We start from the raw sequence: 72,089 nt of genomic DNA on the forward strand, positions 1-72,089 counted from the left end.
ATACATAGCTGAAAGTAAAAAACAAACAAAAATGTATTGTATCAAGCACGCAACATTGCTGCTGTTTGATTATTATGAAGTCGTAAGGCTAGGTTCATGTGATTGGTACCATTTTTGGGGAATGGACCACAGTGGACAAACGGACATATTGACAGATCCTATGTTAACTACGGGATCCATTCAGGCATGTTCTGACTCGTCCGTGTTGTCAGTTGTGTTCATTGCGTTGACACAACGCAAAGTTTTGTCCTGCACAAATTTTTGAGACACCAGGCGAAAATTGTACATTTCATAGCTTTGAACATGTCCACTGCAACTGACACCAATGGAGATGATATTCACTCTAGTAATGATAAAAACAACTTGTATGCAAGTTGTATTCAGGTGCACTAAATTCAGGATATTCGCTTCCAAAATGGTTTGCATTTTGAGTGTTGAGGTTTCTTCCGAGTTCGAAATGTTCCTTACACCTCATACACCGGTCAGCAAGCAAGCAAATGTTTAATGCTTATGAACCTGGGATTCCTGCTGAGGCCTATCTGGTCCTACCATTCTAGGGAACTTTGAGGAAACCTCAGTGCTGGTGAAAGAGTTTAGTACTGAATGCTTTTGCATGCAAACCATTTTGGAAGCAAATATCCTCCATTTACTGTATTTGCTGCCATATAAGACACACTTTTTCTCTCCAAAAAAGAGGAGAAAAAGTCCCTACGTATTATACGACAAATGCAGAAAATCCCCGACTTACGAACGCCCGCCGCTACAAACCACCACCACAGCGGGGATTCCCTGCATTGTCCCCCCTTCTGTCCCCTGTGTATCCGCTCTGTCCCCATTGCTGTGTCCACTCGCCGTGTCTCTGCTTCTCTCCCCCTGTGTCTCCTGCTCCCCCTGTATAAGTAGTGAAGTGTAGCGGCAGCTGTCTTACCTAATCCAGCAGCTCCGGGGATCACCAACCTCTTCTCTTCTGCGCGGCTCCCCCTAGTGATGGCTTCTGCTGATGACGCAATAGTAGAAGAAGAGAAGAGGATGGCGATCCACGCGGAAGCTGCTGGATTAGGCAAGACAGCTGCCTAATATTTGCCACACTACTGCCTGCTGCTGAGCAAATGTAAAATGACTTTAATTCATGCAATGGCATTTCTCTTTAGCAATCATTAATCTTTATTAATCAATACATACATGTTTCAGGACATTACTAAACAAATTTAAAATGAAAGTGGCAAATAATGGAGAGCTATAGCAGTAAATGGGCAAAGTTCTTCCTGTCTTGCAATTCCATAGAATAAGAGCACCTACTATTGTTTTGGTCCTTTTTGCATAACCTGACACCCAATATAGATAGAACAGATACCTGTATGCTGTAGCTATAGACTGATTCACCTGGAATAATCACAGAAGGTGATGTGTGGCTGGGAAGGATTACCTGCCAGTATTTTATTTATATTTCCTCAGATTGAAGTCTCTTGAGTTCTGCAGGCGGATGCAGCTTTGCCGCTGTATGTTTACATATAAGCAGCTGGAATTTCCATTCTCTTACCTGGAAGCCACAGGCAAAAAACAATCATGTTACTTATGAAAGAAAGTCTCAACACCCCCATAGGTAATATCTTCCTTTTCAACTGACATTATCGAGAAAAATTAATAGAGAGAGAGAGAGAGAGAGTAGCCAGCACCCAGCTTCACTGCTGTAACACACTTGTGTCTGAGTGCACAAGGGCAGCTGCATCTACTATGTATCTCCAACATTTCCTACAGCTTCTACTTTTCTCTCTTTCCGTTACTGAGAAGACTGGGGACAAAACTTGTTGTGAGACAGGTAAATGCTGTGAGCTAATAAGAGGAAGTGATAGTTGAGACTGTGGCAAAACGACTGAATTCATGCCTCCCTCTGCAAAACTTTGATGGAGCCCCCCAATGTTCACACCCCTCCCCTTGCCTCCCCTTGGTGCCCTTAGTGGCCTTGGGACTCATCTCACAAAGGTCATAAAACAAGGGTGGCCATCATGCTCTTCACACACCTAACAAGTGTAGCCACAAAAACACCTGATCTGAAGTATAGTCCCTTTATCAGAGGAAGGGAAGGTGAATAGTTAGGGCCCCAAAACAGCTCTGGGTCCCCCTGATTACAGGGGCCTCTAGTTACGCCTCAGAGCTGAGAGTATCTGCTGTGTGGTTGCAAGAAAGCCTTTTATCATGTCTACAAAATTATTACAAAATGTCTACACACCACTATAATATGACACTGACACACCTTGTTTTTCAATGATTCTCAGTAGCCACCTACTTAAGGAGAACACAGGATTTTTTTTAATTATTATTTTGGGGAGTACTGGCACCATTTACCTCTGGGTACAACTATACACAAGTGGCCAGGGAGAGAAATTGGTAGAAACAAAAGTGGATAAGGACTTGTGTGTCCAATGCCTCCTCTAGTATTTTACAACTTTCCAAGTCTCCTCTACGCTGTATTGTAGTATTCTGTGGCCCCCAAAGTGTGTTGTATTCCCAACCAAAGTAGGTTACTCGAGGCTGCATTCTGTAGCCACAGTTCTAATATACCACATCTTACTATATCCAAACACAAATCATAAATATTATTAAGTTATATATATTGACTATAAAATGTTCCTTCATTGACTCCTTCCTATAACAAGTAAAGCCAGTGTTCATATTGTGTCCCCAGTGACAGTGTCCTTCAGCTTTTCCTACTTGCAGTGCCTTCATTTTGTACCTCATTGATAGTGCCCCTCCTCCTGTTCCCACAATGGGAGTGCCAATCACATGGTTCCCGCAGTTATAGTGCCTCTTATTATTATTAATATTAATTTATAAAGCACCAACATATTCTGTTGCACTGCACAACGTAATAAAAAAGCATAAGGTCCATAATAGTACAGACAGTGGTGTACACCAAATATAGACAGTGATACAAAATACAGAACTTGTAATTCTACAGTCCCACCAGTTACAAAGTCCTCATAACGTACGCCACCAAAAATAGCGTCTCTCTTATTGTGCTCCTGTGATATCTTTCTTATTGTGTCCTCAGTTCAGTCCCCCTTACTGTCCTTTGACACTGTCTTCCTAGTGTCTACCCAAATCTTAGGGCCGTCATACAGTGTCTTCAAGTATAGTGCAGTGGTCAGGTCACCTTCTCTATGGCTACAGTCAAAGACTGTTCCATTACCTTACTCTGTCTGCTGTACCACAAACAGCCTCTGTGTGAGTGTGTACTCCCTAATCCCACCTCTTCACTGTTGTGTCTATAATGATTAGACAGTGGGTAGAAGGAAGCAGTAACAGGAGTTCATAATTGCATACAGCATGTAGATGTCCTGAGAAATAGAAATGAAGGAGTGGTGTGCAATGGAAACAGGTGAGACAGTTTGATCACCCATCCCTCTTAGTATCTTAGTTTATGGAACAACATAGCAATATGGGAGGCAAATGCCTCCCTGCCCAATCAGCCCCCTCTGAACTAACTTCAGCATGTTTATCAATCTAGTACAAGGGGGCCCACACTTTTTCGGCTCGCAAGCTTAGCAACATTTCAAATGCTAAGCTTACCCTCCCCCCCATATAGGTAGTTAGGTATAGGGGCCTTCATTATAGGTTAGCTAGGTATATGTGCCTTCAGTTTAGGTTAGCTAGGTATATGTGCCTTCAGTGTAGGTTAGCTAGGTATATGTGCCTTCAGTATAGGTTAGCTAGGTATATGTGCCTTCAGTATAGGTTAGCTAGGTATATGTGCCTTCAGTGTAGGTTAGCTAGGTATATGTGCCTTCAGTATAGGTTAGCTAGGTATATGTGCCTTCAGTATAGGTTAGCTAGGTATATGTGCCTTCAGTGTAGGTTAGCTAGGTATATGTGCCTTCAGTATAGGTTAGCTAGGTGTATGTGCCTTCAGTATAGGTTAGCTAGGTATAGGTGCCTTCAGTATAGGTTAGCTATGTATATGTGCCTCCAGTATAGGTTAGCTAGGTATATGTGCCTTCAGTATAGGTTAGTTACGTATATATGTGCCTTCAGTATAGGTTAGTTAGGTATATGTGCCTTCAGTATAGGTTCACTTACCTAGTTATCACTTACCTCCCTCCAGCTCCAGCGATAATGTCTGCGGCTTGTCCTGGTCTCCACCCCCTCAGCTGCAGCTGCCTTGAGGGCAGATATGCAATCCGGAGGCTGAGGGAGTGCTCTGCCGGGCAAAGGGGCGGCGGTGCAGCGTGCGTGGATGTGATATGCCTGGCGCTGCCCCCAGCCATGACATCGCGGCCGCACCGCCTCTCTCCTCCCCTGCTTCCATCTTGGCCAGCGGTTGGCAACAAAATTTGATGGGACGCGGCCAAGCGGCCACGTTCTACAACTGCCGGACGCAAAATTTAATGGAACGAGGCCATGAGGCTGCGATCTACCGAGCAGGTGGTCGCGATTCACCGGTAGATCGTGATCGACCTATTGGGCAGCCCTGTTCTAGTACATTTAACAATAAACAGCTATTTTTGTAAGATTTAGCAAAGTTTTAAAAAAGCAAAAATTATTGCCATATTTTTTCATTCCGCGTAAGAACTATTAGATATAACATCTGAAAGCAGTGTCCTCAATCATGCTACTTGCAACAATACAGTGAAATCTTCTAATCTTCTAATGTACTTCACTTCTCTTTGCAACAACAGCTTGTCCCCATCACCTCCCCTGTACAGAATAGCAGCAGCAGCAGCAGCAGCAGCAGCAGCAATAAAGAACCATCTAAGCTAAGTGGCTGCTTATCCCAAATGTGCAAAACGTCTGGATACACATCTCGTATTCTTGTTTGCCCAAAGCAAAATTACTGTAGTAATGCTCCTTTTACATTCCTGTATCCTGACACATACCATGTGCCTTGTTTAGTCAAGAATTGCTCTGGAATGGCTGCATCAAATATGAAAATTGTGTGAGTAATGGCAAAGCCCCCTATTCACCTTTACTAAGACTAAGGGAGAACCAGGGCTTTAAGCAGATTTACTGTGTGTATAGATATAGTGGCATAGTTTGTCCATAAAAGGTGACTGTTATTTCTTTAGTTTGACACTTGCTGTCTGTAAATAAACATGGGCAGACCAAAAAGAAGGGGCAGTGGAGACACATGAGGGGGTGACGGTTGATGGCCGTATTTGATTTATAGTTTTGCTCCAGTACAGTTAAGCTCTGAATAAACATGTAATAACATTAAGTGACAATATAACATTCAATAGATTCAAATATACACTCATATACATTTATATAATGGATGACAATACTGTATATGAAAACATTATTATTTAATAGATTAAATACAAATCTACATTTTTTTCTAGAAGCTATCTACATCACACTCAACACTGAGGCCTGTGTAACCTTTTCTTTTCAGGAAACCATCTATAAGAACCTTCTAATTCTGGACTAGGCTATGTTTCAGTCAGATCCCCGGCCTGGGATAGATACAGTGGCTTGCAAAAGTATTCAGCCAGCCCCCTTGAAGTTTTCCACATTTTGTCACATTACTGCCACAAACATGAATCAATTTTATTTGAATTACACGTGAAAGACCAATACAAAGTGGCGTACACGTGAGAAGTGGAACGAAAATCATACATGAATTCAAACATTGTTTACAAATAAATAACTGCAAAGTGGGGTGTGCGTAATTATTCAGCCCCCTGAGTCAATACTTTGTAGAACCACCTTTTGCTGCTATTACAGCTGCCAGTCTTTTAGGGTATGTCTCTACCAGCTTTGCAGATCTAGAGACTGAAATCTTTGCCCATTCTTCTTTGCAAAACAGCTCCAGCTCAGTCAGATTAGATGGACAGCGTTTGTAAACAGCAGTTTTCAGATCTTGCCACAGATTCTCGATTGGATTTAGATCTGGACTTTGGTTGGGCAATTCTAATACATGGATATGTTTTGTTTTAAACCATTCCATTGTTGCCCTGGCTTTATGTTTAGGGTCATTGTCCTGCTGGAAGGTGAACCTCCGCCCCAGTCTCAAGTCTTTTGCAGACTCCAAGAGGTTTTCTTTCTTCCGAGATTGCCCTGTATTTGGCTCCATCCATTTTCCCATTAACTCTGACCAGCTTCCCTGTCCCTGCTGAAGAGAAGCACCCCCAGAGCATGATGCTGCCACCACCACCATATTTGACAGTGGGGATGGTGTGTTCAGAGTGATGTGCAGTGTTCGTTTTCCGTAACACATCGCGTTTTGCATTTTGGCCAAAAAGTTCAATTTTGGTCTCATCTGACCAGAGAGCTTTCTTCCACATGTTTGCTGTGTCCCCTACATGGCTTGTGGCAAACTGCAAACAGGACTTCTTATGCTTTTCTGTTAACAATGGCTTTCTTCTTGCCACTCTTCCATAAAGGCCAACTTTGTGCAGTGCACGACTAATAGTTGTTCTATGGACAGATTCCCCCACCTGAGCTGTAGATCTCTGCAGCTCGTCCAGAGTCACCATGGGCCTCTTGACTGCATTTCTGATCAGCGCTCTCCTTGTTTGGCCTGTGAGTTTAGGTGGATGGCCTTGTCTTGGTAGGTTTACACTTGTGCCATACTCCTTCCATTTCTGAATGATCGCTTGAACAGTGCTCTGTGGGATGTTCAAGGCTTTGGAAATCTTTTTGTAGCCTAAGCCTGCTTTAAATTTCTCAATAACCTTATCCCTGACCTGTCTGGTGTGTTCTTTGGAGTTCATGGTGTTGTTGCCCCCAATATTCTCTTAGACAACCTCTGAGGCTGTCACAGAGCAGCTGTATTTGTACTGACATTAGATTACACACAGGTGCACTCTATTTAGTCATTAACACTCATCAGGCAATATCTATGGGCAACTGACTGCACTCAGACCAAAAGGGGCTGAATAATTACGCACACCCCACTTTGCAGTTATTTATTTGTAAAAAAATGTTTGGAATCGTGTATGATTTTCATTCCACTTCTCACATGTACACCACTTTGTATTGGTCTTTCATGTGAAATAAATTCCAATAAAATTGATTCATGTTTGTGGCAGTAATGTGACAAAATGTGGAAAACTTCAAGGGGGCCGAATACTTTTGCAAGCCACTGTAGATAGATAGATAGATAGATAGATAGATAGATACTGTAGATAGATATAGCAGTGGATGGGTAATGTATTGGTTACAGGCTCTGCCTCTGACACAGGACACTCCCTAACACTGCTACTGCCTTCGGAGCGGGTCTAGTGGCTGCAGCTCGAGCACTTTGAGTCCGCCATGAGAAAAGCACAATATAAATATTCTTTGTCTTGTTTTGTCTATATACAGTATATTTATATATTGGTTTAGACCAATGTTTAGACCTGCAACTTCCACCTCCATAACATCTGCAAGATCCGCCCTTTCCTGACCTCTGTCACCACCAAACTCCTCATCCATGCTCTCATATTTTCCCACCTTGACTGCTGCAATGCCCTTCTGTCTGGTCTCCCTATGACCCGAATTGGCCTGCTGCAGTCCATCATGTATGCGGCAGCCAAAATTATCCATTCCTCCCATCGCTCCACCACAGCGGTTCCCCTCTGTGAATCCCTCCACTGGCTTCCTATCCAGCCAAGAATCAGATGCAAGATACTGTGTCTGACTTACAAATCTGTCCACAAAAACTGTCCAACCTACACTTCCGATCTTACTCAGAGGTACACACCTAGCCGCTCACTCTTCACCTCCAACGAACTTCACCTGACCGCCCCCCCCCCCCCCCCCCACATCACCCAGTCTCATGCACGCCTCCAGGACTTCTCAAGAGCTGCTCCAACACTATGGAACTTCCTACCTCCACCCATTAGGGCAGCCCCCTCCTTCAACATCTCCAAGAAGGTCCTCAAAACTCACCTTTTCACTCTGACCTACCTCCCCTCACTAGTGCTCTAAACCCGCAGCGGAACTTTAGTCTAGAGAAAAGACGCCTTAGAGGGGATCTAATAACATGTATAAATACGTCAGAGGGCAATATAAAAGCTTGGCGGATGAGCTTTTTGTCCCTAGGCCTTCTCAAAGGACTAGAGGACATGATCTGCGCATGGAGGAAAAACATTTTAGACATTTATTTAGGAAAGGGTTCTTTACAGTAAGAGTGATTAAGATGTGGAATGCATTGCCACAGGAAGTAGTTATGGCAAATTTTATACCTGCATTTAAAGGGGGCTTAGATGCTTTCCTTGCGTTGAAAGACATCCATGGCTACAATTACTAGGAATGCCCAATGATGTTGATCCAGGGATTTTATCTGATTGCCATCTGGAGTCGGGAAGGAATTTTTTTCTCTTTTGGGGCTAATTGGACCATGCCTTGTAAGGGTTTTTCACCTTCCTCTTGATCAACAGGTATATATGAGGTAGCAGGCTGGTGTTGTACTTTGTTCTCTGTTTGAACTCGATGGACGTATGTCTTTTTTCAACCCAAGTAACTATGTAACTATGTAACTCTGGTCCTCTACCTTTCGTGTCCCTACCTCTCCCTCTAGGTTGTAAGCCTTCGGGCAGGCTCCTCCTCCTTTTGTGTCCTACCTGATCGTGCACCTCCATTACTGTGCACCCATGCTATGCATTTAAGTGAGCTCAAATTGCCTAATCTCCATGCTCCCATCCAGTGACTGACTAAGCATTACCTTGGACTCAAACTGTGCTGCGTGATCTGTTTTTTCTTGTATTCCTGTATTGTCGTATTGCTGTATGTAACCCCTAAATATTGTCTGTAACCTAAACTAATGTGCAACGCTGCATAATATGTTGGCGCTTTCTAAATACAATAAATAAATAATAAATAAATGTATGGCTAAGACACCTAAGGGTGGGCACAGACACATGAATCCAGAGGCATAACCACTAGGGGGCACAGAGCTGTGCGGGACTCCAACTAGGCACCCTCACTCTTTCTCTTACAGGCACCACTCCCCCTTATAGCAGGCGTTATTGTGGCCATGGTTGGAGAGAGTCATGGTGGCCCCATTTGTTACATGACCACCAGAATATGGGCTTTCACCTGCGGTATCCTTTTATACAAAATCCTCATCCCTCCTTAATCACATCATTATAGCCTATACTGTATATCTCTTACAGTTTGCAATCAGAAAGTTTCTTAAAATGACCTGTTGTGACTAAAGCCAAACGTAAAATGTTATTTGGTTCAGTACCCAACAATAAATAGGTTTTACACACTTTAATGGCCTTCCCATGTTTTCATTTTAATAAACTCTTTCCACAGCCCACAATTGTCAATATGTGTTTAGGTATTTATTTTAAAATTACAGCTAATCACTAATTCCATTCAAATCATACTACCCTCCATGCACCATCACCCATAGGTAATTTATATCTATTTTATATTTTTTATGATCCATTAATTGCTAACATAATCAGCAACTTTTGATTAACAGTATTATTATGCCAGCTATTTGTTATTTTAAAGTTACAATACACCATTTTCTCTTGGTCATTTTTGCCTCCATCATTACTTTCAGTCTATAGTCCCCATTTGCATGATCTTCTATTTACTGATCTCCTCTTTATTAATATGATAATAAGTGCTCAAAGCTACCAATGCACCAAATTTTTCCATTTCCCTTTCATATTTCTACACTTACAGGATTCACTCTTTTTATTGGACCTTGGTGGCTACCAAGTCAGCCAGTAATACATGTCATAGTTGCAATGTATGTGTTGTATGCATAGCCAGTTATGCTAATTGTGTAACCAGCATTATGCACCTTGCATAATGCCCATTAATCTTTATGTGTGCTGCCAGCATTCTGTAACGATAAGTGCGTCTGGCCTAATTTTCCTCAGTTATGGTGGGCTTCTCATACTATTTTGGTGCTACTAGCTGCTGTACTTTGCCCTACAGGGACCACAATAAACACCTGAATTTTTCTACCATTTACTTAAATAATATTCGGACGTGGTACACCTAAATCCTGAGTTACTGAACCAATTCTGCCTAACTGTTCTCAGATTCATGCAGCTCTAATTTGTAATAAGTTAAAGTTGGAACTCCAGGAGAATCTTGCTTTCCACTTCCAGGCATGGAAGCCTTTTAAAGAGGAGCTGTCAGCCATACTATCTCAGGATAAAAAAAAACAAATATATAAGTAGATAAATACTTGCTCTACTTACATAACATACTGTATGTATTGCACTGTCCATGTTATGATTCCTGTGAATTTTATAAAGGAAAAGTAGAGAATCCTATTCTAGACAGTTTCCATATTTACTGTGGCTATTTTGAAGCCTGTCGTGATGTAATATCCGCCCTTAGTCTCCTCTGCCTGATTTGCCCGCCCTTCACTATAGAAAGTGCATTGTTTCAGCCTGAGAAATTTTGGCCAATCAGAGAGGAACAGAGGTGTGGGAGGGGAAAACAGGAGGGAAAGAGGCTTCAGCCAATCAGGCTGCATTAGTTAAGTCTGAGGGGAAGTAGGGAAGCAAAAAATACAACCCAGCATGCCCTGCAACTTCTCTTTTGTGTACCAAATTTTCTGTGTATCAAATAAGAGTCTTGTAAACTTGGGAATGATAATTTATCAACAAGAAAAGTAATAGTGATTTTAACTTTTGGATTGCCTGATTAGCATCCTTATTACTTGTTTACCAGATAAAAATAAAGAATTGATTTTTGATTTTATGCCCGACAGTTACTTTTTAAAGAGGGTTCAAAATAATCTTCTATGTCATGCTGGATTTGATATGCCAATTTCATTTCAGTGTTTTGTTTTGTTTTCTAAATAAAATGGTCATATGTATCGCAAAATCACGTTGAGGCAAAATGTTATTATTAGCATAATTCTGAGATGTTTTTTTATTTGTGGACATGCCAGTATAATGTTGTTGTGTTATGTAAATTCAGTGTAATGTTGTCTTAAGTTCAATGTAATGTTTGTTTTATGGTCCTTTCTTCAGGGAACCAGCCAAGATGTACATTTTTTGTAGAAGTCAGATGAATTACTTAACCTGTTCACCCCCAAGGGTTTTTACTCTAACGGACCAGAGCAATTTTCACTTGTCAGTGCTCCTCCCTTTTATTCCCTAATAACTTTATTACTACTTATCACAAGAAAATTATCTATACCTCGCTTTTTTCGCCACCAATTAGGCTTTCTGTGGGTAGTACATTTTGCTAAGATTTTTTTTTATTCTAAATGCGTTTTAATGGGAAAAAAACAAAAAAAATGAAAAAAAAATAATTAATTCTCAATTTTCAGCCATTATAGTTTTAAAATTAAACATTCTCATGTGGTTAAAACAAACACATTTTATTTGCCCAGTTGTCCCGATTATTAAACCGTGTAAATTATGTCCCTATCACAATGTATGGCGACAATATATTATTTTGAAATATAGGTGTTATTTTTCTGTTTTGTTTTTTTTGTTCTGGCCATAATTACAAGCCCCTATATAATAAATTAAAATTAATTTTCCCCCATAAAATATAGATTAAAAAAAGCTGAGTCCCTAAGGCAACTATTTATTTATTTATTTTAAGCTGATTTTTATTTACAAGTGTTTTTTTTTTGGGGGGGGGGGGGGGGGAGGGTTGGAAGTGTAATTCTATTAATAGTGTGTATGTACTTGTATATGTATGTGTAATATACTTTTTGGCCACAAGGTGGCAGTAGTGAACACTCTCCCATATAGGAAGTGATCACTTTTTTTTTTTTTACACTTTATTAAACTGTAACAGCTTCCTGTTTTTATGAATGGACGCGGCCGCTGTTTGCGATCGCGTCCATTTACTCCAGGCAGTGCGATTGGGTAGAGGACCGCTCGGTCCTCTTCCCCAATCACTCAGCACAAGATCCCGACGGTAATGGCGGCAGTAGCGGCGCGCACACGTGCGGAGCGGCGGCGGGAACGCGCGACGTATTAAAACGTCATGTTGCCATTAACAGGCAAAAGCATGACGTTTTAATACGATACATTGCCGTTAAATGGTTAAATATATACATATTTTTGGTGACTGACTTTGTTCTTATGATTATGGTTTGGTACTGTGTATACCACTCAGTCAGCCACAGATTCCTGGTCTATGCACCCTTTAACTACCTTTGTAAAAGAAAAACTTGGACTGTAATTTTACACCCTACAATAATATTATTTGTCTGCAGTATTTCATTACTGGATGGAAAGCTCATAGAGGTATATGTGCAGTATGTTGGCAATGACCCCAGTTTCCAATTCTCTAAAGGTGGCCACTAATGGTCCAATTTCTAGCAAAAAATTGTTAGAGCGATCAGAAATTCTGATTGAATTGGTTGTAAATAATCTCCATTGATGGGCACAATCGACTACGAATGATTATAAAAATAGTCGTCCGATTAGATTTTGGTCAAACCAAAATTTGGATTTTCTTGTTGGTTGTGATAGATAGGAAGCAAAGATTGGTTCGTTGATGGTGTAGTGAACGATTTTTCTTCCAATCAGAATTATCTGATCGCTCATTTTTTTGCTAGAAATTGGATTGTTAGTGGCCACCTTTAGGTGGTTTGTTCTATGCTACACAATATCCAGGAACTTAAGCTTGGTACAGACTTTCAATTATAATTGGCCAATCCCTGATTAATTTTACCATCTCCGTGTAGTGTGAGGGTCAACAGATATTGAATACTAGCAGCAGATTGTGTAGGTAAATCCACATACTACATGGCGGTGGTAAAATTGATCAGTGATTGGTCCATCATAATTGAAAGTGTGTACCAGGCTTAAAGTGAACCTAAAGCCACACAAAAAAAATGAGATGAACTCACCTGGGGCTTCCCTCAGCCCTCTGCAGCCGATCGATGCCCTCGCAGCTCCGCTCCGATGCCTCTGCACCCGCCGGTGAACACTTCCGGTTTGGCCGTCACCGGCCGTCAGGCATGGGAACGCGAGTGATTGTTCGCATTCCCAGCCTGTATATCGCCCCCTATGCTGCTATTGCGGCCTCCTGGCAGTCTGGTCGCCCAGGCTCAATCTTGATCGGTGCTGCGGGCTGGAGAGCCCACGCAGCACCAAAATCAGGAAAATCCCCTGGTCCTTAAGTGGTTAAACTATGTGTGAGGCCATAAGGGTACCTTTGGCCACTTACTCCCTTGTCATTGGTAGGACATCACATATTTGCATGTGTCTGTTTTTTTTAAGTTATTACTTTACGAACACCAAAACACAGATAGAATATGTCAGCTACAATATTCCCTACATAATGTTTGTTATAATGTTCAGTAGTGCTAATGAGTCACCATGGATTCCAGGCCAATTAAATATTTCTCCATTCTATTGAAACTTGCCTGTTTTGTTTACAGATAGATTACATTTGTCTTTATCCTTCTTTGCCAAGATTAAGTTGCAGAAACGAGTGTGCTGTGTACCAGATCACAAAGATGGCAGCACTGTGAACTGGTCTGTTACAGATGATGTGCAGTAAAGAGCACTGAAATGAAAAAGTATGCACTGTTACCATCTAGCCATGTTCAAAGTTCCGATTTTTATAAGGGTTGTTTTTGTCCCCTATACTTTCCTAGTGGTTTTGGGTCACTCCGAGCTGCTTAGATACTTCGTTGTATTATTTGGCCATTGATAATTGGAACATCTGGGTTACACTTCAGTTCTTTGCACATATTCGCCATGGAGGTTGATGGGACATCAACATCATTGTGGCAACATCTGTATTGCATAACAAAACCAGTCTCAGGGCTGCTATACACCGACTCCCTGATAGTTACTTGTAGGGCATCGTTGTCTGACAATCAATAATTCCCAAAAATGCATTTTTCATCACTGCTCATATTCACCACAAGCTGAATCATTGCTGATGTTTGCAAGGTTGTCTGTAGACCGATGCCTTTCTCCTGCTGCACTATTTTCTTGCCAGCCTTCTCTATTATAGCTTCTCTGCTACTATGAAACATTCAAAACATCCAAGATTATTCAGTGAATAACCAGGCATGTGTATGTTTTTAATTTTACTAGTACCATGTCTTTTTGGTTTGAGATATGAGGAATTCAAAGTGAAATAACTGCTCCCCAAGTTCCTTTAACCCCTACACTTTGCATACCACTAAACTTACCCCTTAACTATGTCCAATGTACACTACCCAAACCTGAGCCTAGCCGACTGTCTCTTTACCAATTGCCTAACACTAACCCATACCTTACACCTAAGTCTAACTCTTACTGTAATATTATAACTATTTAAACAATGACTGACCCTAACTACTCACCCAAAATATTGGTATTAGCGACATTGCAAACTCTTAACCTAACCCTAACCATTAGTTCAAGCCTAACACTAACCAGACCCTACTTGTAAGCGAAAGCCCAATATGAACCTGCCATTACCTTAACCTTACCTGGTTTAGCATCAGCAAGCCTCACATACTTACCTATCAGGATAAGAAGACACAATATTTCATTCCCAGGTGTTCATGCCTTGTTAACTTGGTCTGAAATGCATTCTTCTGCTCTGTGTAAACCTAGAAAAGTCCATCACTTGACAATCATTTATCTGTCCCCAGCCAGAAACTTGTACTGTACTTGAAAAGGCATCATCAGGGTGTAGTGGTAAACTGACAATGCCATGCTATAAAATATATGGAAACTTGGTTATTCTGTAAACTAGCTAGACTGTATTATACATTATGTAATGTGTACCTACAGCAGAATAGAGTATGCCAGTAGAAGCGGAATAGGCAAGGGCCTGATGCTCAGAATTGTGGCTTCTGTGCAGTCTGCTTCATGCAAACTATAGAAGACACTATAGTGTCATATCCAGCCACAGAAGCAAAACCAATACTGAACTTACTTGCAAAATGTCTTTAGTCATTGCAATTAAGCTTTCATTAAATCAGGCCCCAGTATTACCGCAACTATGTCTAGGTAATTGGCAGACATGACATTACATTTTTTCAGTGTTAGAAAGTCAACAGCACCACTGTCCATGTTAGTTTTCATCCAATAAGGTGATGACTGCAAGTTAAATCAAGACAAGGATCAGTAGAAGCTCATGGAAAGCAAAGCCAAGAGTTATGAGACTGGTAAAGAAAGTACCGTACAAGGAAGAAACAAAATGCTGCATGTAGATAAACAGAGCAAAAGCTGTTCGGTGTATTTACTCTTTAGTTTGTATCAGCATTGTTGCACCAGCAGTCACTTCAGTGTCTGCCACAAAAATAGAAGAGGGCTCTGGTGTCACAGCTGGGTGGAGGCTCACACAAATGAAGTCAGATTTAATTGTAATTTACTTTTAAGGCTATTTACTAAAGTGCTTACAAGAAACAGTAATATATAATAGCAATAGGGGATCCAGAGGCTGCCACTGTATGTGGACACCTGTGCCTTAGGGGCCTATAAGGAGTCTACTTCCGCTGCTGTATAAGCGCTTAGTTCAGAATATGCTGCTGATGATCACTTAGCTTTTCAAAAGTGGTAATAATAATATTTATACATATTTTTTAGCATCTAAATAACACTAAAACTACCACAGCGCTTTATACATTATAGTCTTGTCTCTAACATCCCTTATATTCCTTATATTCATATTGCTTTCTAAGGCCAAATTTGAGTGAAGCAGATTAACATATCTGTATATTTTTGGGAAGGGGGGGAATCAGGAATGCCTGTAGGAAAGGAAACCCTTGCAAACATGGGGACAACATACAAGCTCCGTGATTTTCACAGCCAAGCCTTAGGTAAGGGTCAGGTACATTTTGCTATTACCCAGGTAAATGTAGGAAATAAGCTTGAAGTTTTCATTTATCAGCAAAAGGGCACTTTTCCTTTGTCCATAAGCATCTTCAAGGCTATTCCATGCTGAATTGCTTTCCTGCATGCTCTGTTCAGGCTTCAATTCAAGGTGTGAAAAGGGGCAACAATACACTTAAATTCAAATAAGATGGCAGTAGTAGCTCACCAAATGGAAATAAAGCCATTGCTGCAACTCTGGGACTGGTGTGGTAGACAGACCCAGAAGGAGGTATATGGAAATTTCCAACAATCACATTACCAGATGCAAAAGTCCACGTAAGCATTCATTTGTTGTTAGATGCTTAACTTACAAATGAAAATATGGAGCCATATTTTCATATTTAAGCTGAATCTCCTTCATTAAATCTGTCCATGTTGGGCAAAAGGTGTCATTTTACATCTTGTTCACCCTAAAGGAAGTAAACATAGTTATTTATTGGGAAGTGTAAAAGTTCCTTGCGCTCCCAAACCAGATCTCACAGATACTCCTCTTTGATTCTCTGCACTTGTGCCGTTCAATGTAGGGTTCAGTGAAGTGGATCTATATAAAAAAAGAGCGCTCCATAGTGCATTTATCAATGGGCAATTTTTATTGGACAAGTTAATATATACTCACAAACATCAATGACACAATCGCTTATCAGCGGTAAGCCAGCCGCTTAAACACCGGGTGGTGGAAGGCAACGCGCTGTGGCCAGCAGCGCGATCTCCGTTGACTGGCTGCCGTCTCACTTCCGGGTGGGCGTGGCTTGCTGTTAGTGTGCGTCTGACGTCATTACGCGTTTCGGCGCGCTGCGCCTTCATCAGATCTATTTATTGGGAAGCACTGTTGGGTCACTGATGAGCTCTTGTTTTGGGATGTGCCAATGTTCATAAACTTGGAAACTTACCTTGTTCTTAAAACATTAAAAAAAGCTTCCATTTGTGGTAACTGAGAGATCTAAGAGGTCCCCAGGCAGCATTCTACATTGCAAGCAATTATTAGGTTTATTTCAATGCAAGCAGTGGCCCTGCTTTCTCCAAAAGTGACTTTCCGAGTGTTAAAACTAGAGAGAAATGTTGATTACCAAATGAACTTTGCAGGACTGGCACACCCCTTCTACAATTGAGGCCAAAAATATTAGCCCCCCCCCCAGGAATTATGGAACATTTTCCTACTTCTTCTCAGTATTTTCAGCATTGATGAAACTTGATATAAGCAAACATTCACCAGTGCCATTTAGTAGCTTTTGGTACATTTTGTAATATAAAATACATTTTAGGCTTGCTTTATATCAAATGCAGAAAAAATGGGGTGGAAAAAATATTAGCCCCATGTGAGTGTTTGCTTTCAAAACGCCACACCTACAGTATTTAACCAATCATCTTTGAAACCACACCTGTGCAGTGGCGTATCTAGAGGGGTGCAGGCATGGCTTGTGCCATGGGTACTACAGCACCAACCTGCCCCTTTGCTGCCATGCTTGCCTCTGTGCCTCCCCATCACTAGAGCCTCAGAAAGGTGAATTCTGAATTTTATTTTAGGAACATGGCTACTTAACTTATGTATGTAGGGCACACTTGGCTTAGTGTTAGAAAATAGGGCAGAGAGGGAATAAGAAGAGATATTTTCAAAAAAGTAACATCGGTATTATACTGAGCCAAAAAACACAGGCAGCTATAACACATGTATGCAAGAAAGGATGCAGTTTTTAGATGGGAAGGGGGCTCTGACTGCGGGAAGGGGCACAATTTCAGTGTTTGCCATAGGCTCTATATTACCCAGATCCTCCCTGCACCTGTGCAGTCAATTGGCTTCCTAAAAACATTCAATCAGCATAAAAAAGTATCAAAGAAACGGTACCTGAACACATGAGAGGGACTACTGTTACTCACCATGCCAAAGACAAAGGAAAACGGTTTGGAGCTCAGAAATAAGATAGTAGAGGCTCGTGATAAGGAGGAAGGCTACACTGCCATTTCCAAGCATTTCACAGTACATCATTGCCAAGTACAAGGAGATTCTGTAAGAGGCAAGCCTGGCCATGGCCATTAACACAAGTTTTCTAGAACTCTGGAGAGGAAAATAGAGATGTCAGCAAGGAGCCCCAGACATCTGTTAAGATGATTGGTGCTGACCTGGCCTCTTCTGGAGTTGATGTTTCAAGGAACATAGTTGTGTAAGCTCTTCATCATTGTGGGCTTTAGGGCCATAATACCAGAAGAACCCCTTTACTCACAGAGCAGTACATCAGAGCCTGAATGAGGTTTGCCCGTGAACATCTGAAAGGTAAATATGAGTTTAGAAAATCTGTGCTTTGGTCTGATGAGACTAAACTGGAACTGTTTGGGCACATGGATGTTGCTTATGTTTGGTTAAGAAAGGGAGAGGCCTTCAATCATAGAAACCCAGTTCCCACAGTTAAACATACTGGTGGGAGCATCATGATGTGGGGCAGTTTTTCAGCCTCAGGCACAGGAAGCCTTGTTCGGGTTCATGGCATCATGAAAAAATAAAATGATGCTTTCATTTTGAAGAAGAATATGTACACATTTGCTTGTAGTCTAGGCTTAGTTCGTTACTGGGTCTTCCAACAAAACAATGACCCAAAGCATACATCGAAAATTGTCCAACAGTTCTTCAAGGATACCAAAACCAAGATCCAGGAGTGATTCGCACAGATCCTAAACCTCAATCCTATTGAGAATCTGTGGTGGCTGCTCAAAGTAAATGTCCATTCTCAGAAGCCATGCAATTTGGACTAGCTAGAACATTTTGCAATAGAAAAATGGGCCAAAATCCCTCAGGAGATCTGTGCCCACCTAGTAAAGAAATACTCTAAGAGATTGTTGTCACTTGTGGCTCAGAAATGGTACACTATTTGACTATCAAAAGGTCTCACAGAGTTAGCTCATCAACCCCAAGGAAGCTTACAGAAAGTCGTAGTATTAGGACATTATAGTGCATTCATCCCCAACATGGGCAGCACCACATTCGGTTCTGTCCCAAGTGCAAATATTGACAAATCATTAACAGTCACCACCGGCCAATTATACTAAAAAAAGAAAACTAGCTTCTTAAAGGAGTTATCAGGGCATTTTGCTAAAAATAAATGCTACTTACCCGGGGCTTCATCCAGCCCCAAGCTCCCAGCATGTCCCTCACCGCAGCTCTGCAGTCAGCCGTTCGCCGCCGCTGCCTCTCGGTCCCCGGCGATGATGTCAGACTGACCCCCAGGTCGGCCTGTACTGTGCCTGCGCGAGCGGCTCTGTCAATCACCGCCATGTAGACCGGAGCGTACTGCGCAGGCGCATAACTACTGTGCTTGCGCAGTACGCTCCAGTCCACGTGGCGGTGAGTGCCGCTCGCAGCAGCGGCTCTCGGCTCAGAAATAGGCGGAAATGGCTGATATCAGTCGGGTCCGCTCTATTGCGCAGTAGAGCAGACCCAACTGGGATCGGCTATTTCTGCCTATTTCTGAGCCGAGAGCCGCTACTGCGCCTGCACTGGAGCCAGAAAGGTAAATATTTACATGCCCGCTGTTCGGAGGGGCACCGCGAGACCACCGTGGGACACAGAAGGACGGGGGAAGCCTCGATAGGATCCAGAGGCTTCCCCCTCCTGAGGTGAGTACCCCCAGGGGAAATTTTCAATGTTACAGATACTCTTTAAGGCAGGGGTCTCAAACTCACGGCCCGTGGGCCATTTGCGGCCCTCGATACAATATTTTGTGGCCCTCGACGGCAAAAGCTTCCTTATAGTTCGCTTCAGTGCTCCCAAGTAATCTGCCGCATCCCCGCCGCTAAACGAGGGCTGCAGAGTCCCCAAATCGCCCGGGGGCTATCCACCGGCATTTCCTGGAAGGGGCAGAGCTTTCAGCTTCAGCTCTGCCCCTCCTGACGTCAATCGCCGCACAGATCACCGCCTCTCCCCGCCCCTCTCAGTGAAGGAAGAGTGAGAGGGGCGGGCAGAGGCGGCGATGCGCTGCAATTGTGAAATTCCTTACGCGGCCCAGCCTCATCCTGACTTTGCCTCCTGCGGCCCCCAGGTAAATTGAGTTTGAGACCCCTGCTTTAAGGGCTCTTTTCCACTAGCAATCACAAAAGCAAATTACAAACGCAAGCAATTGCAAATTTTAATCAACTGTGTTATGCAATTGAGATTTTTCATTTGCAGTGCATTTGCATTGCAAAATCGCTCCAGACAGCGATTGGGGTTTGCGATTTACAAATCAAATCGCTTTAGTGGAAAATACTTTTACATGATTCCTATGTTAAAGTAGCAACACTAGCAATTTAAAAATTGCTAGCGGTTTTCAATTGCGATTTGCAAATCGTTCTCAATGGAAAAGGACCCTTAGTGTTCCATCCTTCCAGAAGAGGTGGGAACTAATTTAACCAGCAAGTGGCTGTAACACCTACCGGTAAGTAGATACTTACTTCTGTAGAGGAAATTGAATAATGTTAGTCTAATCTGCTGTTTATTGCAGTTTTCGAAAACATTAATTCTAGAATAAAGGTGTACTTTAAGGTTCCATGTGAAAGTCCTTAAACATAGTTTTTGTTTTTCCCAATAGACTTTAAAACATTTAGAAATGTTTTTCAATTTTTACAAAACCAACTGTAAAACAAAATTGTGTAATTTCTGTCATGTCTATTTACAGTACAACTCGGCTAATAGCTATTTTTTCTGAGCGCTAAACAATGTGTTAAAATGTGTTTAATACTGGAAGATAAATAGTTTGTATCCACAAGTTTAATTTTCTGTTGAAGCGAACAAGGAGAAGTATGATAGCCTGCGTGTGGTTTTCATTGAGTATCAAGTAGCCAAGCCAGAAGTCACAGCTTAAAATGCCTGGCACTTTCTAAAGATCCAACGCTGATAGCAGAAGCCAGGAGAAGAAAAGACGGCAGAACAGCAGAGGAGACTCACAGAGAAAAGAGGAGGATAAGTGGCCACACTTCACACATGTAGAAATGCCACGGGGTATACTGGATAGGACAACAAAGCCCCTTTTAGGAAATTATTAATGATATTAGGGCAAACATTCAAAAGCGCTGCAAACTAATTTGGGCGCAGAGTTTACCAGAAAAAAAAAATTGGGTTAAAGGGCACAGGAAATAACGGTAGTAGAATATCGGGAATTTACTAATATTCTACTATTTAATTCATATAGTGAAATATCGGTAATATTTGCTGATATTTCACTATGGACTAACCTCTTCCTACTCTCACGCAGAACCCCCCTGGTGGTGCCTAACTTTACCTTCCCTGGTGGTGACTAACACCCCCAGTCGGCACCTAACCTTAACCCCCAGGTGGACAACTAACCTTAACCCTTTGGTCACCTAACCTTAACCTCCCCCCCAACCCCCTGCATAACCTTGACCCCCAAGACAAATTTGGGCGCTCCCTATCACGCAGCTATCAGTAGACACAGTACGCATAGCCGGTGCCCAAATTTGTCCACGCTTCTTTTAGCTGTTTCAATATAGCAAGTCACCTTGTCCTTATTTATGTGTATGATTAAAGAACACCTTAGGCTGTGTTCACGGTAAAAGCTTCCGGAACGAAAAGAGGTGCACCGCATGTAATGCAACTTTGAGGTACATAACAGTGAAGAATACAGTGAAGCATACAGTCACCTAGCTACACAGTTTGGTTGAAAATGAAATGAAATATCAATTAAAAGAATGCTTCACTGCCTCTGTTGACACATGCGTTATGCGGCAATTTACTGCATGCAGTGCGTTGGGATACTATAGAGTGATCCCAATGCACTGCCTGCACCCTGAACATCACATAGACTTACAATTGAGGTTTGACTTTCTGTTCTAAGATTCCTCCATAAAGTTGCAACGCACCACTGTGAACGTAGCTGTAGCAAAATTCCTATTAGGTAGTATAAAATATCATTCATCGTAATTCAGTGATTTAGCATACTTAATTGAATTCTGTGTTTGTATTAATAATATTGACCTTTATGTGATTGCAAAAAAAAAACAAATACAAATTTATTTTGCGGGCTTGATTATGCTTACTACAGCTAAATAGTAAAAAAAATATGTCGGAACAATACAGTTTAAAAATGTTCAAGCATTCCAAATATATCGGCAGAAATGCCTAACATCTGTAGATGCTGCAAAATGTACAGCACAGGCGAAATGTAGTGTCCACAAATGACACCCCCTTGTATAGATCTCCAGCGATGGAGGAGTAGTAATCGCGGTATTTAGAGAGGAAACATTGATGAATGATGTCATTGGTAGGAAAAAAGCTGTAAGTGCCATTTCCACAAAGCAAAGTCTAGACTTCAGGGACCAGTAGCATGGTAGCTTTTCTTCTGCTGGATATGCCTTATTAATCACAGGTGTTTTAGCAATTTGGCCACTGTGCCTGATCATGGACTCCCTCATTAACCAGGCTAAGGAATACCAGTGCAAAGTGCAACCTTTTCACAACAACCCCAGTAATTATTGTAAAGGCAATTTCATTCATTATAAAGAAGAACTGTAAAATATTCTTATTGTACATCACCTGGTGAGGATGCTGCCTTCTACATAAGGGAGTGTTTTTAAAGGGAAAAAACACTTTTGTTGAGAAAACCCCAATCCATTTGTGTAAATTTACAAGGATTAATTGCAAGCACTATTCTGTTATTTTATTGATTTTATATAAAACACAGTAATTCCACAGTGCTTTTAATTCAAACTGGAAGACAGGGGTGTCAAAGTATGCACTAAACGCTGGTAAGCAGAATTATGTGTGTAATGTCTTATGCTCGATGGGTCAATTGTAATGCATTGCATGTTATGTATTGCATTCTGCTCTACTCATCGTGCAGTAAGACTTTATTATGCATGTTAGTTACTGCATACACCCAAAGTTTGCTGTTCTTATTACTTTTGATCTACCAGATTTTTGTTGCTATAGTGCTCAAACTTGCAGTTTGAGCTACTATTATACGTGAAATATGTCTGTTGATTACAATAGCTTTGGAAGTCCCAATAAAAAATGGAGATTACTAGCTTTTTAACCAGTTCGGCCTATCTGGACGAGCTTCCTCGTCCAGATAGGCACTGGTGCTGCCGCCGGCTCGTGCGCGCGATCGGGCGCCCCCCCGCGCGCGCGCCCGCTGCCCGCCGCTAGCCCCCCGATCAGTGAATGGGAATATAATTCCCATTCACCGATCTAACTTCCCCGCAGAAATACCGACGCTTTCTCTCCAGAGAGCGCGGTATTTCTGCCCCCAGGAAACAACTCCTCAGCATTTTAGTTCCTAGATGCGAGCTGGTTCGCATCTAGGACTTTTTTCACTGTGGCCATCTTGTGGCCAAATAGTAAACTGCACCCACATAAATTTTTGATTAAAAAAAAAACATTATTTTACATTTAAAATTAGCAGTTTCCCTCCCACACCAAAAATTACCCACATACACTTTTTTTATTAAAAAAAAAAAAAAAAAACAATTAAAAAACAAAACAAAAACAACATAAATAGTTACCCAAGGGTCTGAACTTTTTAAATATGCATGTCTAGAGAATATGTTATTATATTATTTAAAATTATAAGCTTATAAATAGTGATGGACGCAAATTGAAAAAATGCACCTTTATTTCTAAATGAAATATCGGCACCATAAATTGTGATAGGGACATCGTTTAAATGGTGTAATAACCGGGACAGATGGGCAAATAAAATACATGCGTTTTAATTACGGTAGCGTATATTAATTTCAAACTATAATGGCCAAAAACTGAGAAATAATGAATTTCTTCAGTTTTTTTCTTATTCTTCCTGTTAAAATGCATTTACAGTAAAGTGGCTCTTAGCAAAATGTATCACCCACAGAAAGCCTAATTGGTGGCGGAAAAAACAAGCTATAGATCAATTCATTGTGATAAGTAGCAATAAAGCTATAGGCGAATGAATGGGAGGTGAACGTTGCTCGGATGCATGAGATTTTCGGCACTGCGGCGCTGAACCGGTTAATAGTGCTAAGAAAAAAAATTTCAATGCAACTGTGAAAATAGATTTTATTTTTATATTGAAACTAGAATTTCCACTTAGGCCCCTTTTACACTTGCCTTGCAGGTGTGCGTTGTGTTACCGTTTTACTGCAGGGTAACGCAACGACAATGCAAGGCAATGGGGCATAGCACACTTACGGCGTTGAGCCATAAGTTCCAGATCAGCCGCCAAGCCAGCGCATTACTGTCACACTTCTGCATGAGCAGCTGTGGCAGAGTAATGAAAGTTAATGGGCGATGAAGAAATTTTAAATCTGGTGGACGGTGTGGTGCGCATGCGCGGAATGACATGGATACAACCGGGAAACCTGAGAATCCCAATGACATACTTTCTCCAGCAGGGAATATGTCCCTGGGCGAGGGGCGGCAATTTGCAGCGAAGGGCGTGCGGGGGCAGCGCTATGCATGTGACCCAGTTGGAGCACTCTGCTGCATGGCCATATGAATGTTTTGAGCGGTGCGGTGCAATGTGAGGGGGAAAACGCAATGTAAATCCAGCCTATAGGCAGTGCCTGTCAGCTGCTCCCGTGCACCGGTGGGGAGCTATCTGCAACAGGGAGAAATCCATTGCAATGTACTGCAGATGCTTAGATGCACCGTGATGCTTTTTTTGTGGCTCCAGGTAACAGCAAATGCTGACACATGTAGAGTTACAAAGATGACATGTGTATAGTTACAATAAATATCCTACTGTAGGAGGTTCTTTTAAAGTTCCTTCAGCAACGAGTGATCTGTACTGGAAGTGTCACTTCTCTTATTCTGCGCTGCTGATACTGTGCATGGGAGGGAGGTGTCACATCTAGCTACCTATACTACGGGGGGCTCTTCCACCTACATATACTATGGGTGGGGCGCTACTGCTGGCTGCCTATACTGAGGGGGCTACTTATACTGGGGTCATCTCTGGCGGGGGGGGGGGGGGGGTTGGGCACTACTCCAGTTTACCTATACTTTAGCTCTGGCTACCTATACTGTGAGCTATCTGGCTACTCACAATTGGTGTGTGTGGTGAGGAGGGATGGGAAAGGGGCATAAAGATGTCTTATAATATTTTTTCTTGGGGGGGGGGAACCAAAACATTGTTTTAGGTCCCGATTATTTCTAGCTATGCCCCTAGGTCCCAAAGTGTGCAGGCCCTGAATGTTTAAGCTTAGTTAATTGTGCTGGTATTGCTGGTATTTTATTCTGTTTAATGGAGTAGGAAGTTTTGTTGTAGAAACTGAAGCCAACAGCACATGCTGTAAGAGTTTCCTCTGTATCTTGCAGGGGTTAAGCATTCTTTTGCTCACAATGAGGTTGCAGAAGATAGTGAAGAGACAGGGGAGAGCCCGGCTGATTGGAGAAGCCAAGCTCCCTGTATTTATACAAGCTGTGTGTCAGAGGGGTAACCCTGTTGCTTTCACACACTGTCTGACTACAGCCTGTCAGCAGATCCCTGGGTTACAGACTGCACAGGCTCAAGGGACAGCAGCCAAGGAGAGAGGCTGTCTAGCCGCAGATCCAGATGTGGGGCCACTGAACGCCAGCACTCCCTGAAAAGCCTTTCAGACTAAACAATTGTGACTTGGCTGTGAGAAGCAGGACAGCTCCAGCTGCAGCCTCCCCCTCATGTTCCTTTAATTGGGCTGGCAGGCGCTGGGGCGCACTCAGAGAGGGGGATTCTCCCCACGGGGCTGCAGAGTTTTGGCTCAGCGCCCTCCCTGCTACCTTAAAAAAAGGAAAAGAAAGAGAAGGAGGAGGAGGAGAGAAAAAGGAAAATTGGGAACATGCTGTTGAGGTGTTTACTGCTAAATCCAGCTGGGTCTGCTCCTGTTTCCCAAATTCTGCTCTTTACTCCTTGCACCATACAAGCTGAAATCTCTAGAGAGAAATTTGTTGTGTTGAATGTGATCTCACAAGTGATTTGTGGTGATTAGAAGGAGTGGTTTGACACCATTGACATCTGTCTTAAAAAAAAATCCAGTACCATCCATAATACTGTACTTGCTATTGATGTGTAAATTGGGAGAGAACACTAATAAAATAAAGAGGACCCTGTGTCCGGTCATGCCTTCTGGAGGCTGAAAATGCCATAGTGCTCATATCGTTTAAGAGGAGTTTAACATATTATTCCATTTCCGTTAAGGCAAATGAAGAACAATGGTACTTAAGGAGTGCTTGGCAAGACTCTTGCTGGACAAACACTTACTATGTTCAAGTGGGCAATGTCTTAGGAGGAGTATCTTATGAGAAGAAAATGTACACAGATAATTAAATATATTATTAGCCACTTCACTACTAACAGTTTTTTCCCCTTATGGACTAGAGCAATTTTGAAATTTCAGCACTCCTTCCAATAATTCCCTAATAACTTTACCACTACTTTCCACAATTAAATAATCTATACCCTGTTTTTTGCCACCAATTAGGGTTTCTTTGGGTGGTACGTTTTGCTAAGAATTATTAATTATTTTATTCAAAATGCATTTTAAGATATGCATAATAAGAACAAAATGAAAACAATTAATTATTTCTCAGTTTTCGGCATTGTAGCTTTAAAATAAAACATGCTACGGTGGATAAAATCCCCACATTTTATTTGCCAATTCATCCTAGTTATTACAATGTTTAAAATATGTCCCTAGTACAATGTATGTGGACAATATTTTATTTTGAAATAAAAGCGTATTTTTCAGTTTTGCATCCATCACTAATTACAAGCCCTTATTTGCAAATATAACAGTAATATACCCTTATGACATACATATAAAAAAAAAGTTGAGTCCCTAAGGTAACTATTTATGTATCTTTTTAAATATATATATATATATATATATATATATATATATATATATATATATATAATGTTTTATTTTGGTAACTATGGGAGAGTGGGAGAGATAAGGGGTTAATTTTAATGAGGGATGTATTTAATTTAATGTAATAGGGTATATTTTTTACCATTTGGCCACTCAATGTCACCCACTACAGTACACAGGAAATAGTGTGTGTGTTCTCACTTTCATTTTCTCAATGACTGGCATCTCATTGATGCCATTCACTGATCATTTCCCATTCAATGATCAGTGCACTAATGGGCATTGGCGAGAACATGCACGGGAGCGCGTGGCAGGGGAGGTACATATATCTACGGCCCTGGAACCATTAATAACCACCAGCAGGGGGTATATATACTGCCTCCGCGCTGTATTTTTTGTTTCGTCTGGCACATATCTGAAAGTCTGTAGAATCTGCAGGAAGTTATTTTCTATGCTCAAGTCCATATTTTGGCAATGATTTGACCACTGTGATGCCCTTTGCTGGCAGCTAGGGGTAGGGTTAGCTTTTTACCTATACTTACCCCTACTTCCACCAGGTAGCCTTTTGTTGTAGTTGGGAGCAAGGGCACCATTCAGATAAAAAATTCACCTTATTGCTAACCCTTTTTTTCTGGCAAAAGTGCCAGATAATATGTTATGGTGTAAATTGGTGTAATATGGACATAGGCAGGCATGTGCAGAGGGGGAGCTCTGCCACCCCCCCTTTAAAATACCCATTAAAATGCTTCGTTTGCTCCAAAAAATATGCCCTGCCCATAGCCGTGATAAGCCACGCCCACCACATGCAGGAATCCCCACACACTACCCGCGGGAAGCTCCTCCCCCATCTGGGACGCTTTGGAGTAAAGAGGTCCCATACAGGATTCCTAGTGTAACCATCCCTGCAGCTGTGTGGGAGCAGGTAAGATGGTGTCTCCCTGACAGCAGTGGCCTCTCCCCTCCCCCAGCATTCTCAGTAACCTCTCCCTTAACCTTGCACTCATAGTGACCTCTCCCTTTACCTAGGACCCATACTGACCTCTCCCTCCCAAGCATTATCACTGCAGTGATCCTGCCACCCCCAGCACCCACAGTGACCTCTCCTTCCCCAAATGGCACCCTTCTTGTCCCCAGCAGTGCTTATAGTGACCTCCCTCAGAACCTAAACTGACTTCTCCTTTCCCCAGCACCCTCAGTGACCTCTCCCTCCCCCAGCACACCAATTACCTCCCCTTACTGCAGCACACACACTGTCGTCTTCTGATCTCTACTTCTCCCATCATTCACCCACAACCCTTTCCCCCATAGTTGGCAACCAGTACTCACATGACACCAAGTACCTGCACCCAGGCCTAACATTGCACCCAGTACTCACACCTGCATACAGCCTGCACATGGTACCCACTATCTGCACCAAGCCCCCACTTAACCAGTACCCACACACAAAGTACCTGAATTTAAAACCCGTGTGACAATGCCCACCCATATCTAGCACTAAATACAGGCATGGCACCAAGTATTCACACCTATGTCACACCCAGTACCTGAACCCAGCACCCACATGACATTCAGTACATGCACCCAGATCTCACATGGCACTAAGTATTTGTAATCAACAAACACATGACACTTGATACCCAGCCATATCCAGAACACGCATGACACCCTGTACCCACACTCAGAACCCACATGGCACCCAGCATCTGCATTCAGCACCGAGTACCCCCTAGCCAGAAACAAGGAGGGGGGGGGGGGAAACGTACAGCCACCAGTGACAGGCTTGACTGACTCCACACCATTGAATACAGCCAGTGCTTCTGTGACTGAATGTATGTGTCAAGCAGAAGGGCTCAGGGGGATGGTTTGGGACAGTTTGAGAGCCAGGGAGTTGAAGATCACATGTCACTGCATGGCAAGGGCAAGGGGGCTGGGAGGGAGTCCCCTTCCACTTGTAGGTACTACTATGCATTGGGGGGGGGGGGCGAGGTCACTTTTTAAAATTTGAGCAGCCCCCACTTAAGGACCCTCTGCACGGCCCTGGACATAGGCATAGCCTACAACTCCCTGTAATAGTAGTTATCAATAGTGTTAGTGCAAAAGGGGTCCAGAGAAAATGGGGGGCCCTTATTTCAGATGGTATTTCATAAGGCCTTCCCAGAACATACTACCACATATGGACAATATAAATGGGATAAATCATTTATCCTTGATATTGAGAAGGATATTTTGCAAGTGTGGGGCAAGATTTTCTATCCTCCTTTTGCAGAGTACCCCCCAATTTCAATAACTAGTATTGTTAAGGCAATAAAGTCCCACACTTGCAGGTTCAACTATTCTGCACAATACCAGCCCACGTAGGGGATAAAGGGTTCAAAAAATTTCGAAAAAATTATAAGATTGGGAAATGTAGTAAAATAATAATAAAAAATTTGTCATTTGGAGTTCAACAGTATGAAAGTGAACAATGGCACCTGACAATTAGGATGATTGCCCCTATGTACATAAGGTGAATGCAGATAATAATATTGATATTTAGTATAAACCAAAAGCAGTGACCTGTGTTCAGAAAAATAGTTGTTATATATTTTAAAATTGAGTTTACCGATGGGACTTAGTAGGTCGACATATCTTGTCTTACGCTCCCTTTTTTGAGAGTTTAATACTCATATAATTTGAACTTCTAATTATGTGGGTGCTTGTTAGTGTGGATCAACATCTGCATGTTTGCACATTATTGTCGATCATGACCAAGAACTTCATACAAAGGAAGTTGGTTGGGTACGATGTGTTTGGCTGTGGCTAATCAGTCCAATGCGGGCTCGAAAGCTCTGCTGCATGTAGAGCACACATGGTTTGTTGGGACGGTTGGCAGAGCATTGGCTCTGGATTTGTACAGCTCACACTTCTTTTGCGCTACTACAATACTGCTCTGCTCATAGGAGATAGCACCATTGCTGATAAAGCTTTACCAGGTGAGGAGATTCTATGATAGGTTCCCCCAGGAGTCCAGGTCAATGTCAAGGCTCTTCATAGCAACGTTAAGTGTGCCTTTGAAACGTTTTTTTCTATGTTTCTGCCCGCAGTTAAAGTTACGTATGTTGCTATGTAAGCAACGCTTGTAACTAAGGAAGGCGTGTTCCTTACATAGCAGCGAGCGCTGGTATGTAAGGCGTGCATAGCAGGCGCTCCCTCACATTAAAGGAATACTATCGATGTATGCATTTACTTTTAAATGCTGTATGTTGTAGCACACATTAGGACAAGTACAAGGAGCAATTTGATTCCTCACACAGCTCTGCCTCTCAGCTGTAAAATCCTCCGTCAGTTTTGGCGTCAGTGTTGGATACAAAATGTATCTAAATGCTGGGCTCCCAGAGGGCTAGACCATGTCTCTACACAGGGGAGTTGCTATCAACTCCTCAGTTTATAGTTTAATTATCACCTTGCTGAAAGAATCTTATTGATATGGTGGTAAGGGGTTAAATATTCTAGCAATGTGTGTTTATTATCTTTGCTTCTCTTGACTGATGAAGATACTAATAATGCTAATTGTAGACAGTGGTCTGCCCCTCTCAGCAGCTTGTAAAGTGGATGGAGCCTGGAGTGAATCACCACAAGCAGGCAGCCAGTCTGTAAACAACACAGACTAGTGTTATAGCTAGTTATATTCCAGCAATATTAAAGCTCATTTAGTTACCTGTTACCACCTCAGATCAGCCTATTTCTCCTCATGTCTGCTGCATGCTGTGAGTGACACAGTGAAATATATTTGTGAGCTGTGTGACAGAGTAACCAAGCAGCTCAGGGTGACCCAAACTACTATGAGCTGTGTGAGAAATGAATTTTTAAGCAGGGATAGCGAGAGAGAGACCTGGGTGAATAAATAAAGTGCCCCTAGCACTGGTGGTAATGTGTACACTAATATAGAGTATTAAAAAAAAAGTCATTTCAATCGATAGTATTCCTTTAAGCTGAATCAAGGCCACAATCATATTATTATTATTATTTTTATTTATATAGCGCCAACATCTTCCATAGCGCTGTACATTGTACAAAACAAATAATGGGGAAAAAATATATACAGGAAATACAAGACACTGTACAGTCATGACATTGAATAGTAGAAATACAAATACATACATAGTTGATGTGTAGTTGGTACATGGGCATATGCTAAAATTATAGCAGTATGAGAAACACTAGGAGGAGTCTAATCCCTTACCATAGTCACTAATTTTCGGGGGAATCTATTCACTTATCAGCATGTTTTTTTAAATGTAGGAGGAAAGTGGAGTCCGGACTCATTCCTCTTACCTTGCCCTTTGCAGGGGCAACGTGCACACAGCAGAACAATGTGTAAAAATATTTTTCTGCACCCATTCCATCGGGTTTCCTCTTCTCCTGAGTCCTGGCAGTCTTGCTCTGCTGCACACCCGGTTCCCAATGCATGTCATAAAGCCAGAGGGGGCAGAATAGAGCAAGTGGCTGCTGGTAGTAGGAGGAGCTACAACACAATCAGAGCAGGTAAATATTTTTACACAGTGCTTTGCTGCGCTACTCTTCTTTTGGGTGGAGACGAGAAGGAGGAGCGGACCCCTGCAGCCCCCATCCGCCCCTTCCCCGGAGTCATGGGGGCTATCGTTACGCACCTGTCTACCACCTTACTCCAGTAGATGTTAGAAAAGATTTTGAAGAGGAACTCCAGTGAAAATAATGTAATCAAAAAAGTGCTTCATTTTTACAATAATTATGTATAAATGATTTAGTCAGTGTTTGCCAATTGTAAAATCTTTTAAATCCCTGATTTAGTGAGCCTATACAGCTTGAGGAAGGAGCTTGTTTCAGAAACAGTGTCTGTCGCTGTCCCTGGGCGTTATCTTTATGCAATAAAGAGCTTGATTACGTCTATGTGATGCTGCTGATCTCTTCTACCTCTGATTTAAATTCTGACATTTATTACATGGTGACATTTTTACTGTTGGCAGGTGATGTAGCTGCTGCATGCTTTTTTGGCAGTTGGAAACAGCTGTAAACAGCTATTTCCCACAATGTAACAAGGTTCACAGACAGGAAACTGCCAGTCCTAAGAATTTGTTGTGGGAGGGGTTTCACCACAATATCAGTCATACAGCGTCCCCTGATGGTCTGTTTGTGAAAAGGAATAGATTTCTCATGTAAAAGGGGGTATCAGCTACTGATTGGGATAAAGTTCAATTCTTGGTCGGAGTTTCTCTGTAAGCAAGAATATATAACACTTTTAAGCACCGCATAAGTAAAAATGTAAGCGATTAGGAAACAACCGCTCAACTGCACTGTGGAAGACAGTGCTGGATCATGGGCAGCCAGGCCTGGATACTGTAGTAAAGAAGAAAGATGCGGTCCGCAACAAAAAACCTGTTTTGGAGAATGATGTCGACTTGCAGCCCTTTCTGCAGGGTGGGGTGAATTTCGCCAGTAGGCGAGCTCCTACACTTGGGAGTACTTTATCTCCAAGCTTATTTGGCACTGAGGACAGACCCCTTACTTGGCTTGCCACTAAGGGGTCTTATAGGTGTGGTGTTTCAACCTGCCAGTATTGCCATGTACATCATAAAACAAAATCAGTTGAATCTTTCACAAATGGATATAAGTGCATGTTGAAACATTTTATAAATTGCAATACCAGCAATGTTATCTACATGCAGGGGCGGCGCCAGGGGGGTGCTTGAATTGTCCGAGCCCCCCCAAAGCACCCCCTGGAGTGAACTGACTTCAGGCGTCTAAAAGACGCCAAGTCAGTTCACACAGCGGCAGCCCGGAGCAGCTTGCAGGGCTACGGTAAGATGGCCGCCCGAAGCCCTGTTCTGCAGACTTCGAGTCTGCAGTGCATGGCTTCGGGCGGCCATTTTCCCGTAGCCCTGCTCTCAGCATGCAGGCAGGAAGTCTTGTGACGTCGGGGAGGAAGAGGATCGTGGGCGCGCGGGCGCTGCGTGCCACAAGGAGGTCGGGACAAGAGGTCGGGAAAGAAGGTCTTCTGGCTGTAGGTGAGTAAATGGGTTTTTCTTTTCTTTTTCAGGTGGTGCTGATTGTGGTCAAAACTGCTGAGGAAGGATTGTGCATATTGGGGTCATATCTGCTACGGATTGTGCATATTGGGGTCATATCTGCTACGGATTGTGCATATTGGGGTCATTTCTGCTACCGATTGTGCATATTGGGGTCATATCTGCTACGGATTGTGCATATTGGGGTCATATCTGCTACGTATTGTGCATATTGGGGTCATATCTGCTACGGATTGTGCATATTGGGGTCATTTCTGCTACCGATTGTGCATATTGGGGTCATTTCTGCTACCGATTGTGCATATTGGGGTCATTTCTGCTACCGTTTGTGCATATTGGGGTCATATCTGCTACCGATTGTGCATATTGGGGTCATATCTGCTACCGATTGTGCATATTGGGGCCATATCTGCTACCGATTGTGCATATTGGGGCCATATCTGCTACCGATTGTGCATATTGGGGCCATATCTGCTACCGATTGTGCATATTGGGGCCATACCTGCTACCGATTGTGCATATTGGGGTCATATCTGCTACCGATTGTGCATATTGGGGCCATATCTGCTACCGATTGTGCATATTGGGGGCCATATCTGCTACCGATTGTGCATATTGGGGGCCATATCTGCTACCGATTGTGCATATTGGGGGCCATATCTGCTACCGATTGTGCATATTGGGGGCCATATCTGCTACCTATTGTGCATATTGGAGGCCATATCTGCTACCGATTGTGCATATTGGGGGCCATATCTGCTACCGATTGTGCATATTGGGGGCCATATCTGCTACCGATTGTGCATATTGGGGGCCATATCTGCTACCGATTGTGCATATTGGGGCCATATCTGCTAACGATTGTGCATATTGGGGTTATTGAACATGTTTTTTGTTCAAATCTGCTCACATTACGTGTATTTTCTTGAGAAAACCTGCACAATTATGTGAATTTTCTGGGGAAAGGGTCACCAAAACTTGGGCCCTCTGTCTTTGCGTTGCACTTTTAAAGGGAACCCGAGGTGAGAATAATATTGAGGCTGCCATATTTATCTCCTTTTAAGTAATACCAGCTACCTGGCTGCCGTGTTGGTCCTCTGCCTCTAATTCTTTCAACCATAGACCCTGAACAAGCATGCAGCAGGTCAGGGGTTTCTGACAATATTGTCAGAACTGACAAGATTAGCTGCATGCTTGTTTCTGGTGTAATTCAGTTCACTACTGCAGCCAAATAGATCAGCAGGGCTGCCAGGCAACTAGAATTGTTTAAAAGGAAATAAATATGGCAGCCACCATATCCTCTCACCCTGGGTTCACTTTAAATTACAGTTAGCCCCGCCCTCATCCGGTCATGACCACGCCCAATTTTTTTCGCCGCGGCGCGCCGCAGGTTGTAGCCACACCCATTTTTGCGTCATCAGCTCCCCCGGTAATTGGTCCAGCACCTGCATAGCACCCCCTAAAAAAAATTCCTGGAGCCGCCACTGTCTACATGGTCACATGCAATATATGCTCACTGCAGTATGTAGGTTGCACTACCAGACCGCTCAAAGCCAGGATTTCCGAGCATTATCTAGGGGCATCCTGGTCCACCAGAAACATCTCAAATGTTGCTAAACATTTTAGGAACATACATGGTGGTGATATGTCTGGTTTTTCCTTCCAGGGGGTTGAAAGGGTCTTTTTGCCCAGGAGAGGAGGGGATCTACTGGCTGCCATTCGCAAAACAGAGGCATTGCGGTTTTTTTGCCTGGGGACCAGGGCCCCAAAAGGACTTAATGCCAGATGGGATATAGCTCTGGTTACAGGTTAATTTAATTTAATCATGTGTCAAATAACATGACGTTCTGCAATATTTATGTATTGGAGGATGTGTCTATGAATAATGTGGGTGAACAAGTATTGTATTACATTTTGTGCTCCTTTTATGTACTTTGATCGTTCTTTAAGTGTTCTCCTTGGTTTTATATCACCTAAAGATTTATACCTTTTAATGGATGTCTTCTACTTTATGTATGGGGGTGGTGCCCACCCATTGAGTGACAGTTTGTAGTTGTTGTGCTGGACCCTCCCATGTGTGGGCTGGACTATGTCACATTTGGGTATGTCACTTATTTTCTCCCCTTTTTAACCGAGGAACATGAGCTGTGGCTATATGCTATGATTAAGGGTTGTTTGGCCCGAAACATGTCAGCTTTGTACTTTTTTATCTGCTGTGAAGATACGTCCTAAATAAACTACAGAGTTTGTGGAGAGACTTTGTTGCGGACCGCATTTTTCTTCTTTACATAAGTAAAAATGTAGTAAGAATAAAGCATAAATAATTCTGAAGTAATCAGATAAAGTTTCTGGATGTACAGTACATCGTAGTTCCAGATCAGTGCAACTCTATGGTTCCTGGACATACCTTGCATATCCAGAGCTGAATGCCCCTGTGCATGCTCCCACGTGTGCAAGTGCAAGCTCAAGCACGTCTACATTCTGTGCTGTTATTGCAAATAGCAATGGTATTACCCCATTACAATAATAAGAATCCTTCCTGAGTAGAATTTACATTGGTCAGTTCAATAGCATAATAGGAAAACTTGGCAGAAGATTCAAATATACTATTGTTGTTCTCTTCTGCAGCCACTGGGATCTCTTCCTTGATCATAGCAAGACAACTAAGGTTAGAATTAGGTAATGGGGAAGGTGGGTCGAGAGGTTAGTGTGCTTGAGGGGTCCTCCCCACATGGGCAGGGTCTGTCCTGGTGACAGGGACTCCTCATTCACCCTAATATCTCCCCATCCCCTGTTCAGCTATGCTTCCATAAAACAGACAAAAACACATGGTTTAATAGCCACCTGAATTCAGAAACCCAAAACTTTTGTTCAAATTACTTATTTTTTGGTCATTCTTGAGGGTGACCTGAATTCAAACACCAACACTAGTTGTTAAGCTCAGTCCTCTCACCTCAAAATAGCTGTTAGCCAGCCCCAAAAGTGCAGTCAAGGGACCTCAGCTGCTCTTCTTCTCCCACCTCATACCAACAGACAAGGTACAGTACCCTGTCCATCTTGATCATACCCTTTCCCATAATTCACTGCAATAATGTGTATTGTTAGTCACAGGTGTAATGTTTTCCTGCCTGCTCCCCATTCCTCTTCCAGTTTAAAAGGTGAAAGCACTTTACTTTAATCATCCCCATAGATAATTGAATCTGATTCTTACTTGCAGGTAATGTTTCAGCTACTGAGATTTTCCTACTGGTTGTATTCTTGCTCACTGGAGTGAATATGGCCTGAACTGCCACTTAATCTGCCTTCGTCAAGACTGAATGCAGAGGGGAGTCGCACTCACAGAATCATGTGACTGTCAGCAGCAGACCAAAAATGTAAGTGTTTTGGACACTGTTTAAAATGAAATGAGCGGAATGCAGACTTTAACCACTTCACCACTGAGGGGTTTTACCCCCTGACCACCAGAGCAATTTTCACCTTTCAGCGCTCCTTCCATTCATTCGTCTATAACTTTATTATTACTTATCCCAATGAAATGAACTGTATCTTGTTTTTTTTGCCACCAATTAGGCTTTCTTTAGGTGGGACATTATGCCAAGAATTATTTTATTCTAAATGTGTTTTAATGGGGAAATAGGAAAAAATGTGGGAAAAAATTATTATTTTTCAGTTTTCGGCCATTATAGTTTTTAAATAAAGCATGCTACTGTAATTAAAACCCATGAAATGTATTAACCCATTTGTCCCGGTTATAAAACCATTTAAATTATGTCCCTATCACAATGTTTGGCGACAATATTTTATTTTGGAAATAAAGGTGCATTTTTTTCAGTTTTGCATCCATCCCTAATTACAAGCCCGCAGTTTATAAAGTAACAGTGTTATACCCTCTTGACATAAATATTTAAAAAGTTCAGTCCCTAAGGTAACTATTTATGCTTTTTTTTTATTGTATTTTTTTTTTTTTTAATTACAAAAAAAAAATAAAAATTGGGGAGTGTGGGAGGTAATGAGTTAATTTATTGTGTAAATGTAATGTTTGTGTATGTAAAATGCTTTTAGGGTGTAGTTTACTATTTGGCCACAAGATGGCCACAGAGTGTTTGTTTACATGCGACCTGTAAGCGTCCGGAAGGACGCTTACAGGAAGCAGTAGGAGGCTGGGAGACGCACAATGATCTCGCTGTTTCTGAAAGAAGCAGCAGATCATTGCGGGGGCTAGATCAACGAACGGGAATGGATTTTCCCGTTTATTGATCTCCGGGCGAGCGGGCGGCGGCGTGCACGAGCGGCGGGTGCGCGCGCACGAGCGGCGGGAGCGCGGACAGCGGCGGTAGCGCGGAAGGTACGGATTTCTCCGTCCCTGGTTTTTTAGGAGGGAAAAAAGGGGCGGAGAAATTCGTACCGCTGGGGGTAAAGTGGTTAAATTTATTTCAGGAATTATTATACCTTATGGGTTAGTGTTGTCATTGTTACGGCAACTTTCACACTGGGGCGTTGCAGCCAATGGAATCTCCTCTTGACCACAGAATAACGTGGACAAATGCACATTGGGCCAAACCCCCATATGCACATGGCGCATGTAAAGTTAGGATGGAGGAGTGCAAACTATGTTATGTAAATAGTAAATAATGAAACCTGTGTTATACAAGCAACATATTACTTGGTCAGCATTACTCAATTGTAGGGATGGTTGGATATGCCGATTTTCGATTCCGCAGAAATTCCGATTTCCGCCAATGACAATTACCGATTCAGCGGATTTCTGTCCAATTTCCGAGTAGTCTTTTTATGAGTAATTTTTTGCATTCCCTAATTGACCAAATACTTCTAAGTTGACTCTGAATTCTCTGATTGATTCAATGCTTCCGAGTTCTGTGATCGGTCACAAAAATACAGAGTTTTAGTAATGCAGTATTCCTGCAGGAATCCAATCTCCATTTTCTGATGTCTCATTTCGATTTCCAAGTAGTGGTTTTTTTTTTGTAATTTTTTGCATTCTCTGATTGGCCAAATACTTCCGAGTTGACTTTGCATTCTCTAATTGGTCCAATGCTTCTGAGCTCAGTGATTGGGCTAAAATTACTGAGTTGTGGTATTGCTGTATTTCTGCAGAAATTCGATTTCTGTTTTCCGTGAAGCCTTCTTTTGGTGTAATGATCTGATCTGCTGTCTGCACAGGCAGACAGCTTTTTGACCATTTTTTAGGTCTGAGTGCTGCAGGTCTCTGGAAAAGAGACCTGTCTTCACTCTGTGAGTTTCAGAGCTGCTGTTCTGGTGAGGAATTTGCATCCACTTGTCATGCAAATTGCTTAGCTGCTTCCTTTGATGGCTTGCAGTATAAATACCATTTCCTCCCAGAATTCCCTGCTGGTCATGATGGTTTGTTTGTTTAACTTGCCTGGAGTCTCAGCCCTCTGCTCATTTTTGGCTATTATTGCTATCTTAGTGTAGTTATCTTTGGGAGTGCTCCTTGCATTTTTATTTAGTGCAGTCAGGTTTGTGTTATATTTGTACTGCCTATTCTGTCTTGTCCTGTCCTTGCGATTGCACTGTCGCCAGCGGTTGGCGGTAGTGAATCGTTTTGTCTTTCTGTTGCGATTGTTCTGTTGCCAGCGGTGGCTGACAGAAGATCGCTCTGTTTGTTTGAATCGCGCCCGCCCTAGCGATAGAGGCGGTGGATCTCTCAGTTTAACCTCAGCTGCGGTTGCTGCTGGTTACTCCTTCTGTCTGTCTTGTAATGCGGATAGCACTCGCTCTTGCGGAAGAGCAGTGGATTCTTTCAGTCCTGTTCCTGTGTACGGATTGCACTCGCTCTTGCGGAAGAGCAGTGGATCCTATCTGACTTGTTCCTGTTGTCTGTTTGTCCGGAGCAAACGCTTGCTGTTGCCTGCGGTAAGGCAACCAATTAGCAAGCGTTTCTGTTATTTGTTTGTTTGTGTTTCTGGGTTCATGTGTTAGTTAGGGTCGGCGTGTTTTGTCTCTGTTGCGCTTCTCGTGCAGACACCGCGCCATTAACGTGTTTTTGTCTCTGTTGCGCTTTTCGTGCGGCGACCACGTTTAGATAGTGCGTTTGATATTTTCTTTGGCGTTCTGATCATTGTTGTTTGCTGTGTCTTTCTTACTACACCTCTGTCTTTACTCAATCTTGTGTCGCTATCAGCAATCACAATTCTTGCGATTGCTTCCCACTTGGTCTTCGCTGGTGTGTGTTCACCATCGCCGGGTGGCGACTAGATTGGTAGACATACATACATTCTGTCTCTTTGCACTATCTGAAGAAGGGGACCCGCCGTGGCCCCGAAACAATTGTCAGTTTTTCACGTGCTTATGAAGCAATAAATTGAGAAAATCCATTTTGAAAAGGTGTGCTGACCTGGACTTTTTTACCTTGCTGTTGAATTCTTGGATGCCGGGGCTCAGCATCTGCAGGCCATAGCACCCGCATCTTGGGTAAGGTGTGCCACCTCCGCACTTGAACTTTACATTCTGTCTCAGTGCTCACTCTCTCTCACCAGGGGCTATCTTGCTTTGTATTGCTTCCCCTCGTACAATTCCTATCTCGCATCTGTGGCAATGCAGAGGGTTTATTCCTCTGCACTCTACAGCTCCATCTGCCGGTGGGAATTCCCCTCTACAGGTGCACTGCACCAAAGCTGGGTTCTGTTATTCAGACGTTTGTGGAGGATTTCCGCAGTGTCAGCGCACATCCTGAGTGCTGGCCACGGAGATATTCCACAATCGTTACATTTGGTCATTTTTTTTATTTGACTCTGCATTCTCTGATTGATCCAATACTTCCGAGCAGCGGCGTAACTAGAAATCCCTGCCCCCCCCCCCACAAAACTTTGGATACGCCCTCTACGTACCTATGTCTTGTATGTCTCCAAGGTCACTGACAGGAAGTAGTGTCAGCGGCATTGGAGACATAGAAGACATACGCACGCAGAGCTCTGTTGCTGCCTGGAACATGAAAGTCAGAGGGGAGTTTCCCGCCCACTGTCCCCGCCTGCTGCCATCATTTCTGGAGGGGGGAACTGGGAGCACTGAAGGGGGGCCCCGAGGTAAGGAAGGGGGGAGATGGGCCCCCCTCCTCACCGCCCTGTACCCACTGACCCCTCTCCTGGGCTGTGCCCCCCTCCTGCCGCTGAAAACTGCCCTGTACCTGCATCCCTTGCAGGGGCTATTGCTACACCCCAGCTTTCGAGTTCTGGGATTGAGCTAAAATTACCAATTAACGGTAATGCTGTATTTACATTTTTCGAGTTTCAATCAAAAATGCCGATTTCCGATTGGAAATTAATCTGAACGAGCATCCCTAGTTAATTACCAAAAATGCATGTTATTTGCTATCCGTATAACCAATAAGCAGTATGGTACTCTCTTGGGAGCAAAACTACAATTGGTGTATCCATATTGCCGGTATTAAGTTGTCTCCCTTCGATTGTCCTCTATACTCTGTCTCCGAGATCCTTTATGGCCATTTTCACCATATATCATTCTAATATTCTGCCTGTACTATGCTGTATTATGATATCTGTTTCATCAGGTTGTTTCCTGTTTATTTGTATTACTGCCTTTTTTCAATAAACTTTTTACTGTTAAAAAAAATGTATGTTATACAAGCAACACATATGTTGCATGTTTAACGGCGAGTTACACTACTTTCATAGTTCTTATGTGCTGCCTGGGCTTTGTGCATACAACCCACAGTATGAAAATGCGGTATCGTTGCATTAGTTCAGTTCTATGCTGGCTCTGCGTTTTATTGAAACAATTCAAAAAAGTTATTGCATGCATGCAAAATTAGTTTTTAAAAACGCATTGTCATTATTTTCAATAAAACTGGTAATTTTACCCATAAATAGCATTAAACATTTTGAAAGGATTGAATAAAGACAATCATTTGCTTTTTATTTTATTTTTTTTGTCATAATTTAAAAAGCTGTTTAACCAATTTTGGACCAACGCAGTTTAAATCTTCGTCGGGAGGGTGGCGCTGCAGTTCTGACCGCATGTAAGCTCTACGTCCCATTCACCGCGCGTCCCCGCCCGTTCTCGCCGCTCTGCCCTCGCCGCAATGTGCTGCTCTGTCGTCTCTATGACGGCAGAGCACTGTGAGCCGGGCAGGAGCCGTTTTCATTGGCTCCTTGCCCTGTCATTACTGTAAGCCAATCCCATTGACTTACATTGAGTGACAGGGTCAGGAGCCAATGAAAGCGGCTCCTGACCGGTGCACAGCGCTCTGCTGACAGAGACGGCAGAGAGAGCAGCCTGCGGCGAGGATAGAGTGGCGTGACCGGTGGGAGTGACGGATTTTTGCGGCGATTCGTCGGTATGCGGCGTTTTAGTGTACCAGCAGCCTCTGGTCCTTAAGGGGGCAGAGGCTGCTGGTACCGAAGTTAAGCTAACTGAATAACAATCTGTCTATGTGTGGCCAGTATTATTATTGTAATTAAAATCACATGACTGTGAGACCCAATCTCCATTTCCGCTCACCCTTCAGTGAAAGTGCAGTTTAGCCTTTATAATATCATCCTCTAGCCTTTGTGCCAGTGCAGATACTGGAGTGTGGTCACATGCAGATAAGTGCCAGGGCTAGTTTATTATACCTTTTCTCATTCTGGAGTAACTGGCACCTACCCTGGTCACACAAGGCAGATTTTGTTTATTAGCCAAAGGAGCAGAGATCTACAAAATTTCACTAATTTCACTATTACCTGCTCCGCCGGCGCGACTACCCCCGGTCACCGCTGCTCCGTGTCCGCGCTGGTCTCCGGCATGCTTCAGTTCCTCCTGCCCGGCAGGAAGTTTAAACAGTAGAGGGCGCTCTACTGTTTAAACTTCCTGCCGGGCAGGAAGAAGTAAAGCATGCTGGACCTGGAGACCAGAGCGGAGAAGACAGCGGAGACCTGGGGACTGGAGTCGCGCCGGCGGAGCAGGTAATGTATGCGGGCATGCGGGCGGAGGGAGTGGCGGCAGCACTACCACCACCACCACAACAGATTGTGAATGGTTTCAGGCTGAAATCGGTTCACAATCTGTTTGCAGTAAAGGTAGCCATACGATCCCTCTCTGATCAGATTTGATCAGAGAGGGTTCTATCTGTTGGTCGAATCTGATGGCAAATCCGTTTCCCAAATTGAATGTGGCAACAGTCCTGATTTGCAACTAATTTGGATGAGTTGTGCGGAAAACTGCAACAGGCATCTTTTGTCCCCCCATACAATTCGGAAGCAGTCTATTCCATTTCAATAGGCTGTAATTTGACATCTGAATTTGCATGTCGGGAATCACTGCAATCCGATTGCAGTGGAAACAGACTCTACAGTTTTTAATCAGTGTTAGTACATGAATTAAATTAAAACACAAGCAATATGAGGAGATTTAAATGCATGCATAATTCAAATAAAATGTACACATCTTGCATAATAAATGCGTTTTGATGAAAAACAGGCATATCTGCCAATGAAGAAAACAAACCTAAAATGTATGGAAAAGATGTATATTTTAAAAAGCAAAAAGTGTGAAGGGTCCTAACTCTGATCGCTATTCTTTGTACAGTAACTACACTTTGCAGTCAGTGCTTTGCTTCTTACGCTGTTTATTGAAGGAGCAGGGAAATGTGTACTCACTGTAAATACACTATAGTTTCCCTTTAATTAAAGATTTGCTGAACACTGGTGTCAGGGCTTTTAGAGCCAAGATCAGTGGAAGCTTTCTGTTGAAGTGAAAGCTGAGGCCTCACTGGACAGCCTTCCTTTGTTTATTTTTTTAGGTTGGGAGGTCTGAATTCTTTCTCAATGCCGTAGCAGTTTTTGGTGTTTTCAAGAGCGTAGGCCAGAAACTGCAGGTACTTCCTAGAAAAACGGAGGGTGCATCTCTGGTGCTACAATTAGAGAAAATGGCAGGTCAAAGGTGCAAATCAAACACATGTACAAGCAGTTTGCGATTTGGACGAGCGTTTTTGTTCTTTATACACTTTTTACTTTCTTTTTTTTCCCCTAACTGGAAGATTAAATATAGAAAATGAAGAAGAACGTTTTTCCTTAACTTCCAGTAAAAAATAAATGGCAACACTTTTTTTGTTCGAGACTTTGGCAGTGTTAATAATTCTCCCTCTGAAAAAAAAGTCCTCCAATAAAAGAAAAACATGGAAAGAAAAACAAACTATTAGAAAATCGAGGAGGGAGGAAATGTTATTTAAAAGGTAACCAGACCGCATCATTTTCCAGTGGTATTATATTCTCCCCTTAGTATCCAAAATATATATGGGCTCTCCGCCAAGAATGTAAAAGAAAAAACACAGCGGCATAGACACAACATCTGGACAGAGGCAGAACAAAACCCCCATTTATCACACTTAATCCTGCAATGAAACAGTCAACAGTTTACTTCTGTTTTGCTAATTTAGCTTCCTTCATGCTATAAGGTGGAAAACCCAAAGGAGCGGCTTGCAGGCCAGGTCACTTATGCAGCTTCTTAATATGGAATGTTCTGCCTTTTCCAGTCTTTGAAAACATTTTTTATCTTTGTATTTGCCACGGGCAGAATTTTTACTGACTTACGGTATATCTGATCTGTTTGCCGGCAGCAGTGATGCATCCTGTTCCACACTCAGCAATTCACAGCTCAACTAATGCACGAAGGTCCTCAGGAAATCTGTCTGGTGTATGGCAAACATTTATTTGGTAGACTTTGTAAAATTAATAATAAACTGCAGATATATACGACAAGCATTTTTCATCTGTGTTATCATCAAAAATGTTTACCCTGAAAACCAATAATTGGTACAGCTAAAAAAAAGTGAAAACTTTTTGGTCCACTACCAATTCTTACAGTGCCTACTTGCATGCTACCCTGCCTAGACGCAAAAAGATTATATGTGACTTGCGCCACTTTTTAGTGGTTCTTTTGTTGTATTGCTCTTATCCACAAAATAGTATGAAGGAATTTTCTTGTTCTCCAATGTTTGTACTTTTAATGACTGGCTGTATGCTGTTATTGTTCAATAAAAATTGAAAAAAAAGTGAAAACAATAGCAGGGGGGAGGGTAACATCGTTTGCCCGAAGATACTGCATAACAACTTTGTTTATGTACATGGATTAAGAACTTTCTCACCAACAGGATGCAGCTAGTCAAGCTCGGCAGCTGCTCCTCCCGTGTTAGAACCACCAGCACAGGTGCCTCTGCAAGGGTGTGTGCTGTGCATGATCCTGTTCTGCCTGTACACAAACAGCTGTACCTTATCGAATGACTCTGTCAAGGTCGTCAAATTTACTGACGACATGCCCATTCTGGGCCATATCAGCAAAAATGGGGAGCACGCATACCGCAGCAAGATCAAGCAAATCTGAAATTGGTGCAAAGTCAAAAAGCTTGTCCTAAATGCAGCAAAAACTGTTGAACTGACTGTGGATTTTAGAAGGTGCTCATCCACACGCAACCCAGTCTCCATAGATGGCACTGCGGTCTCCAGGGCACAAAGCGTTCAGTTCCTATGTAATTACATCACCAATGATTTGAGATGGAGAGCACCACCAAGGCCCAGGAAAGGTTGTTCTTCCTGAGACAACTGAGAATGTTTACTATGCCGCAGGAGCTGCAGACCAGTTTCTACACTGCCACTATCGAAACCATCCTGTACTCCTCCATCATCGTCTGGTTCTCAGGCACAACTGCAAGGGACAGGCACAAATTACAAAGAGTAATCAATGACACGGAGAGGATCATTGGGTCACCCCTGCAAATGCTGGACCCCCACCACACATCCAGACTGAGGTCCAGGGCCAACAAGATAACGTCTGACAACTTCCCACCCTTTCTGTAATTTCTTCAAATTCCTCCCTTCAGGCCATCGCTACAGGACAATCCCCACAAAAATCCTGCAGGCAAAGGAACACCTTCCCCCAACCAGTCCGCCTCCAGAACTCAAGTCCCCTCCCCAGTAAAACCCCTCAGGACCACTCCCCCCTTGCACTACTGAACTTATATTTCTATATATGTGTCTTCAGTGTTTGCTACTTACTGTTGCTATTTGCACCTTGATTAATGCTGTTACTTGCACTATGTCCAAGCTGCGTGTGTATCACAAACATTTCTGGGTCAATACCTGTCATACTTGGTGATTCAAGTTGATGCTAATTCTGATAGTGTACTGGTTAAAGTAGACCTGAAATGACACGATATAAATACTCCATTCTCCTCCTCCTTGACCTTTCAACAGCTTTTGATACAGTAGATCATCCCCTACTCCTCCAGTCCCACCAGTCCATGGGCATTCACGATCTCGCCCTGACCTGGCTTTCATCCTACCTCTCCAACCGCTCCTTCTTGACCTCCTTCAATGAGTCCTTGTCCACCCCCAACCACCTCTCAGTGGGAGTCCCCCAAGGCTCGGTCCTTGGCCCCCTACTGTTCTCCCTATACACATCCTCCATTGGCAAGGTTATCTCCTCCATGGGTTTTAACTATCATCTGTATACAGATGACACCCAAATCTACCTCCACACCCCTGACATATCCACCACTAACATGGACAAGATCTCCTCCTGCCTATCTGCCATCTCCTCCTGGATGTCCGCTAGGTTCCTGAAACTAAATCTAGACAAAACGGAATTTATGATCTTCCCACCCCGGTCATCCCTGGACCTCCCAGATTTGCAGGTCACTGTTAACCACATTACCATTCGCCCCACCTCTCAAGCCCGCTGTCTGGGTGTCACCCTGGACTCCGCACTCTCCTTCACTCCCCACATCCAAAACCTCACAAAGTCCTGCAACTTCCACCTTCGTAACATCTGTAAGATTTGCCCTTTCCTGAACTCTGCCACCACAAAGCTCCTCATCTATGCCCTCATAATTTCCCGCCTCGACTACTGCAATGCCCTTCTGTCTGGTTTCCCTATGACCCGAATAGCCCCACTGCAGCCCATCATGAATGCGGCAGCCAGAATTATCCACTCCTCCCATCGCTCCACCAGGGCGGCTCCCCTGCGTGAATCTTTCCACTGGCTTCCTATCCAGTCCAGAATCAGATTCAAGATATTGTGTCTGACCTACAAATCCGTCCACAAAACCTGTCCAACCTACATTTCTGATCTTACTCAGAGATACACACCAAGCCGCTCACTCCGCTCCTCCAATGAACTTTGCCTGACCGTCCCCCGCATCACCCAGTCCCATGCACGCCTCCAAGACTTCTCAAGAGCCGCTCCAACACTATGGAACTCCCTACCTCCACCCATTAGGGCAGCCCCCTCCTTCAACACCTTCAAGAAGGCCCTCAAAACTCACCTTTTCACTCTGGCCTACCACCTCTCACAATTGCTCTAAACCCACAGCTGAACTCTGGTCCCCTACCTCTCGTGTCCCTACCTCTCCCTCTAGATTGTAAGCCTTTGGGCAGGGTCCTCCTCCTTTTGTGTCCTACCTGATCATGCACCTCCATTACTGTGCACCCATGCTATGCATTTGAGTGAACCTAACTTTCCTAATCTCCATGCTCCCATTCAGTGACTGACTAAGCATTACCTTGTACTCATACTGTGCTGTGTGATCTGGTTTTCTTGTATTCCTGTATTGTCATATTGCTGTATGTCACCCCTAAATATTGTCTGTAACCTAAACTAATGTCCAGCGCTGCGTAATATTTTGGCGCTTTATAAATACAATAAATAATAATAATAATAATAAAAGTTTTATATATACCTGGGGCTTCCTCCAACCCCCTCCACGCCATCCCTCCTTCGCCACCATCCTCCACCTCCTGGATTCTCCGGGAAAAGCCCATTAGATTCACCAGTCACGGCGCATGCGCAGCCCAACCTCACGCGTGTCCCGAACTGCACTCCTGTTATGGGAGTTCTATGCCTATGCAGTACTACTGCGCAGACAGAACGCTCCCAGCTGCGGAAGTGTGACAGGGGAGCACGCACGGCAGTGCTGTGCCCGACTGATGAATCTAATAGGGCATTTACCAAAGAATCCAGGAGGTGGAGGACGAGGGAACGATCAGCATGGAGGGGACTGGAGGAAGCCCCAGGTATGTATAAAACTTTTATATCCTGTTGTCTCAGGTACACTTTAAGGGCACAGCCACAGCCGCTGACATAGGAGACCATGATTTGAATCTTGGCTCTTTCTATTCAGTGAGCCAGTACCTATTCAGTAACGAGTCCTTGGGCAAGACTCCCTAACACCTCTACTGTCTACTGAGTATGCCGCTAATGCTATAGTGTGTGGGGTGCGTAAGGGTAATTCGGAGTTCTAGCAATCACCGGACTCTGAATTACTTCTTCCTCCGAGTTGCTACGACTCGGTGGGGGGATAGTATTTAACACCCCTGGGAATAAGTGGTAGCATGGAGAGCAGTCATTCAGTTCACCCTGCACTCATCTTACTAGCGCATAACTATACGTAACTATACATACGCCTAGTGGCTGCCTCTCAAGTGCTTTGAGTCCAGCAGGAGAAAAGTGCTATACAAATGTTTTTTGGGTGTTTTTTTACATTTAAAACGGGGGTTAATACAATGCATGAAGAATGTAGGGCTGCTGCAGGTAGACTAATGAGGCTACACATGAAATGAGGGCTGCTGCAGAACATAGAAGTGGGCTGCTGTACATGCTGTACATGAAAGAGGGAAGCAGCGCACAGAAGGCGAGGATTGCTGTACATGTAAAATGTGGGGCTGCTGTAGTTGGACATGGGGATCTGCAATACCCAAAAGAAGCATTGCACATGGATGAGGAGGAGCAAAGCAAGACATTTTGACCAGTTGATTGGGGGGGTTAAAAGTCCAGGCACTCCAAGAACAGAAATTGGTAAAATACTCCCCCCCTCCTCCCGTAATTACCAAACTGGCCCGAACTGTTTGCCGGCAAACAAGAACCGGCGAACTTTCGGGGTTCGCGATCGCAGAGAACCACAAACTTTTCTGGGAGTTCGATTCACCCCCATAGTGCATCATTAGAGTCAACTTTGACCCTCTACATCACAGTCAGCAGGCACATTGTAGCCAATCAGGCTACACTCCCTCCTGGAGCCCCCCCCCCTTATAAAAGGCAGGCAGCGTCAGGCAGTGGACTCACTCCTGTGCCTGCAGTAATAAGAGAAGGGAGAGCTGCTGCTGCTGCAGAGAGAGCTATAGGGAAAGCTTAGTTAGGCTCTTGTAGGCTTGTTAGCTTGCTCCTTGCTGATTCTTATTGCTAAAAAAGCACCCCTCAACAGCTCTTTTGAGAGTTAATCTTGTTCTTGTGATCTATTTTTTGTGTGTGTGTGTGTGTCCCACAGACACTTGTGTTGCATAGACAGCCTTGGTAATTCCAACTGTGCCACTGCCAGGCCCAGCACATTCAGTGACTACCTGTGTGTGTGACAGGCAGCTGCACATTTGTAATCCCAATCACTGCACCTGTTCACTGTTCAGTGCACCTACCTACCTACCTACGTGAGCGCAAGCAGTGTAATATACCACCAGTCATTGCCCCTTTTCAGGGTACCTATGTGTGTGTGTGACAGGCAGCTGCACATTTGTAATCCCAAACACTGCACCTGTTCACTGTTCAGTGCACCTACCTACTTACGTGAGCGCACACAGTTTTATATACCACCACCATTCACTGCACCTGTTTACTGCACCTGTATAACCGAACATTTTTGTACCAGCAGTCACTGCATACCTGTTCACTGCACCTGTTTTATATACCAGTCCGTGCATACCTGCTAACTGCACCTGTGTAACCGTATATTGTATTAGTCAAGTCAGTGCATACCTTTCACTTCATCCCCCCCAATATGGACAAAACAAGAGGCAGAGCCGGAGGCAGGCCACCTGGCAGGTCTGTTCGAGGTCGCGCTGTCGCGTTTTCATGCGGCCCTCGACCAAAGTACAGTGTTCAGAAGAAGGTTCGTGCCATCAACCCCCAATATTGCCAGGGCGTAGTAGACTATTTAACACAGAACACCTAATCTTTCTCAGCTTCTGCACAGAAGCGTGACGTATCTTCCTCCTCCTGCTCTGATTCTGGCACCCCACTTAACACTCAGTCGGACGCCACCACCAAAGTGCCATCACCCCAGGGCTCAGCAGTGTGGAAACTTTTGTGTGTGTCTGGCTCAGATGAGAGCAATGCCATCTGTACTCTCTGCCACCTAAAATTGAGCCGTGGAAAGACCAAGACCCACGTAGGGACAACTACCTTCTGAAGGCACATGATTACAAAGCCATGGGATCTGAGGAAAGCGATGGGACCTGAGGAAAAGTAGCACACAAAAGCAAAGCCACACACCGCAGTGTAAGATACCAGGCCGCAATTATTTCTAAAAAAAGGGGATACCTAAACTGTACCGTGATGTTGAAAGGCAAGTGGTGACATCTCTGGCACACAGCGTTAGGTCAAGGGTCCCTCTGACCACGGATGCCTGGTCTGCAAAGCACGCTCAGGCCTGCCCGAAGACTAAGTCAGTCCCCACACACAGCATCTCTGCCTGCACGCCGTGTGACTGCCTGCCTCAAGACTAAGTTGGTACCCACACAGCATATCTGCCTGCAGGCCGCTTGACTGTCTTCTCTGCCACCACCAACGAGGTCCACCAGGACTCCAGGCAGATTCCTGAATTTTTAAGGCTAGCAGCAGCCGCTATAATAATTTTTCTGGTGCGTGTACATGCATGCCTAATTTTTCTGGCTGCACTGCAGCTGCAACAACAAACAAAAGGCATGTACATGTAGTAGCCACCCTTTCTCCGTTTTTAATCTGTTTTTTTAACCTGTCCCTTTTATGAATTCTGGTGAACCAAATAGTGGTCACATTGATCCAGTGAGCCATTGACAAATTTCCAGCAGGATGCCACTCCTGCTAGCACCAGTATTAAACATACAAGGAGAGGGCACCTGAGGAGTGGCTATGCCCAAAACATGTTGTGCCTTCTGGATTCATAATATAGCCCTGGCTTGAAAATGAAAGCAACTTATTGCTGGCTTCCTGTTTCAGACTGAGAGCGTTATTTCTGAGAATAAGTGCAAACAAAACTTGAATAAAGGTTGAGAAGTCCAAAGCAACCAATCAGAATTGCTTCATTTAAACCTGACTGATTGTTCCAGGCAAATGCACCACATTTGCTCCAGTTCTCCAGCTTGCCTTGAAAGTCTGTAACTGTTAACCTTCTTTGTTAATTGAAATGCCCCCATTGTAGTACTACGCAGGCACCGAACTCTTCTGGCTACGGGGGAGTGATCGGGAGTGCGTGTTGCCTGGGCCGCGTATGCACAGTACGTCCCAACTGGCAGAAATTTTGGGCCGCCTAGCGGAAGATCCAGGTGGTGTTGGAAGACGGCGAGGAATTGATCTGTGTGAAGGAGTGGATTCTGATATCTGATCTTGGTGTGGTCCAGAATTAGCAATGTTTGTAGTGTACATTTGGATTATGCACCTGGCTGTGCAGGGATAGCTTCCATTCTTGGGGTGATCAGGCATCCTCTGCTATATTATGGCATGCTTATTTGCAATTCACGTCTTGCTATTTAAAGTGATAGTGATAGGTTTATGGGTAATACACGGAGGCTTGTAAATGCCCAATAACTTAAATGTGCTTTGAAATCATGGGACAAATACGTGTACTTTTAGTGGCAATTAGAGACAGGGAATGTTGTAGTCAGCTGAGGGCCTCCTGGAGTGTCTGTCTGTGTTTGTTTGATTCTGATGCCTGACCTGGGTTTGGCCCTCAGTATGGTTTATAAGCATGTCCTGGAATTGAACATGTTTCTAAGTTACAGTAATTGAACTGCCCCGTGATGAACCCATTTCCTCCCAACTTCCCCTGGTCCAGCACTGAGCAGAAGCCCTGGCACTGCTCTGTTTGAATTTCTTACCAGATCTTCTGATTGGTCTATTGTCTGGACAAGTGGGAATTACAGCTGAAAATTCAAATAATTGCCAATGGCAAATGTAGATCTCCAGCAGGGCTGCTATGAATATCAGTGGACCAGTAGGGATGTTCAGCAGGAAGTTCAGCTAAGCTCTGTTGAGGCTTATTACAGTTTTCAGCTCAAGAATATTTGAAATTTGAACCAAGAGCTCTCATTGGTCCAGAACAATCAACAAATGGGAAGCCTCAGTGGGAAATATAAATATACTGATGCAAGGGTTTCCATTCAGTTTTTCATGGGGAAGCAATGGCACCACCACCTTTGCAAAGTAACGCTTAGTGTTATATGTTATAAGTAGAATGGTACTGGTCATGGGGAAAATCCTCATGTGCACTTGCCTCTGCCATCCTGGCCTATCAACATGCATGGTGAATAAAAGGTTAATCAAGCTCGAAGGGGGGCACATTTTTTATTTTCTTTTTCAATTATAAAAATATAATATTTATGTGTATTTGTAGTAATTTTTGCTTAACGTACGTCCGGTGACTACTTCAGCAACAGCAACGGCCAGGAATTACATAGTGAATACCCCAGGTGTCATTGTGGGTTGTTCATGCACCTTATAGCATGTAAGCAGTAAGGGCCCTTTCATATGAGCAGTTGATAGGCAGTGAAAAGACTGTTGAACTCTCACAACTGCTCAGTGCTGCCTGGTAGATGCTCGCTGCTGCTTGGTAACGACCTGCTTATGCTTGGTAACTGCTCACTGAGCACACAGTTCAACTTCCCATGTAAAAGGACACTAATTTCTGCACAGATAAACTGGGATGGTAATTACTGTATTGCTTGGACTATTTGCCCTAAGTGTTAGGTGGCACAATTAGCAGCTTACTGTAGGCTGCTGTGTTGTTTTCTTACCTTTTTTTACTCTGTTAGGCCTCTTTTCCACGGGCAGTTGATAGGGAGTGAAATGCCTCTCAAACTCTCACAACTGCTTGCTGCTGCCTGGTAACTGCTCACTGCTGCCTGGTAACCGCTCACTGCTGCCTGGCAACTGCTTGCTGAGCACACAGTTCAACTACCCATGGAAAAGAGGCCTTAAAGGGGTTCTTTCGCAAATGATGAAAAAAATAAAAAGTGGTTTATGCATAAACTATTAAACATTCTTCTAAAATAGTGTAAAAAGTTTTTCAAAAAAAATATGAATGGTTTCCTTTCAAAGCAACATGTAATGTAAACAGTGAAGGATGACAGACTGGGAGGCTGATCCATTTGATAGGGGTGTTTTTGTTTTACTTGCATTTCACAAACATAACTGCTGCCTGCCTTGCTTTAGCCACATGTTTGCTTTAAAGCCAAACTAAAGTCAAGATGAAAAGCAGACAACAGGGCTAATGCTGACTAATTTAGCACTGCCCGGCTTTACTTCTTACTGCTGCTACTTTTCACAGCGTAGAGTTTGTGCATCCTCTTTCTCTTCTCTCCCAGGTGTCCCTTTGACACGTTAGGGCTTGAAATGAGGCTCTCTGCTGCTTCTATAACTACACCGTCTATTCCCTACCACTGCCAGGTATTCCATGCACTTTACATAGTGCTGTTAACACTGCACATGGTGCAGTGCTGTAAAGGCAAAAGAAAATCCAGGTGTAAGGATCCCTCCTGTAGAGTATTCTGTCCGTTGCGGTGGAGCTGCAAACGGACAGTTCTGGCTTGTCTGCTTGCATTCGGTTGTGCTGTAATGATCGGCTCTGCTGTCTGCACAGGCAGACAACTGTTTGACCATTTTGTAAATCTGAGTGCGGCAGGTCCCTGGAAAAGAGACCTGTCTCCACTCTGCAAGCTGCACAGTTGCTGTTCTGGGGAGGAATTTGCATCCACTTGTCATGCAAATTGCTCTGCTTCCTCTGATGGCTTGCAGTATAAAAACCATTTCTTCCCAAAATTCCTGGCTGGTCATGATGGTTTGTTCCTGCTGACTTACCTGGAGTCTCAGCCTTTGCTAATCATTTGTTAAGATTATCTTAAAGTAATTCCTGGGGAGTGCACTAGGCATTCCTTCTAGCGTAGTCACGTTGTATTATCTGCTTGCCATCTACTGTCTATCTGTTGCGATTGTCTTGTCACCAGCAGCGGTCGATAGGAAATCGTTCTGTCTGTTGGGATCGCATTCGCCCTAGCAGTAGCGTCGATGGTTCCCTCTGTATTCTGCCTTAGGGGTGCTAACCAGAGCAGCGGTTGCTACTGGTAGCCCATCTGTCTGTCTGTCTGGATCGCATTTGCCCTAGCGGTAGTGGCGGTGGTTCCTTCTGTACTCTGTCTGGGAGTGTAGGCCAGAGCTGCGGTTGCTGCTGGCTACTCCTTCTCTCTGTCTTGTTTGGTACGAACGCTTGCTGTAGGCTCGGTGAGGTAACCGTTTAGCAGGCGTTCGCGTTCCCTATTTTCGTGTTTGTGTTACATTGGTTAGTTAGGGTGGCACGCTTATCACTGGGCACCTAACGCACGGTGATCGTGTCTTTAACGCATTCGCTGTTGCGAATGAGTGCGGAGTTCACGTTTAGCTAGCGTTTGTTATTTTCTTTGACGTTCTGATCATTGTTATTTGCTATGTCTTTCTTGCTACACTTGTGCTCTGTCTGATTCGGTCCTGTGTCACTATTGGCAATCGCCACTCTTGCGATTGCGTTCCCACTTCGTTTCCGCTGGTGTGTGTTCACCGTCGCTGGGTGGCGACTAGATTGGTGGACACACATACATTCTGTTTCTGTGCTCTCTCTCTTTAAGGGCTATCTTGCCCTGCATTGCTTCAACTCGTGCAATTCCCACCTGGCATCTGTGGCAGCGCAGAGGCTGTGTTCCTCTGCACTCCACAGCTCCATCTGCCGGTGGGAATTTCCCTCTACAGGTGCATAGCACAAAAGCTGGGCTCTGTTAAATTACACGCTTGTGGAGGATTCCCGCAGTGTCAGTGCACATCTTGTGCGCTGACCACGGAAATAATTCCGCAATCGTTACATGTGCATTTACAATGAGTCACATTGTCATTTGCAAGTGCTCTGCAATTCTGGGCAGCTCAGGATGCTGGCATCATTCCACCAATTGCTTACTACAGCTGAGCTGCGGCCAAATAGCCCTGAATTTCCTGAAGGCATGTTGTTACATAATACTGCATGTATTTCCTATGAGAGTCCTTTGCATTCACAACCAGCTAGCAAATGGTAATCAAGCCAGCTCAGGATTGAATGATTACCATTCAGCTGTGTGGAGACTTGCATGCTTGCATCTATTGGTCGATGCCGGCATAAAAGTCTGTCTCCCCTTTTAGACCTTGCCCATCATAGCGATCACTATGCTGGTCTGCTGGGCACTGTGCTACTCTGTATAGTTCTGTTATTGTAGTTCAATGTGACCTTATTACTTATGCTTTAGCTAGTTCTTGATAAATATATATGCAGACTTGCTAATATATATTTATCCGTTAGTTGAGTCGTTTGCGATTTTCTTTATTCGAGCTACAGAGATTTTTCAGTTACTGTGTTAGCTACTCTGTTTAGCACATATCGGTAGGTTGCGCTTATCGTGATCACCCTTGCTTAGCTAGCATAGTTGTGTTGCTATTAGTTACGTTCTTTCCTGTAGTCTTGCCTGTGTGGATGCTTGCTGGTGACTTTTGTTAGGCTGCTTGCTCTGCTTCTGTGGACATGACTTTGAGCTGCAGTTGCTACTAGTTATGGTCCAATCTATAGTCGTGTCTTGTACCTGTGTGAATGCTTGCTATCGCTAAGGCAGCGCAACATCACACTGCGCTGCCATTGCGTCTTATTTGTAGCAATATCGGAAGCCCAGAGCTGCAGTTGCTCTGGGCAGCCTGTGTAGCCTCTTCCATTATTCAGCTACCAGCCTTGTTGCTCTGGGTGGTCAAAGTATAACCCCCAAGCATTACACTTGTGATTTGTAAACAGACAGTATTGCTTATGCACACAAGCATTACACCAGGTGTATCTGAGTTGTATTGAATGGGGTCAGAGTGTTCCATGTTCACTACTTGTCACTGCGGTCTATGCAAACAGATCCTTACACTAGGAGATGTGCATATGTATGAGCCACCTGTTGTGAGTGAATGGGAGCTGGAAACTAATCAGCACTACCCCTGCTGTCTGATTTTTGTTTTAGCCTTTGGTAGGGCACTGCTGCATATTTCATTTGATTATCGTTATTATTAAATTTATTTAAACATAGACAATACTTTCCATAGCGCTGTAAAGAGTACAAAACAGTCAACAGTGTAGACCCTAAACACATAATCAGTAGTCCAACACAGAGTGCAGTCAGGACATCCATCAACACAAGTACAAAATTCATACATAGTTCATGTGTGGTAAAACACATCAGAAATACCGGTACATATTATTCTGACAACTAAAGTGCAACATACATAGGAAACACTAAGGGGGGGGGGGGGGGGGACTCTGCATTTGTGAGCTTACAATCTAATAAAGTAGTTTAGTACAAACTAGTGAGGCTCAACATCTGACTTTAATAAATTATAAGCTTGTCTGAAGAGGTATGCTTGTTTCCAGGCTCAGAGTATTGTGGAGTAACTAAAAAGGGGAGATTGTGCAAAAAGTGAGATATGACCAAAACTCAACACGTTATATAATCGGTACAAACATTCTTCACTTTATTATCAAAAGGATAAAAATTATTATAGAGAACTGGATGTCGGACAGACCACGAACAACCCTACCCACCCACCAATAAAAATCCAAAAGACCATGGAGCGAGGACCCTTTTCCTAACTGCTGTGTAAGGACATAGGGGTTTGTCTAAAGCCAACTGTAACACGGAGAGCACTTCACCATTCACCCAGAAAGTTCAGTTCCATGTACTCTGGAGTGATGCAGGGTAATTGTATTCCAGTGATTAAGCAGTCTCCGAGCGCAATACACAGGCACAAGGAATGAATGAAGCAAGTCCCACTCGCAGACTCACAGATTGAAACAGGCTTGTACGTAGCAAGGATGACAGGGGTAAGCAAAGAGTTAAGCAGGCAAGCAACGGCAGAGAAGTGGATATGACTGCAAAGTCCAGCAAACAGCACATGGGAGCAGACAAACTTGGCCTTTTCAGCCATGCAATGTAAACAGTCCTGATAGCGTGAACTCACGGTTCCGTAGTGTGCCTGTATTCTCCCCTCCTCATATCGATAGTGTGAGGTCCATGCTAAATGGAGCAAAGCAGCCTGTAGTGCCTGTAATTGCAGAACGCCAGTCCGCTGGTGGTGCACGTGTTTTCCGTGTATGTAAGTCAATACCGCGCGGACACTTCCGCGTTGCAGTAGCTATCAAACACAGCTCACATCGGGTTGATCACGAGTCCCCAAGCTCCGCCCACCGACCGGTTTCGCGCATGCGCGCTTCCTCAGTGTGTGGTTAAAATCATGGCAAGACGTGTATGTCTAAATACTCTGGTTACTCCAGTTCCGCCCCCAGGCTGAGTTAGGATTGGTTGGGCATCTGTGAGGGTGCATAGCGCCGATACGGACAGCAGCAAAAAACTCCCTTGCATAATAAATAACCCACCTGTGGGAGAGTGCCCAACATGTCACAGTAGCCCAACTGGCGGCCTATCCTCATCATTAAATCCCACCACAGAGCGGGCAGATCCCCCCACACACAGTCCCATAGCGATTAACTTCAATTGAATTAAACTAGGTTAGATTGAAGGGACCTACACATGGGAATTATCTACACAGATCTAGGGCCATAGGCAGGTCCCCAAGCAGAAGGGGGTGCAGCCAGTCATGGTTAAGACCTTATAGAAAGCATTGCAACCCAAAATCTACATTGTGTCCAAAAGGGACCAGGGTACGCAGCTTAAAAATCCAGCTACACTCCTTCTGCTTGAGAATCCTGTCAAAGTCACCCCTGCGGGAGGAGATGTTAAGCTTATAGATTCCCTTGACTTTTGAACCAGATATATCGCCATCATGATGGTCTTTATAGTGTTGAGCCAGAGGGGTTGTGTAATTTTCATCTCTTGCATTGCGCATATGCTCACCTATCCTTGCCCGCAAAGGGCGTGTCGTCTTACCGATGTAATGTAAGCCGCAAGGGCAGGTGAGCATATAAACCACTCCCTCAGTGGCACAATTAACAAAGGATTCTATTCTATACGTTCTCTGGCCAAGGGAATCAGTAAAAGATGAAGTTCTATCTACCAAGGGGCACACCTGACAACCCCCACACCTAAACATGCCACTGGGAATGGATCTACCAAGCCATGTAGTTGTGGTACTTCTTATATATTCACTTTGCACTAAATGATTTCTCAAAGATACAGCCCTTTTTGCGGCTAAATGAGGGTATTCGCCAACTAGGGCTTTTATATCCTCAGAGGTCGTAAGGACCGGCCAATGTTTTGTCAATATTTCTTTAAGTGATTCCCAGTGGCTGCCATAGGGGGTAGGGATTCTAAGGATAGCCTCCTTCCCTGATTCTCCTTCTTCAGAATTTCTCTCCCGCTTGGGGCGAAGTAATTGGCTCCTATCAAGGGACCAGGCTCTCTTAAGGGCCCTTTTCAAATCTTTATGGGGGTAGCCCTTTTCCCTAAAGCGAAGGTACATTTCCCTAGACTCCCTAGAAAAAGTTTCATCAGACCCACAGTTCCTTCTTAACCGCTGGAATTCACCGATAGGAATGGAATTAACTTGACATTGGGGATGACAGCTGCTGGCGTGTAGGACAGTATTACCAGCTGTTGGTTTTCTGTAGCTTGAGGGGACCAGTCTATTTCCAACTATGTTAACTCTTAGGTCCAAAAAATTCAATCCAACATCACTCACATCATAGGTGAGTTTGATGTTGAACAGATTGTCATTAAGGTCCCCAAATAACGACTGAAGTTCCCCCAAGCTACCTGTCCATACCATCATAATGTCGTCTATATATCTTATCCATAGGGGGGCGTGCTCCTGCCATAGCAGATGTTGGTATACCACCTTACGTTCCCAATAGCCTAGGTGTAAATTTGCATAGGCAGGAGCACATGTCGCCCCCATGGATGTCCCCCGTATTTGATGATAAAATTGTCCATCAAACAAAAAGCAATTAAAACCAAGAATGAACTCCAGCAGTTCTGCCACAAAGTCATTGTGGCAGCGATATCCAGGGTATGCATCTCGAAGGAAAAAGCGTGTGGCCCCGACTCCCTTCTCATGTGGGATCGAAGTGTAGTGCGATTCCACATCGATCCCCATGAGGAGGGAGCCGGGGGGCACCACAAACCCCTCGATAACTCTGAGAACTTCCATGGTGTCGCGTACATGGGAGGGCAGATGTACAACAATGTCTTTCAGCTTAAGGTCAACAAATTTTCCCACCCTCTCCAGGGGACCATTAATAGCTGAAATTATTGGGCGACCAGGGGGACTGACTGCATTTTTATGTATTTTTGGTAATATGTAAATAGTGGGTATGGTGTATTCAGAGATCACCAGATACTCCCACTCTTCTTTTGTCAGTACCCCCTGGTCGCGTCCAGAATCCAGCAGCAAATTAAGATTGCTCTTGATTGTTTCAAAGGGGTTATGTTTTAACTTTCTATACGTCTCCGAGTCCGAGAGCTGCCGTCTAATTTCGCCCAGGTAGTAGTCCTCTCTCAAGAGGACAACATTGCCCCCCTTGTCACTTGGTTTAATTACCAACTGCGGAGCATTTTGTAACTCCTGTAGTGCTTGTCTCTCAACTTTGGAGACATTCTGGACAGGGGGGGCAATGCTCCAATTTACTCCTCTGAGGTCATTTTCTACCAGCTCAAGAAACACAGAGACGTATTTATTAGTTGTTATTGAGGGCATGAATTTTGATCTCGGTTTGAGATTGGTAAAGGAGGGCGTGTTGGTCTCACAAGGTTCATCATCATCCACCACACAGTCCCCGAGCTCGTCCTTCAATGATTCTAGCTCAACTATGGCCCTCCTGTCAATGACAGATGGGATTAGAGAGCTTTGTGTTATCCGAGATTGTTCACTGGAGTTCCCAAACATTAACTTTAAGAGAAGTCTCCTCAAAAATAGTACAATGTCTTTGTAGACGACAAACTCGTTCCCCAAAGCAGTTGGAAAAAAACTTAATCCTCTCTCGAGGAGACTTATATGTCTGGACTCCAGGACAAAGTCGGATAAATTAATAATATTGTTTGTTATTTGTTTTGGGAATTGCTCGATGACTGTTGGCGGCTGGACCGACTGCGTGTCTGTCTGATGTCCTCCTCCCCACTCGAGTCCGAGAATTCTGTCTGCTCCCCATTTTTTGCCCCTTTGGAGATGGATGTATGGGTCTTGGTTTTGTCAATCTTATTGGGCCGATCATCTATTTTTGGATGTTCCTTTTTATCTTTCTTTTGATTGGCAAAGGAGACTGATTTGGAACTGCTAGGGGAGCCAGAGGGACTACCGGATTTACCCTGGGGTCTTTTAGGGCCTTTCCTACTCCGGCTTCTAGATCTACCTCTTCTATTATGAGGAGTCGTGGGATCAAAGGCAGTCTCTTCATCCCATCTTTCTCGATCTTTTTGAAATTTTTGGGATTTAGTTCTTTTAACATTCTCTTGTAATTTTTCTATATATGTCCTCAAAGAATCATTTAGTTTTTTGAAGTCCAGATGGTCCTGATGTTGATTAAGAATTTTAACACTGTCATCTACTGCTGAGTTTAGCTCACACAGCTGTGCTTTTTCTTCATCAATGACCATCTGTACATTCTCCAAACCTCTTTCTTTCATCTTTGCTTTCCATTTGGGAAGAAATCTATCTGTTAAGAGATTTTCCGCAGGTCTTACTCTGTCCTGTAGACCCTCTGGCACTATACCCACTCTATGGTAGGACTCAAGATATCTAATGTTCCAGGTACGTTTAACTTGCTTGACCAGCAGGTTACGATGTTTTTTAAATAGAGAGTCAATATTCACCCTGCCCTCACACTCAGCACTATGCACAGTCACAGCCTCCAAATCACTGTCAGAATCATAGATTACCACGTAAGCCATGATGGTTAAATAGTGGGCCAGGGGGTTATAAGTGGACTGTCCCAACATCCATTAAGCACAATGAAAAAGGATCAAAAATCCAAGGCATGCATAGTAACTAAAAAGGGGAGATTGTGCAAAAAGCGAGATATGACCAAAAACTCAACACGTTATATAATCGGTACAAACATTCTTCACTTTATTATCAAAAGGATAAAAATTATTATAGAGAACTGGATGTCGGACAGACCACGAACAACCCTACCCACCCACCAATAAAAACCCAAAAGACCATGGAGCGAGGACCCTTTTCCTAACTGCTGTGTCAGGACATAGGGGTTTGTCTAAAGCCAACTGTAACACGGAGAGCACTTCACCATTCACCCAGAAAGTTCAGTTCCATGTACTCTGGAGTGATGCAGGGTAATTGTATTCCAGTGATTAAGCAGTCTCCGAGCGCAATACACAGGCACAAGGAATGAATGAAGCAAGTCCCACTCGCAGACTCACAGATTGAAACAGGCTTGTACGTAGCAAGGATGACAGGGGTAAGCAAAGAGTTAAGCAGGCAAGCAACGGCAGAGAAGTGGCTATGACTGCAAAGTCCAGCAAACAGCACATGGGAGCAGACAAACTTGGCCTTTTCAGCCATGCAATGTAAACAGTCCTGATAGCGTGAACTCACGGTTCCGTAGTGTGCCTGTATTCTCCCATCCTCATATCGATAGTGTGAGGTCCATGCTAAATGGAGCAAAGCAGCCTGTAGTGCCTGTAATTGCAGAACGCCAGTCCGCTGGTGGTGCACGTGTTTTCCGTGTATGTAAGTCAATACCGCGCGGACACTTCCGCGTTGCAGTAGCCTCCAAACACAGCTCACATCGGGTTGATCACGAGTCCCCAAGCTCCGCCCACCAACAGGTTTCGCGCATGCGCGCTTCCTCAGGGTGTGGTTAAAATCATGGCAAGACGTGTATGTCTAAATACTCTGGTTACTCCAGTTCCGCCCCCAGGCTGAGTTAGGATTGGTTGGGCATCTGTGAGGGTGCATAGCGCCAATACGGACAGCAGCAAAAAACTCCCTTGCATAATAAATAACCCACCTGTGGGAGAGTGCCCAACATGTCACAGTAGCCCAACTGGCGGCCTATCCTCATCATTAAATCCCACCACAGAGCGGGCAGAGCCCTCCACACACAGTCCCATAGCGATTAACTTCAATTGAATTAAACTAGGTCAGATTGAAGGGACCTACACATGGGAATTATCTACACAGATCTAGGGCCATAGGCAGGTCCCCAAGCAGAAGGGGGTGCAGTCAGTCATGGTTAAGACCTTATAGAAAGCATTGCAACCCAAAATCTACATTGTGTCCAAAAGGGACCAGGGTACGCAGCTTAAAAATCCAGCTACACTCCTTCTGCTTGAGAATCCTGTCAAAGTCACCCCTGCGGGAGGAGATGTTAAGCTTATAGATTCCCTTGACTTTTGAACCAGATATATCGCCATCATGATGGTCTTTATAGTGTTGAGCCAGAGGGGTTGTGTAATTTTCATCTCTTGCATTGCGCATATGCTCACCTATCCTTGCCCGCAAAGGGCGTGTCGTCTTACCGATGTAATGTAAGCCGCAAGGGCAGGTGAGCATATAAACCACTCCCTCAGTGGCACAATTAACAAAGGATTCTATTCTATACGTTCTCTGGCCAAGGGAATCAGTAAAAGATGAAGTTCTATCTACCAAGGGGCACACCTGACAACCCCCACACCTAAACATGCCACTGGGAATGGATCTACCAAGCCATGTAGTTGTGGTACTTCTTATATATTCACTTTGCACTAAATGATTTCTCAAAGATACAGCCCTTTTTGCGGCTAAATGAGGGTATTCGCCAACTAGGGCTTTTATATCCTCAGAGGTCGTAAGGACCGGCCAATGTTTTGTCAATATTTCTTTAAGTGATTCCCAGTGGCTGCCATAGGGGGTAGGGATTCTAAGAATAGCCTCCTTCCCTGATTCTCCTTCTTCAGAATTTCTCTCCCGCTTGGGGCGAAGTAATTGGCTCCTATCAAGGGACCAGGCTCTCTTAAGGGCCCTTTTCAAAACTTTATGGGGGTAGCCCCTTTCCCTAAAGCGAAGGTACATTTCCCTAGACTCCCTAGAAAAAGTTTCATCAGACCCACAGTTCCTTCTTAACCGCTGGAATTCACCGATAGGAATGGAATTAACTTGACATTGGGGATGACAGCTGCTGGCGTGTAGGACAGTATTACCAGATGTTGGTTTTCTGTAGCTTGAGGGGACCAGTCTATTTCCAACTATGTTAACTCTTAGGTCCAAAAAATTCAATCCAACATCACTCACATCATAGGTGAGTTTGATGTTGAACAGATTGTCATTAAGGTCCCCAAGAAACGACTGAAGTTCCCCCAAGCTACCTGTCCATACCATCATAATGTCGTCTATATATCTTATCCATAGGGGGGCGTGCTCCTGCCATAGCGGATGTTGGTATACCACCTTACGTTTCCAATAGCCTAGGTGTAAATTTGCATAGGCAGGAGCACATGTCGCCCCCATGGATGTCCCCCGTATTTGATGATAAAATTGTCCATCAAACAAAAAGCAATTAAAACCAAGAATGAACTCCAGCAGTTCTGCCACAAAGTCATTGTGGCAGCGATATCCAGGGTATGCATCTCGAAGGAAAAAGCGTGTGGCCCCGACTCCCTTCTCATGTGGGATCGAAGTGTAGAGCGATTCCACATTGATCCCCACGAGGAGGGAGCCGGGGGGCACCACAAACCCCTCGATAACTCTGAGAACCTCCATGGTGTCGCGTACATGGGAGGGCAGATGCACAACAATGTCTTTCAGCTTAAGGTCAACAAATTTTCCCACCCTCTCCAGGGGACCATTAATAGCTGAAATTATTGGGCGACCAGGGGGACTGACTGCATTTTTATGTATTTTTGGTAATATGTAAATAGTGGGTATGGTGTATTCAGAGATCACCACATGTTTGCTTTAAAGCCAAACTAAAGTCAAGATGAAAAGCAGACAACAGGGCTAATGCTGACTAATTTAGCACTGCCCGGCTTTACTTCTTACTGCTGCTACTTTTCACAGTGTAGAGTTTGTGCATCCTCTTTCTCTTCTCTCCCAGGTGTCCCTTTGACACGTTAGGGCTTGAAATGAGGCTCTCTGCTGCTTCTATAACTACACCGTCTATTCCCTACCACTGCCAGGTATTCCATGCACTTTACATAGTGCTGTTAACACTGCACATGGTGCAGTGCTGTAAAGGCAAAAAAAAATCCAGGTGTAAGGATCCCTCCTGTAGAGTATTCTGTCCGTTGCGGTGGAGCTGCAAACGGACAGTTCTGGCTTGTCTGCTTGCATTCGGTTGTGCTGTAATGATCGGCTCTGCTGTCTGCACAGGCAGACAACTGTTTGACCATTTTGTAAATCTGAGTGCGGCAGGTCCCTGGAAAAGAGACCTGTCTCCACTCTGCAAGCTGCACAGTTGCTGTTCTGGGGAGGAATTTGCATCCACTTGTCATGCAAATTGCTCTGCTTCCTCTGATGGCTTGCAGTATAAAAAACATTTCTTCCCAAAATTCCTGGCTGTTTATGATGGTTTGTTCTTGCTGACTTACCTGGAGTCTCAGCCTTTGCTAATCATTTGTTAAGATTATCTTAAAGTAATTCCTGGGGAGTGCACTAGGCATTCCTTCTAGCGTAGTCACGTTGTATTATCTGCTTGCCATCTACTGTCTATCTGTTGCGATTGTCTTGTCACCAGCAGCGGTCGATAGGAAATCGTTCTGTCTGTTGGGATCGCATTCGCCCTAGCAGTAGTGTCGATGGTTCCCTCTGTATTCTGCCTTAGGGGTGCTAACCAGAGCAGCGGTTGCTACTGGTAGCCCATCTGTCTGTCTGTCTGGATCGCATTTGCCCTAGCGGTAGTGGCGGTGGTTCCTTCTGTACTCTGTCTGGGAGTGTAGGCCAGAGCTGCGGTTGCTGCTGGCTACTCCTTCTCTCTGTCTTGTCTGGTACGAACGCTTGCTGTAGGCTCGGTGAGGTAACCGTTTAGCAGGCGTTCGCGTTCCCTATTTTCGTGTTTGTGTTACATTGGTTAGTTAGGGTGGCACGCTTATCACTGGGCACCTAACGCACGGTGATCGTGTCTTTAACGCATTCGCTGTTGCGAATGAGTGCGGAGTTCACGTTTAGCTAGCGTTTGTTATTTTCTTTGACGTTCTGATCATTGTTATTTGCTATGTCTTTCTTGCTACACTTGTGCTCTGTCTGATTCGGTCCTGTGTCACTATTGGCAATCGCCACTCTTGCGATTGCGTTCCCACTTCATTTCCGCTGGTGTGTGTTCACCGTCGCTGGGTGGCGACTAGATTGGTGGACACACATACATTCTGTTTCTGTGCTCTCTCTCTTTAAGGGCTATCTTGCCCTGCATTGCTTCAACTCGTGCAATTTCCACCTGGCATCTGTGGCAGCGCAGAGGCTGTGTTCCTCTGCACTCCACAGCTCCATCTGCCGGTGGGAATTTCCCTCTACAGGTGCATAGCACAAAAGCTGGGTTCTGTTAAATTACACGCTTGTGGAGGATTCCCGCAGTGTCAGTGCACATCTTGTGCGCTGACCACGGAAATAATTCCGCAATCGTTACATGTGCATTTGCAATGAGTCACATTGTCATTTGCAAGTGCTTTGCAGTTCTGGGCAGCTCAGGATGCTGGCATCATTCCACCAATTGCTTACTACAGCTGAGCTGCGGCCAAATAGCCCTGAATTTCCTGAAGGCATGTTGTTACATAATACTGCATGTATTTCCTATGAGAGTCCTTTGCATTCACAACCAGCTAGCAAATGGTAATCAAGCCAGCTCAGGATTGAATGATTACCATTCAGCTGTGTGGAGATTTGCATGCTTGCATCTATTGGTCGATGCCGGCATAAAAGTCTGTCTCCCCTTTTAGACCTTGCCCATCATAGCGATCACTATGCTGGTCTGCTGGGCACTGTGCTACTCTGTATAGTTCTGTTATTGTAGTTCAATGTGACCTTATTACTTATGCTTTAGCTAGTTCTTGATAAATATATATGCAAACTTGCTAATATATATTTATCCGTTAGTTGAGTCGTTTGCGATTTTCTTTATTCGAGCTACAGAGATTTTTCAGTTACTGTGTTAGCTACTCTGTTTAGCACATATCGGTAGGTTGCGCTTATCGTGATCACCCTTGCTTAGCTAGCATAGTTGTGTTGCTATTAGTTACGTTCTTTCCTGTAGTCTTGCCTGTGTGGATGCTTGCTGGTGACTTTTGTTAGGCTGCTTGCTCTGCTTCTGTGGACATGACTTTGAGCTGCAGTTGCTACTAGTTATGGTCCAATCTATAGTCCTGTCTTGTACCTGTGTGAATGCTTGCTATCACTAAGGCTGCGCAACATCACACTGCGCTGCCATTGCGTCTTATTTGTAGCAATATCGGAAGCCCAGAGCTGCAGTTGCTCTGGGCAGCCTGTGTAGCCTCTTCCATTATTCAGCTACCAGCCTTGTTGCTCTGGGTGGTCAAAGTATAACCCCCAAGCATTACACTTGTGATTTGTAAACAGACAGTATTGCTTATGCACACAAGCATTACACCAGGTGTATCTGAGTTGTATTGAATGGGGTCAGAGTGTTCCATGTTCACTACTTGTCACTGCGGTCTATGCAAACAGATCCTTACACTAGGAGATGTGCATATGTATGAGCCACCTGTTGTGAGTGAATGGGAGCTGGAAACTAATCAGCACTACCCCTGCTGTCTGATTTTTGTTTTAGCCTTGTGGGAGAGGATTCCATAGGAGAGGTAACTCGTGTGAGAAGTCCTAGATGCATGAGCAGGTGACCAGGCTAGAGGACAAGAACATAATACAGTATTCCACTATGGACAATTATTCCACAATGTCCATTTCCTCCTAACTTTAAACCCTTGTGGAAACCCAACCTTAACATTCTAACACTAACATTTAAAGGGAACTTCCCCCTACTCTATCCAGTATCTAAAACCTTCTAACTGGTGCCTAACTCTAACCAATTACCCTAGCTAATGGTCATTGCTTAATGTAATTTGTTAGATGCCAAATCTACCACATAACACTGGTACCAAATCTACTACCCTTTGTCATAATATACCACACACTGCCATAAATTGAGGAGCAGGTTCTGAATCAACTGAGGCCAAATTAGACTGGAAAGCCAAGACATACTTTGGGAGGCATAGGAAAGCTGAGGCATAATATGGGGTGCACTGGGAAGTTGGAACACACTATGGGGTAGTAAGAAGCCAGGATAGACTATGGAACATTTGGAAGCCTGGAACCTAATTATGGGAAGATGTGATACGCTATGACACTGTAAACCTGTAACACACTAAGGTGGACATCAAGAAGCTGCAACACAATGTGAGGGGGCACTGAGAAGATGGGATGCACTCTGGGGGACACTGTAAACCTGTAATATACTATGGTGGACATCAGGAAGCTGTGATACAGTGTGAGGGTGGCACTGAGAAGATGGGATGCACTGTGGGGGACACTGTAAACCTGTAACACACTAAGGTGAACATCAGGAAGCTGCGACACAATGTGAGGGGAGGGTGGGACTGAGAGATGCTGTGCACTATGGAAGACACTGTAAACCTGCAATATACTATGGTGGACATCAGGAAGTTGCAACACAATGTGAGAGGGGCACTGAGAAGATGGAATGTACTCTGGGGGACACTGTAAACCTGTAATATACTATGATGGACCTCAGGAAGCTGCGACACAATGTAAGTGAAGGGGGGCAGCGAGTAGATGGGATGCACTGTGGGTGAACTGAAAAGCTTAGTGACTAGGGACACATTTTCTAAACACACTATTCAGGATGGTCGGAACTGCAAAATTCCGAATCTGCCAAAATTTCACATGGAATTCCAAATTAGTTCAGAGTTTCATATATCATGAGTGAGGCCCAGTGCACACCAAAACCGCTAGCAGATCGTCAAAACGCTAGCGGTTTTGGGAGCAGAGAGCCGATATTTGCCGGGTGCACACCGAGCGGATTTTGTATGTGATCCGCCGGCCGCATCCGCATCAGCATCCGCGTGGCTAATGTATCTCTATGGGCTGGTGCACACCGGTGGTTTGAGGTTTTAAAGAAAACCTGAACTGAAAATTAAAAGTCAAAATAAGCATACACAAGTCATACTTACCTTCCATGTAGTCTATTCCTCAGTGTCTTTATCATGTCCCGCATCCTATTTGTTCACTGTGATCAAGGGAATTTTCCGTCCTCCATTTTGAAAATGGCCATTACCCCATAACAGCTTCCTGGTCAGCATACAGTTAAACTGTAACATCGCCCACTCGAGCCATAGGGAAACATGGACATTACCTGGTACATCAGTTTTCCTCTCAGCTATAACTGACAGCAACTGATATTTTACTGACAGCAACTGATATATTTCAGATCTGACAAAATATTGTCAGAACTGGAAGGAATTATTGTCAGAAGAAAATGGTGAGCTTCTGAGAGGAACTGATGGCAAGGTAACTATGCAATGTTCATTTGAAGTTACCTCATGTGTTTATTTTAAATATTTTTACTCAGTACAGGTTCTCTTTAAGCAAACCGCAAACGTGCAGCAAGAGGCACATTTGCGCCTTGTTAAAAACCTCAAACCGCTGGTGTGCACCAGCCCATAGAGATACATTAGCCACGCGGATTTTTAAGCGGATGCGGCCGGCGGATCCGCCCAGTGTGCACTGGGCCTTATGATTTTGAAAATGCAAAATTGTAATTTAATAAAAAATACTGTATATATTTCCACTAACTGTAAGGTCAAATATGGTTAATGAGAATTTGCGAAAATATGTCCACAATACGTCCCAATTTCACTTTTTCATTTCAAATTTTCCCATTTTTCACATTCCTGTCCCTGGAGCATGCTGCTCAGTGGATAATTCTTTCCTGTTTATGCGATATATAAAACTTTTGTGCATTACACAAAATCTTATTTTTCTGAATTCTCATTCCGGAATTCTGTGAATTCTGTATTTCAACTCAAAATTGCTAATTTCTGATGCAAAAGTCACAATTCCATGAAATCTGTTCATCCCACACACGATGGGGGCAGTAATACAATAGAACACATTGCTAGGGGCACAAGTTAGCTGGAACACTCTTTGGGACACACGTCTAGGATCACTAGGAGGAAACACTCTGCTGGAGGCAGAGAAACACTCTCCAGTTTGTGTTGGAGATGATCCAGTCAGTAAGATCCAGGTTGGGTGAAATGTATTCCTCCACCACCATGAACTTACATAGCACTGACTTATGATATCCCTACTTGGAGATCTCTGGAGATACTTTAGAAAATGAGGTCCTTTGTGTTCACATTTTTGGTATAGTGTGCATTTTTAAATAGACCCTTCTTGATACATTGGAGAAGACTCCACTGCCACCTTCTTGTTGCCAACTGGGTCAATTATTCTTTTAAATAGAGCTGGGATAGGCAATCAGAAGTAACCAAATATCTGATTGGCTATCATGTTGACAACAAAGTCAATGACTGGCCAGAAAGGTTACTAGCTCTAATCGCAGACAGACAAATGTAATGTACAGTAACACTGTCGGCTCTCCTATATTTAATTTGTAAATTTAACAAATACACTTTATTAAAACAAAATCCCCAGAATGATGCATTATGCTGTCATGTACAGAACCAGTGTGATCAGAATGACCGCAACAACCCTGCACCATCAATAGCTTCTGGGAAGCATTGATTATGTTAATCCACAGCTTTTTTTTTACATAAAGGTCCTTTTCTTTAAAAAGAAAATAGTGCACAAAACTTCCCCTCTTAAATGGATGAAGTGATAGTATCAACTATAAGGTACATGACTTTATTCAGCACTTTTCTTCGCTGCAGCTTGCAGCACTTAAACATTCAGCTTATCTTTGGCTGGCATATGTAACATCGTTCTACCTGGAAGTATACTGTAAAGAGTTAACAGCAAATGTGTTTCTGTGTATGAAAATCTATGGAATGTGCAAAATTTAATGAAAGCTTCTCCGGCTGCTGTATCAACAAGTAGGGCGTTTTACTAGGAACAAGCCAAATGGCTGAGATGCAGGTGGCATCATAAGGAACATTCTTTACACCACAGTGTGCACAAAGCTTGCAAAGACATTTATCAGTTCCAGCCTGCAAAATGACACATATATAAAACAAAGTCTGGAAATGGAAACAAAAAGGAAGCAATATCTTGCACACATTATTCTCTAGACAGTTTACTTTTTACAAAGGTTGAAAGGAGTTAGGCTTCGTATACGCGAGCTTCAAGCAAGGTGCTCACCCTGCGTTCCTTGTGTCTACATGTCTAATGTGGGGCCTGAAAAAGTCTGTTCGTTTAACTTATTTTGCATGAAAAAGTGACTAGTGTTGCTTGCAGAATGGTTGTGGCCAGTAAAACAAACACAGGTTAATGGATACCTGACCTGAGGCAAACCTACCTTAGGTGTCCATAATCATTCCTTGAAAAATGTGTGATTATCCCTCCTATCATCTTCTCATTTCCTCCTCTCAAGGTGAGTTAAGTGGGGCGGAGAAGAGAAGGGAATGGGAGGGCGATAGGAGGGAACATCGCGGCAAGCCTGCTTCTTCCTGTCTGAAAATTCAACTTCAGCTAAACATTTTCAAGGAATGATTACGGGGGCCATAAGGAGTGGGCAATGCACAGAGGTATGTGGTTCTAGTATGAACACGTTTGTGATGATGTATCCTTTAAGCAGAACACAACTTGGAGCAGGAGTTGAATTTATACTTTTTGGCCATATAGGCCTACAGTCTTGTCTCCCCTCCCCTATCTGTGGGTGGCACCCTCTTCTGTAGGCGTCATCGTCTTGTACAGCAATCCACTCCCCACCCCTTGCACAGTAGAGCTTTTTTTTTTTAATTTGCTGCTCCTCCCATCCCCTTCCTTTTCTAAGTGTAGCAGTAGCATTCACCTTAAGGTGGCCACATACAATACAATAAAATGATCCAATCGTACAGCAATTCGATAAAAATTTGATCAAATTTCTAATTTTTGTTCTATATAAATTGATCGGGAGTGGTGGATTTTTCTGATTGAAATTTAATGGTATAGGGTAGATTGTAAATTTTTTAATTTATAGACGCAATCAATTTTTTCAGAGTTTGCAATCACTTTTTGTCATAATTGAGGAAAATTTGCACACATGTGTGTGGTAAATTGGACAGATTTTTCAAATGTTACAATCAATAAAAAAAATTGATTATAATTCTTGAGTTGAAAATAATAAAAAAAATGTATATGTGATCACCTTCAGGTATCGCATATGTGGCCTTTGCAGAAATTCAATTTTGTATGGAGTTGTATAGGTGCTTGTGCATCCAGCACCAAAGCAAAATGGCCTTAAAGGGCAATAGCGTTCTGTACTTATTCTATATTTTTTCATTTTCTCATTTCTCTGTAAAAAAAAGGTGGTTAAGCTCACCTCACCTGAATGGTCCAGGTAATGTCCCTGGATCAGCTTTCAGTATTTCTCAGTAGCTTCTGAATAAATAAATAGAATCTCTGTCTTCCTGTCTCTAGAGGGTATAGTGATTACGGAGAAAGTGTCTCTCTATTAAACTGAACTGTGAGGAAAGCTCCCAGTAATCACACATTCTGCCCTCTGGAGAATTGATAGTATTTTTTTTAATTTGTATTTATTTTAGAAATCAGAATACCAACATCTAGACCAAACCAGTATCATTTAGGTGAGGGGAGTTCACTTTAGCTGCTCTCTTATTTGTACAGACACACTAGCCATTTAAACAAGGATAACCGATAACTGCACTGTTAGCAGGGCCGGTTTAAAGGGCTCCAGGGCGCTGGGGCAAACTAAATTGGGGGCCCCTGACTGATACACCCCCGCCCCGCATTTACCTTTCTTCTCTGCACCCCTGGGCCCTTGTGTGAAGCCGCAACAGTAATTAACTTATCCTGGCGGGCGGCGGCGGCTACACAGTCCGGGGTACTCTCTCCCCACGCAGTCCTCCTCCTTCTCTATGATCCGGCGCATGTTATGTGTAAACATGCGCCGGGTCATAGAGAAGGAGGAGGACTGCGTGGAGAGAGAGTGCCCCGGACTGTGTAGCCACCGCCGCCCGCCATGATAGTTTAATTACTGTTGCAGGTATACACAAGGGCCTAGTGGAGCAGTGCGAGTGGGGGGAGCAGGCATATTTTAGCAGGGTCGGCGGCGCAAGACCCCCGGCAGAGATCGGAGGCCCCAGGGCAGTTCCCCCCTTTGCCTCTATTGTAACGCCAGCCCTGACTGTAAGAGCACCTGTCAAAGTTTTGAGCTGTACCACAGCAAGTTTAGATAATTAAAGAGAACCTGTACTGAGTAAAAATATTTAAAATAAACACATGAGGTAACTTCAAATGAACATTACATAGTAACCTTGCCCTCAGTTCTTCTCAGAAGCTCACCATTTGCTTCTTACAATAATCCCTTCCAGTTCTGACAATATTTTGTCAGATCTGAAATATATCAGTTGCTGTCAGTAAAATATCAGTTGCTGTCAGTTGTAGCTGAGAGGAAAACTGATGTACCAGGTAATGTCCATGTTTCCCTATGGCTCAAGTGGGCGATGTTACAGTTTAACTGTGTGCTGACCAGAAAGCTGTTATGGGTAATGGCCATTTTCAAAATGGAGGACGGAAAATTCCCTGGATCAAAGTGAACAAACAGGACGCGGGACAGGAGAAAGACACTGAGGAGTGTGAGAGAATGCGGAAAAGCCACCGTGTGTGCTGCTGAGGAGGCGGCTGATTCCGCGTCCAATGCGGCAGTTTGCACGCCGAAGCGCGCGTCTGGTAACAGGGCAGAACGCAGAAAAGCCGCCGCATGCAACAACAGTAAGGCGGCTGGTTCCGCGTCCAGCGCGGCGGTTTGCACGCGGCAGCGTGTGTATGGTGTGGCTGAGTCTGTTAGTGCACACAGGCTTAGGAATACACGCACGCGCGCTGAGAGGCAGAACTCTTATACTGGGCATGGAGAGATCAGCTGATCACGCCGATCAGCTGACTCCAGAGCAGGATACTATTGGTTGATCAATTAAGGGTAGTGCTGGAGAGCACTACTCCATATATAGTTACTGCTGGCCAGTTGCAAGTTGTCTGCCGTTGCAAACACTACGTGGAAGCACTCAGACCTTAGTCAGATCTAACAGTGTGTTTGAACCAGGTGGACCTGGGAATTCACACTGAGCCAGATTACTTATACTGTTATTCTGTTTATTCTTAGGCTAGTTCCAGGGTGTAGAGAGCACGGACCTCACACCCAGGCTAGGGAACTGTATTATCATTTGTGTTATACTCCAGACTAGTTCCAGGGTGCTGAGACCACGGACCTCGCACCCAAGACTAGGGAACTGTATTTGTGTTATACTTGAGACTAGTTCCAGGGTGCTGAGACCACGGACCTCACACCCAAGACTAGGGAACTTGTACGATCATTCTGGTA

General features: G+C 43.8%; 1 long non-coding RNA gene across 2 annotated transcripts; it reads right to left on the bottom strand.

Annotated features, from left to right (window-relative positions):
- Nucleotides 1–14,420: 14,420 nt before the first annotated feature.
- On the bottom strand, nucleotides 14,421–51,474 carry LOC137544450 (uncharacterized). Of its 2 annotated transcripts, none has more exons than XR_011025866.1 (3): nucleotides 51,394–51,474; nucleotides 43,171–43,268; nucleotides 14,421–14,479 (listed from the first exon to the last, which is right to left on the bottom strand). It is a non-coding gene; the product is annotated as an uncharacterized lncRNA (long non-coding RNA). The 2 variants fall into 2 exon arrangements; XR_011025865.1 differs by lacking the exon at nucleotides 14,421–14,479 and adding an exon at nucleotides 42,373–42,491.
- Between the last annotated feature and the right edge of the window lie 20,615 nt (nucleotides 51,475–72,089).

This window comes from Hyperolius riggenbachi, chromosome 2 (genome assembly GCF_040937935.1).
Source record: "Hyperolius riggenbachi isolate aHypRig1 chromosome 2, aHypRig1.pri, whole genome shotgun sequence".
NCBI lineage: Eukaryota > Metazoa > Chordata > Amphibia > Anura > Hyperoliidae > Hyperolius > Hyperolius riggenbachi.